We start from the raw sequence: 66,543 nt of genomic DNA on the forward strand, positions 1-66,543 counted from the left end.
CCGCAGTGAGGACACAGGGTCTGGAAGAGCTTCTTGGAGAACCCTGTGCAGGCTGAGCGGCAGGAAGCCAGTGAATGTTTAGGAGACGTGCTCCAATCCCCCGGAAAGCTTCGCCCAAGCCTTCCTGATCACCCTGGTGTGAGCAGAGCCTCCCCCTTAAACATTCATAGCCTAGAGCACTTGTGGGAGCTGAGCGGCTTTGCACAGGGTTGTGTACACAGCTGGTGCTCAATAAATGCTTATCACATGAACGCCTTTGTCCACTTATTCATCTGTCAAGTCTTTTAGCACATTTTTTTGTGCCGGGTTCTGCTGGGGCAGCGACACAGGACAGTGTGACATATTTGCCACCCCTCAGGAGCTTGCCGTCAGGCAGACCCGGGAGCCGGTGGAGACAGCCCTGGATGCAAAGTACCACCCTGGGGCATGGGAGTGCCCAGGAGGGGTGCAGAGACCAGAGGAGGGACGTTTGAGCCGGACCTTGAACTGAACTGGACTTGGGGTTCCAGGCAAGGGGGAGGGACTGAGGCGGAGCTGGGAGCGGGTGCACGGGCAGAGCAGGGGGAAGAGGGGGCGTGGACCGTGATGGGAGGGGGTTAGGTGACGAGAGGTGGCTCCGGAGAGGCAGGCAGGGCCTAGGCCTTTGTGGGCCTTGCTCACCGAGATGAGGATGGAAGCAGGTGGCCACGAAGGCAGTGACAGCACCCACGTGGCAGGGTCCAGGTGCCACAAAGCGGTCAGGCGGGGGGAGGAGCAAGGCCCCCACCAGGGTGGCGAGGGGGTGCTGAGCGGGGAGAGGTGACAGTGTGTGGCAACCCGTCACGTGCCGGGAATGGGGTGTCTTGGAGGGGAAGTCTTTCTTCTCCCCGCCACCCCCAGCTCAGAGCCCTGTGGAGCTGGAAGGGTAGCACCACCCTGGGGACAGACCAGCATGTTTGTGCAGGGCTGGGACAGGGCATAAACACTCTGTCACCGTGTCCTCTGGAGCGGACAAGCAGCCCTTGCCTTCCCCTGGGCCGCTCGTCCCGCGGACCCTTCTAGCAGCACCGACAGCCACTGCCCACAGTGCTACCTGGCTGGGCTCCGCCTCTGGAGACCCATCTGGGAGAATGACCCCGCTCCGGCCCCCCGCTGGCTGGCTCCAGCAGATGCCACCCCTCTGTCCTCAGGGCCATCAGCGCCCCCTTCGAGGCTGTGGACCTCACCCAGCTCCGTGGCCTTCGCACTGTTTCCGGGGCCACCACCGGCAGCATCTGGGACTCATCCCAGGGGCCCTGCTGCTGCACCCGCTTCGCCTCCCTCCCCTTGGGCCCCTGGGGGTGGCCTTGCACAGCCAGGGCGGCCCAGGCTCCCTCCCCGACCCCAGCTCAGGAGCCCCCCCTGGAGGCCTGTGGCCAGAAGCCATGGGACTTCAACAGGACGCTGGAGAGGGGGAAACAGGCGACCACGGGCACACTGGCCGAGCCGCCCGCCCACCCCTGTAAACCCCCCTGCCCGTGCTGGGAGGAGAAGGACAAGGTCCTCCAGTTCAGCCCAAAAAGAACTCCTTGCTGACACACAGCAAGAGCACCGGATGGAGGAGGTCGGGCTCCTGGGTGACGTCTGTGCCCCTCGTAGAGACTGAGCCTCTCACACCTCCTGCAGGGCTTCTGCAAGGCGAGGCTCAGACAGAGGCCAGGATGGGGGCCGGTTTCTGTCTCAGGTCCCTTTTCCTCCCTTCATCATCCCTCCTGCTGAGTGTTACATCCCGGGGGACCCTGGAAATGGCCAGTCCCTGCCATTCAGCGCGTTCGTACCCCTCTGGGCCTCGGCCACAACCCCTGCTAATTGGCGAACTGGTGAGCGCTGAGATCCCACAGTCTGGGGGTGCCAGGGAGAAGCCTCAATACCCAGACTGGCCCAGAGGGCTTCTTAGGGGATATGACACTTGAGCTGGACCTGGAAGGGATTTCCATAGGCCCCAGGGTCTGGCATTGTGGCCAAAGAAGCTGGGGGTGGGGCGTGGGCAGGGCCGGGGCACACCTGAGTCAGCAGGGGGTGGGGGGTGTGGAAATTTCTTGCAGGTTCCTGATGCCGTAGAGCCAGGAACAAAGGCCTCTTCTTCCAGCTGTGGGGACCCCGGAGAGGCAGCCGGAAGCCAGTCACCTGCTCTGCCAGTCAAGGGCGGAGCTGGGCGCGGCTATGCCGTAGGTGCACAGGAGAGCAGGGCCCCCTAACCCACCTCTTCACCCGCATCTCGCTCCCCAACAGCAACCAGAAAGACTGTGCTGCGCCCCAGCTTCACCCCCACCCGAAAGCCCCCCACTGCCCCAGGATAAAGCCCAACTCCTCACCCTGGCCTGGCCTTACTGCCTGTCAGCAGGGTCCAGCTGCCTCCTCGATACCCGGGGTCATCCTTGACCCTCACGTTGGCAGAGCTGCCAAGCCGGACACCCTCGGGCACTTCCTACCCCCGTGGCGACGCTTCCACATCTACCAAGATGACCTTGTACCCCAGCGTGACCTGCTGGGCTCGCCCTGTTGGAGGAGGTGGCTATCAAGAGGATGGTGGCCTTGGGTGTGGCCAAGTCCCACCTGCATGCCTCCACCCCACATTCCCCATCCCCCAGCCCTGCCCTCCCCAGCGCTATCTCCTCCTTGCAGACCGGAAGTCTGGGGGAACCCAGCCAAAGCTAACTGTCATGTGCCAAGAGTATACCATCTCCAAACCCATGAGGAGAGACCCGGGGAGGGGACCTCTTGGCTCTGCCATGAGCTGGCTGTGTGTCCCAGGGTCCAGCCACTACCTCTCTGGGCCCATTTCCTCTTTGTGCCCAAGGGCTGACCGTCCAGATAGCACAATTCAGCCCTGCTCCTGTCCACCCCCCATGCACCCCTGTGCTGTCCTATTTCTCCAAAATGAGTTCCCTCCTCCACCGCTAGGAGCCCCCTGGGATGCAGTTCTCACTGCCACTGGCGGTGCGGGGCGACCTCTTGTGGCCACATGGGGGCATAACATGGCTCAGCAGAGACCGTCCCCGCTGGGGCCCACAAGAGGGCGCTGTGAGGGCTGGCTGGGCTCTGCCTACCCCCTGCTCTTCTTGGAGTCCGGCCAGGCCCCCTCTTCAGGTGCATCAGGCCCAAGTGGGAAAAGGTGCGGTGGCTTTGAGTTAGCTCTGACTTCCTTCTGAGCGTCATTCACAAACATTTATTAAGCATCTACTGTGTGCCCTGCGGGCGGGCTGGGGGGAGGGGAAGCGAACTAACAGAGCAGGCAGGGCTCCATCCTCACAGAAGCTATGATCCAGCCGGGCCTCAGCACCCCCGCTTCAATCTCCGAGCCCCATAACCCCTCCTGTCACCTCGCCTGCTCAACAGTCCCCACCCAGCAGGGCTGAGGGGAGGATGGAGGCTGTCGGGACCTGGCCCAGGGCAGACGCCAGAGCCTCGCGGGTCTCTCCGCCCACCTCCTCCTCCACCCATTCCCGCCTCCGCAAGCCATCGCCCCTTTGTCCAAAGGGTTATTCCGAGGGTTTCCACCTCGACCCCCAAGCCCCAGTACCTTAGCACCTCCCTGCAAGCTGGAGTGCCTGCTCTGGGAGATCACTTTGGCTCCCACTCTCACTTTAGCCTCCAGGGAGGAGGCCAAATTAATACAATCTGATTGGGAAGCTTTTTTCATAGAGGGAGGGAGCAGTCTACAAGTTGCCTTTTAGGCCCCTCTGGATTTTCTGGATTTTCTGGATTTAGAGGGTTTACTCAAAGCAGGGCAGCGCTGAGCCCCTACCCATCGCCCGCGCAGGCCAGAGGAGCTGCGTGCAGGGGAAAATGCAGGCAGGGCCCATCCCTCTCAGCCCCCCACCGGAAGCCCTCCTAGAAAGCGCGAAGGGAGACCTGGCACCTCTCCATCCTGGGGCTGGGAGTGTCACCTCTAGAGCAGAGACCCCCACCCCCACCCCGAGCCTACAGTCCCCCGGGGAAGGGCCATTTGCCACGCGCCACATGCCAACCCTAGGAATGTTCCTCCGCAGCCACTCACACATCTGTGATTACACCTGGTGAGGCAGAGTGACGACACAGAGGCACAGAGAGGTTAAGTACCCCGCCCAGGACCACACAGCCGCTGGGAGCTGAGCAGAGAGGTGAGTCGGAGCAGATTGTAAGTGCAGTGTTCTTACATCTCTCTTGACTTCAATTTTTTTAATGTTTATTTTTGAGAGACAGGGCACGAGCGGGGGAAAGGCAGAGAGAGAGAGGGAAACATAGAATCCGAAGCAGGCTCCAGGCTCCCAGCTGTCAGCATAGAGCCCGACGGGGGGCTTGAACCCATGAACCACGAGGTCATGGCCTGAGCCAAAGTCGGACGCTTAACTGAATCGCCCAGGTGCCCTCTTCCCTCTTGACTTTAGAAGGGCCTTCCTGCAGACCATTTCTGGAAGGAAGCCAGAGAAGAGGGAAGGGAGCCAGCGTGTAAGGGCAAGACATGGCCACATTATCGTTCCATCCACACCGTGGTCCCTCAAAGTGAACGTCTTTATTCTACCTTGACAGATGAGGAAACTGAGGCCCAGGGAGGAAAAGCTACCCCCACAGCCATGCAGCCCTCTCACAGGGGCAGGATTCTCTGGTGCTGTACGCAAGGTGCTGGGACATCCCCTCCCCCAGGACCAGCTGGTCTCAGGCCTAGCATGAGGCTTTGAGCCCAGGGTGGAGGGCTGGGTAGGGAGTGGGCTGGGGGGCCTTTCTGTCGAATATCAGGCTGACCCAGGATTAGGAGACCCCTGCCCATCTCTGCTACTTCTCTGCCTTTCAGCAATAAGGGCAACTTTTCTCCTGGCTACGTGAGCCTCTGAGCCCAGGTTTCTGGAAGCCCGGGGCCCCCAGGGCACAGCCAGGTCTGCCGGTCTCATCTTGATCCTGGGTTTCCCTGCTCGCCCCCAGAAGAGGCACCTGGAGGGTAGAAAGGGCATCTGCTTTGAGTCAGACCCTCTGGCCTCACCAGATGCTTATAAGCAAGCTACTTAACTTCTCCAAGTTCAGCTTCCTATAAAGGTGATGTTCAGCCTACATGTCACATTTTAGAGATCTCCCTGAGCTAACGGGTGTTAGGTAAGGGCCCAGGGCCTGATGCGTGCATGTCCTTCTTTCCCTCGTTTCTGGGACAGAATCCCAGCATTCTGGAGGGTTCCGCCAGCTGGGGTCCAAAGGGTGAGCAATGTCAAGGCGATCTGAGATGGTACTACTGACAGAAAGCTCTGCACACGCCCAGGTGAGTGGGCCGGCCTGGGGACGCAGCGCGCCCAGGCTCCTCCCCATCCTGAGCCACCCCTGCGGCTTCCCCTCCCCTTCCCGTCCCCCATGTGGGCTGCATCCCTCTCTTCCTCCAGGGAAATCCCATCTCCGAAGTGGATGTGGACTGTGGTCCTCTGGGCTCCACCCACTCTGCCTGTGAGCCTTCTCCATGCCAGCCCAGGACGGAGCCTCATACACTGGCCCATCTCTGGCAGGAGACGGGGGACAGTGCTAATGAGGAAGGCAGCAGAGGGCACAGAGTCCTGTGAAGGGACATGCAACCCACCCTGGAGTCCAGGGGGACTTCCTGGAGGAGATGCCATTGTCAGTAGGATTTGAAAGATTTAAGTGTGTGTGTGTGTGTGTGTGTGTGTGTGTGTGTGTGTGTTGTTAGCTGAGACAGGAAAAGGGACACGGGCTGCCAGATAGAGGTCACAAGCAAAGGTGTAGAGGTTAGAAGCAGCCTGATGGTGTGGAAACTGGAGGCAAGTCGCTGTGGCTGTCACTGCAATTTGAGAAAGGGCTGGGGATGGGGGGACAGGGGGATCCAGGGAGAAGGCTCCGGGTGGGGCTCTCTGGCCCGCGTTGTTCCAAGGCGCCGGTACCACCATCTTCGCTGGCACCACAGCAAAATGATGCGGGGGCCCTTTTCATGTCTACTGCCCTGTCTTGTGCTCTGAACAATAAGTCCGGGGTCCGCGGGAGCAGGCTGGCCAGCGATGGTTCTGTGACCGAAAGGGATCACGTGCTCTGTGTGTCACTCTGTCCCTCATCTTCTTCCTGGGCACACAGGAGGCCTGAGCCGACTCGAGCCCTCTGATGTCCGGGCTCTGGTCACCGCCGCACGAGAGGGCTTTGCTAGCCAACCGCATCCGAGTCCTGGCCCCCGCTTACCAGCCTGTGGTATGCTCGCCGAGGCTCCGTGTCCTTATGGGTTAAGTAGGGACAGTAAGACCCGTGTGCTGAGGGCCATCAGAGGGACTCACGGCTGTGAGTCCCCCTCCTCCTTGCCGAGGCCAGCGGGGAGAGGCCTCGGCTGACGGTGCCCTGGGCAGGGAGGGCGCAGAGCCAGATGCAGGAGGAGGTAGGGGTCAGGTGAAGCAGACAGAAGCCAGCATCTGCCCGCAGGTGACAGTCCAGACCTGCAGCCACCAGGGCTGGGGGTGGGCCCCTGACTCGTGGCCACGGAGCTGGCCCAGCAGGCAGGGGGCTCAGCAAGGGGGAGTCGGGGAGCTAGAGCCCGCGGAACCAAGGCTGATCCCTGGGGTGCACAAGGAAAAACAATAGCTCCCCTTTGTTAGGGTTCTGCCGGACATCAGTTTACTGTGATGGTCCTTTACTCCCCTCAGCCACCCCACGGAAGGTGAGTGTGCCCGTCTTCCAGGCCAGGAAACTGAGGTTCAGAGATGTGGAGTGACTGACCCGGCATCACCAGCTGCCAAATCAGCCTGTGCTCCCTCCACTACTCCTCCCTGCCCCTGCGGCTACAGAGAGGGGACACACATCAGAGGGTGCCCACAGGTGTAGCTGGCATCTGGGGAAAGCGGCAGAAATCAAACTGATCGGAAGTGGTGTAGAGCCAGAGCCTGAGGGAGTTACTGCTGTGTGGCAGAATGGGGGGCGGGGGCCGCCCCACCCCCACGCCACCTCCAGCCCCTGAGTGGGCTGAGCCTGGAGGGACAGGAGTCCAAGCGAGTGGGCTCAGACCTCCATCTAGAATAGCTCTGGCCAAGGCCATGGACAGAGGGTGCCCACTGGGCCTCTCTCTCATTGCCCACGTGGTTTCCGCACCTCTCCCTGAGCTCCAGGGCAGCCCCCACCCCCACCCCCGGCCAAAGCAAAAGAGAAATGTGCTCTGGATTCAGAAAGCTCTGGTTCTGTCGGTAACTGGCTATGTGACCTTGGACAAATCACATCTCTGAGCACAAATTGCATCACTTTTTTCTCATCTGGAGATAGCAGTGCCCACCAGGGGTGGTGGTTATTTATTCATTCTGCTGGTGTTTATTGAGCACCTACTATGTACCATCCAGAAATCCAAGTTTCCCGATGCCAGCCAAGGGCCAGCTTTGAAAGCTGGTCTTTGTCTCAAGCCTGTTGTACGAATTCTTTTCTGGGGAAGGTGGGGAGGGAAGGCCATGGGGCTGGAGCAGAGGGGGCAGGCAGAGGCCATGCCATGGGGGCCTTCGAGGCCAGGCTGGACCTGACCTTGGGCCTGATGGAGCCACAGACAGGTGGTAAGCTAGAGGCAGGTGATTGTCACAGGTCCAGCCTGTGCTTAAGGAAGATTGTTCTGGAAGCTTTCTGGAGGCTGAAGGGAAGGTGTGGGGTAAGGGCATCTAGGAAGCTGAAGTGATCATTCGGAATCCAGTTCTGGAGCTGGAGTTTAGGGGAGGGTGACAATCATGAGAGGCCTCGAGGGGCAGAGGGACTGTCGGGCAGGGAGGAAGAGGTCACACTGCCCTGAGGGGTCCCAGGGGGAAAGGTTGGAGCCTAGGAGGGAAACAGGAGGGGGCACAGGATCCAAGGGGCTGGTCCCCGGAGGCAGGCTGGCAGTTAGGGGTGAGGCATGGGGTGGGGCAGGGACCCAGCTCTGAAGGATCCCGGGTGGGGGTGATGGCTGGGGAGGGGCCGGAAAGGGAGGACTGAGAAACTTCCTGAATTTCAGTGACAGCCACCTCGGCCCCAAGAGGAAAGCTGTCAAGAGCCCACCAGGGGAAGGACGGAGTGACAGAAAGCAGGGGACACAACCGGGGGGCTTGGAACATTCCAGACAAAAAGGAAAAAGATGTGGGGGCGCCTGGGTGGCTTAGTCGGTTAAGCGTCTGACTTTCGCTTAGGTCATGATCTCGCGGTTCGTGAGTTCGAGCCCCGCGTCGGGCTCTGTGCTGACTGCCAGCTCAGAGCCTGGAGCCTGTTTCAGAGTCTGTGACTCCCTCTCTCTCTGACCCTCCCCTGCTCACACTGTCTCTCGCTCTCTCTCTCTCCTAGAAATAAATAAAAATATTAAAAAAAAAAAAAAGAGAAAGATGTGACCTGCAGGACCCTCAGAGCCTGTGTGGCAAGAGCCTGGGCAGCCAGCCTGGGGCAGAGAGAGGAGGGACGCCCAGAACAGGCTTCGGGGCAACCCCCGAACACCCCCCCACACACACCCCAACTGTTCCCGTGTGCAGGCACTGGACTGGGTGTGCAGACGGGTGCCTCACTGCCAGTCCTGGGGGCTGGTCACGTTCAGGCAGGGTGGCCGGAGCAAAGCCACCACCAGCCAGGAGGCCTGGGCTGGGGATGAGCTCGGAAAGGGACCCTTGCTGTGGCCACAGGAGCACCCTGAGGCTTGCGTGAGGCCATGTCACTCCCAGGGGGCGGCCCCAGACTGCCGCCCATGCTGTACACACACAGGCATGTGCACGTGCGCATACACACGGGCTGGCTCCCAGCTGCTAGAGGCAGGTCTTCTCCTGGACCGCCAGGGTGAAGGGCAGGCCCCAGGCCATCCCTCTCTGCTTCCCCCTCCTTCCTTTAGCATCAAGAAGTCAAACTTCTCGAGCCCACAGCTCCTGACCTCCAGGGGGCGACGGCGTGCGGGAGTCTGAGCACAGGGAGGCCCTGGGCTTGTAGTCGCCCACCAGGCTGGATATGGTGCCCTTGGAGGTGCGGGCAGAGAAGTTCACGGGCTGATAGGACTGAGCTGAGCAGGTGACCAAGTTTAGCTGCTGCTGCCCCGCCCCACTCGTGTGCCACCAGCGCCAGCCGGCCGGACCCCCCCCCCACGACACCTGCAGGGGTGCATACCTCCAGCAACCAGGGACAGGGCACAGAAGGAGAACGGAGCAATCTGGGGCCCCCAGATTGAAATGCCCTCAGCCCTCCCAAGGGCTCACGAGTCCTGCACCCCGTCTGGGAACCACGCCAAGTGACTCATGATAGAACGTTCCTCCCCACGCAGGCTGCTGTGCTGACAGCCGGGGGCCCCTCGGAGGTCTGTCCCTGCGTGGGAAAGGCCTGCTGGCCACACCCACGATAGCACTGCTGTGAGGACTGCTGTCTCTGGGTCCTGTGCAGCTCACATCCTCGCCACCACCCCTTGGAGGGCAGGGCACGAAAGCAATTCCCACCCCTGCCCGAAGCCCTGGAGGAGGGAGCCGGCGAGTGGCGGCGGATTTGTTGCCCTGGGGGAGGAGCCGGGGTTGTGCCGATGCATCTCAGGTTAGCCCAGCGGACAAGGGCCAAGAATCCAGTGACAGGGCCGGGCTGGGGCAGAGGCTGTCCCCATGCAGTGTGCCTGGTGGGCTTGGCCATGTCTGCCAAGCCGAGTGCGCCCCTTGCGGTCCCCTCGGCCCAGTACCTTCTCGTCCCCTTTGTCTCCCGGCTACTCCCCTTGCCCTTCAGGTCACTGTCTCTGGCAGCTTCTCTGACTCCCCACCTCTGGGTGAGAACAGTCACAGCCAGAGCCTTACACACAGCAGGACAGCACCAGGGCCCACAGAAACGTCTTCACTATTTTCTCAATCAGAAGGAAAGAATGAATACAGTGTAGGCTGGGTTATGTTCCCCTTTACACCAACACAGCTGCAAAAGAGAATTTTTCATATTTTTATGGAGGAAGGGCCCATGAAAGTGATACTGAGGCCCTGCTCATAGGGGCCCGTAGAGGCCTGTGTCCCTCCTGGGGCCTCACTGTGTGGTAATGATCTCCTTACTCGCCTCCTTCTCCGGTGGGACCGGTTCTGGGTCACTGGCAAGGCAGGCACGCAGTAGGCATTGCGTGAATAAATGCTTTGTAAATTAAAACGTCGTCGAGGGGCACCTGCCTCAGTCAGTTGGGCATGCGACTTCGGCTCAGGTCATGATCTCATGGTTTGTGAGTTTGAGCCCAGCGTTGGGCTCTGTGCTGACAGCTCAGAGCCTGGAGCCTGCTTCTGATTCTGTGTCTTCCCCTCTCTCTGCCCCTCCCTTGCTCATGATCTGTCTCTCCCTGTCTCTCAATAATAAATAAAAACATACAAAAGAATTTTTTATTTTTTTTAATTTATTTATTTTTTTAATGTTTTATTTATTTCTAGGAGAGAGAGAGAGACAGTGTGAGCAGGGGAGGGTCAGAGAGAGAGGGAGTCACAGACTGAAACAGGCTCCAGGCTCTGAGCTGGCAGTCAGCACAGAGCCCGACGCGGGGCTCGAACGCACGAACCGCGTGATCATGACCTAAGCGAAAGTCGGACGCTTAACCGACTAAGCCACCCAGGCGCCCCCAAAAGAATTTTTTAAAAAGTAATTAACACTGATGAACCACTTACTCTGTGCCAGGCACTGGGCTAAGCTTCACTGAAGTAGACACATCAACACCATCCCCATTTTACAGATGAGGAAATCGAGGCTGAGAAGGGCTGAACAACTGGCCCAAGTTGTTCACCAGCTGTGTCTGAGTGTCGCATTCGCCCAGCAATGTCTCCACAGGAGGGAGAGCAGGTGGCGGGGGCATCAAGGGACTGAGAGTCGTTTCCGGGAGAGACAACCTCACGGGGATACCCGGCAAGTTCTTCTACATGAGCCCATGAGTAATGACTTTCCTTCTGACCGCACAGGCCAGATGAACCATTCCTCCGTGCAGCCAGACACCTTGCAGGGGGCAACGAGTGAGCGTCCAGGCTTGCGCTCAGTGCCAGGCATAAGCCTGCCTAGTGCTCGCGCTGTCCCCGCACGCTGTGGCTGACTCTTGTTCCCATTCCAGGACCCGGTGTGACAAGTGCCTGGAGAGAGGGGATGAGGGGTGCGGCAAGGCGGTACAGGAGCCATTCCTTCTGCCTTGGGACCTGGGAGGCAAGGATCAAGCCTCCGTGAGAGGAGTGACACGGGAGCCCATCCTTGAAAGCTGAGTAGAGTTCCATCAGGTGGAGAAATGGGGAAAGGGCATTCTAGGCCAGTGCGCAGCCTGGGCAAAGGTGTGGGAGTGGGAGGGGCCCTGGGTGAGGCCTGGGAGGGCTCAGCTCTGGGGAGTGTACTCGGGGCGCTCAGGGGTCTGCGGCTACCACGCTAGGTTGGAGGGTGTTTGAAGGCTGGGGGGCTGCAGTCAGGCAGTTAAGTGGATGCATGTTTATTGAGCAGTTATTAGGAGGCTGGCCCTGTAACAGGTGTGGGGGGACAGAGACGGACTAAGGCACAGTCACCTGTAAGAGCTGGCTGGGAGTGTCCATCTCTGCCAGGTCCCTGGCACCCGGCTGGCCCGCTTAGTAACTCAGCTCCGGCACCTTTCCTTCCTCCGACTGGCCTTCCCCTTCCATAAAACGGGCTTAACTGCGCTTGCCACCTGGTGACAGAGCTCTTTGAGCTCTTCGGATGAAAGGTCCCATAAATATGGAGTCCTGTCGCCAATTGGGGCAGGGTGGAACAGGGAGCCCACATCAGACCCTGAGGAGATAGAGAAACAGCCCTGGGGGGTGGGAGGGCACCAAGATTCTCGGAGGCTCCCCCCCACCCACATAGCTGCCTAATGTGTCCCTGCTGCCAAGAAGCCTGACATTAAAGTAAAGCCCGCACCACCCCACCCTCGGCGAGGATGCTCTGCTTGTGATGATTAAGTGACAGACGCGGACGCCCTGGCTGCTGACCTATGTTGACAGCAGAGAGGAAGAAGTGGACGTGGCCTTGGCAGCAGTGAGATGGCTGGAGGCTTTACTGTCACTTGTGTGCACTGCTGAGCGCTGACTGCGGGGACCCATCCCTGGCACACGACTCTGGGGTCACGGAGCAGGCGGAGGGGTACACAGGTCATTCCACCTCCGTGTGACAGCCCAGGGCTGTGGAAGCACTGAGAAGCTCCCTGACTTGACTCTGAGCCCACGACACACCAGGAGCCTGACCTCCTCCCTCGTCTTCCCAAAGATCTCCGTTGGCAAAAGCCCTTGGTGTTTGTGAGCAGCTTCTCGCCTCACCTGACCTCACACACAAGGAAACAGAGGCCAGGGGGGCCGTGCCGACCTGTCCAAGGTCACACGTAGGACGGCTGCTATGATTCACATTTGACGAGTGAGAGAAATGGCTCCGAGAGGCCACGTGGCTGCCCCAGGATCACAGAGCAGGCAAGTGGGCCACGTGGCCCGGAGCCGGGGCTGCAGATCCTGCATCCTTCTTGCTTTTTATCACTCCTACCCTGACACCTCACTTCCTCTGGCCGGTCTGGGTAAGAGCGGAAGAGAGTTCTGTGGCCCAGAAGCGACCGGGTGGGCCCTTTGGCAGGCCCTTTGCCCTGGGGGAGGGACACTTTCAAGCTCCCCTCGCTGAGCTGTGCCTCAGTATCCCCAGTGCACGGCCGACTTTCCTATCAAACAGAATAGGCATGGCACCCAGGGCCCACAGAAATGGGTTCATTTTCCTCCTTTTAACACCAGGAGGAAAATTACATATAATAGTCATAAATATTTACTCCTGAATCAAGCCTACATCGCAGTCATCTTTCAGCCAATGTGATCGTAATATAGAAATTTAAATATATATTTTTTAATGGGGGCACCTAGCTGCCTCCGTCGGGTAAGCGTCTGATTCTTGGTTTTGGCTCAGGTAATGATCTCACGGTTTCGTGAGTTCGAGCCCCGTGTTGGTCTCTGTGCTGACAGCATGGAGCCTGCTTAGGATTCTCTCTCTCCCTCTCTCTGCCCCTCCCTGACTCACACTGTCTCTATCTCTCTCAAAATAAATAAATGTGTGTGTGTGTTATGAAGGAAGTAGCCACCACGGCAAAAGTGCCCAATGACAGGGAAAGCCATCATATGGCCCCACTGCAGTGTCTGTAATGTCAGCCATGGAGACCTTCTTCCGCTGGGCAAAGCCGTCCACCCCCGGCCCTGCCACTGTGTCTGAGATGATGAGGAAAGAGAGGCGGAGCAAGAATGCGGCCAAGAACAAGGGCAGAGGTGAGCTGGGGGAAGACTGGCCAATTGAATGGCAGCCGCACAGGCAAGAGCCTGGAAGGGCAGAGAGTTGCCGGGTGAGCGAACTGCACGCAGGCGAGGGGCAGAGAGATGGGGACACGGGTCTGCGTGTGATCTCACAAGTCTGGTGGCATCAGTGGCGGCAGCCAGGGCGACGGAGGGGCGCAGCACAAACACGGGAGACCTCAACAGCCAAGGCGAGAATTCCTCCTTGGCCCTTATTCCTTTCCTGTGGCTGCTGTAATAAGTTGGCACAAATTTGGTGACTTATCAGCAACAGAAATGTATTCTCTCCCAGTTCAGAAGACCAGGAATCCAAAATCAAAATCAACTGGACCGAAATCAAGGCGTCAGCAGGGCCATGCTCCCTCTGGGGGCTCTAGAGGGGAGTCCCTTCCTCGCCTCTTCCAGATTCTGACATCTGCCAGTATTTCTTCTCTATGACCATACCACTCCAATCTCTGCCCTCTCCTCTTCTCTGCCTCTCTCTTAAAGGACACTTGTGATTTCATTTAGGGGCACCCATAATAATGCAAGATGAGGGGCGCCTGGGTGGCTTAGTCGGTTAAGCGTCCGACTTTCGCTTAGGTCATGATCTCGCAGTTCGTGAGTTCGAGCCCCATGCTGGGCTCTGTGCTGACTGCCGGCTCAGAGCCTGGAGCCTATGTCAGAGTCTATATCTCCCTCTCTCTCTGACCCTCCCCTGCTCACACTGTCTCTCTCTCTCCTAGAAATAAAAATAAAAATATTAAAAAAAATAATGCAAGATGATCTCCTATCTCAGAATCCTTCATTTAATGGCATCTGCAGTAATGTTCACAGTTTCTGGGGATTAGAACCTATATCCTTGGGGCCATTATTCGCCTCCCCGCAGGTCCACAGAGGCAACACAGCCTGTGGGCATGGCCCCTCCCTGAGATCAGCAGACTGTGCTCTGGGAAAGGGTCCTTCTGCCAGGATCCTGGGAGAGCGAAACAGCTTCTGCAACGGAGGTGGTAAGATACACACCCTCCATGGGACTGGACCAGGACAGGGTTGGGGAGGTAAGTGCCCTGGTGAGGTGTCAAGGGAGACCCCTGGATGCTGGCCTGACATCTGATTTGCATTCTCATTTTATTCCTTCCACAGTCAGCAGATACTCAGGCCCCATGTGAGGTCCTGGAGAGCCAGACAGTTTATCATTTAACCCTCGTCTTCAAGATGCTATACGTGCAGGTGAGGCCCTTTTTTTCCCAGGAGGGGCAGTAGAGGGCCAGGAAGAGGGGTCGTTTTTTTGTCTGGAGTCAACTTAGCACAAAGGCTTCGCTCTTCCTCAAGCCGCTCTACCCGCAGCATCTTCCTGTCCTGTCTCAGTAATTTTGTAATTTCTTGTCTCTTCCTCTTGGTGCTGTAAAGTGCAATGACGACACTGTTACCCTTAGAAGCACTTGCACAGGAAGTGCCTCCTCCCAAGCGGTGCACTTGCTGCTTCTGTAAAGTTGGCCAGTCCCGCGGAGTCAGACAGCATTTTTACCCATTCATTATCTGTCAATCACACACATTTGAATGAGGCAGAGGAAGAGGTAACCAGCCTTGCTTTTTCAGTACCAAATGTAGCAAACTCCCTCCCTTCACTTCTGCAGTGAAACGTGGGGGCTCTGGGGGCAGACCGGGAAGTGCCAGAGCCTCCTTGCCCTGTCTGGAATCCCAAAATCAACCCTTAAGCAGAAAAAGCAGATGTGGATGTGAGGAGAATCTCCTAATCTCAATTTCGCCTCTTTCTAGCTGTGCCTTTAAGCAAATCACTTAAAACCTCTATGAACCTGTTTCCTGATCTCTAAAATGGGTGCAGAAGTGCTTGGCGAAAAGGACAATTACGCATGCCAAGTGTTTAGCAAGCCTTCAACAATCATTTGCTAGCCCGCTAAGAGCTAACTACCCTTCCAGGTGGGCCTTAGGCCAAGGGTCCTATACTCTTCTTGCCCCCACTTAGTCGGGGGCCATCCTCAGAGAGGCTGTGTCTCCCTAATCACTCGATGCCTTTAAGGCCCTGGCATCCCGCCCGTGGAGTCAGCTTGCGGGGAGCGAGGACGCCACGGCCGGAAGGCCACGGGTGGGGTGAGGCGCAAGAGGCAGTGCTGGGAGCAGGATCAGGTGTTTTGAGCCACCAGGCCTGGAGTCAAGTGCGCAGCCAGGCCTGGCCAACCCCCGACACACGGGCTCCAGCTACGCCCTCCCGGCGCTCGGCCCCGCCCCCACGCCTCCCACGCGCGGACTCCCAGCCCTGCTCGCTGGGCCCCCGGGGCCCACGCGGCGGGCGGAGCCAACCGGGGCCTTTGTGTTCAAACCGCCCAATGGGCGGTGGCAGTGGGCGGTGACGCGGGTGGGGCCCGGCCAATGGGCGGCGGCCTGTCAGCGTTGATTGGCAGACGCACACATACACACTCGGCCACGCGCGCGCCGGCCGGCCCCACTCGCGCAGCGCGGTTCTGCGCGGGTCTCATTGTCTGCGGCGCCCTCCGGCCCGCCGGCCTCGTCCCGCGCCGCCGCTCCCCGCGCGCCCCGGGCCCCCGCGCCGAGCGCCGCTCGCAGGATTCCGACGCGGGAAGGGGGCGCGCCCAGGCGGCGCAGCGGGCCTCGGACGCCCCCGGCTCCGCACCGAGCAGCCGCGGCAGCAGGTAACAGCCGGCGGTAGGCCTCTGGCGGGCGGACGTGCGGGGCAGCGGTGGCGGGCCGGCCTCTCCCGCCTCCCCGCGGGCCCCCGCCGGACTCCGGGGTCATCGGCGGGCCGCTGCAGGCAGGGCCGAGCTGCCCAGGCCTGGTTCTTCCTCTCCCGGCCAAGCTGGGCCAGGCTCCAGCCCTGCCCGGCGCACGCCCCTGGGCCGGTCGGGAAGGGCCAGCGCCGCGCCGGGGCCAGCCGTCCTGACTCATCTCTGTGGCCCGGCCCCCCACCCCCACCCCCGTCCCCGGGGCCAGCCGCCCACTGGTCAGCCGGGAGGGCGGATGTCCCCAGGCGGGACTTCCCCAGGGCAGAACCTCCCCGAGAGGAGGGGAGCGAACCCGGCTACCTCAAACCGGCCCAGGGCAGTGCCTGTGTTTTCGAGCCAGGCAGGCAGTTTCCAGGGACAGGCAGTTCTCTGCCCTCTGCCTGTCAGACTCTGGGAACAGGAGGAGGGCCCATTTTGTTCAGTTCTTAAAAAAAGAAACCAAACAAATAGGAGGCGGGAGTGTGACTTAGTGCAGGGCAGCAGGGAAGGCGCGTGGTTAGTTTTTTAAAAAAAAAAAAAATCCGATCTCTGCAGGTTCAGCTCGTAGAGAAAATGAAGGGAGAAGGGAGTTAGCACCTGGGGCGTTTTACATGCCCCACGAGGGAAAGTAGCGTGAACACGCCCGTGGAGGACGCCCAGGATCGAAGTTTGGAGACTGGGTGGATACTGACATAGAAGTTTGCAGAGGGGGGTGTGGGGAAAGGTGGAGTTGAGAAAAAGGATGTGGTTCAGCACAGAAGTGGGGAGGGATGTTTTGTGTGAGGGTTTCTTAACTGTGTGTGTGTGTGTGTGTGTGGCTGGGTGGGTGGGGTCTAGTCTGATATGCAAAAGATCTGAGCTCCTAGAGGTTCACCTCTTGTTTTGGTTTGGAAGATTCAGGCCTTGACCTTTCTCGTTTTCTGAAACCCAGACTCAGTCGCAAACTATTTTTTGGTATCAGGACTACAAGAAAGACTGAGAAGCCTCTGGGAGGGCGGAGGAGGGTGCTGACTGCTGACAGCTTTCAGCCCCGACCGCCCCATCCCCCTCCTCCAGCCACCTCCGTCTGAATATTTATATTCTTGCCAACAGCAGCTTGAGTTGGCAGAAACATTGCTTTGTTTCTGCCCCAGGGTGAAGGCTTCATCCTCTTGGGCAGGCAGGGGTTAAGAGGAGGAGCTTTTAGGTGGGGAGGGCAGTAGTGGGGGTGGCATTACCTTATAAGGAGAGGAATATAGACAAGGACCCAGGCCAACTTCCTGCTTTGGCTACTACCAATGGGTCCCTTTACCAACGCGGGCTAAAAACCAGGGAGGGATGCCAGCCAAGTGGGCATTCTGCCTGGGAAGATGCCAATAAGACCAAGACATGAGGCTGCTTGTTTTTCAGAAGAGGACTTTCTAGAATTCTCCAGCCAGACTAACCAGACCTGCTGGTTTCCATAGTCTCGAGCTGGGAAACATCAGCGCCTATAACCAACATGCGACCGAGGGAACTAATAATTTAAGTATTGGCCAGGAGTATCAGAAGTGAGAAGTCACAGGTACTAGGGACTCTTGAGTGGGCCTAAGCAGAACAGAGACTTTGTAACACGAGCAGGCCAAGGCTCCGCATTCAGACTCTTCATGCTGGACGTCTGAGATTCTGAATGTGGGTTTCTATATCTGAAAGGCTGATTAATCACCCTCTGGTTGTCAAACACTGCCTTTTTGCCACGTCTGTTTGCCTTGGCCTCCTTTGAGTCCTCGGTATCATTTCCAGAGCCGTGACTTCTCACCCCACGTGGTGACCTGTTCCCTCCGGCAGGGACTGACTGTGATCCCACACGGCTGCCCCACCTCCCTGTTTTGTTAGTTTGTTAACCAACATTTGTTGTGTGACCACTCTGCCTACAGGCCGTTCTGAGCATAGTGGAGGCCGTCAAAGACTCTGGTTGGGGACACACGTTCCTAAAGCATCTTGGAAACTTTATGGCAGAGGGGAAAGACCCAGACTGTGCCACCTGTCAGATCTGAGCTCAAACCCTGCCTCTTGTCATTTACGGGCGAGGTGACTGTGGGCAGGGTCCCCGATCATCTCAGGGTCCCAGGTTCCTCCCTTGTACAGTGGCAGTAATGGTACCTCCTGTGTTGACAAGGATCAGAAACGAGCGCATAAGGAGCCAGGTACCTAGGAGGCATTTAACAACGTATTTTGTCATCACGATCGTCGTCATATAGGATGCTCTGACATTGCACTACAGTAATCACTGATGGATACGTGCAGACACCTTCAGGATGTAGGCGGGGCTTACCCCGGAAAGGTTTTCTCCAATCAAAGTTGGATTGGGACCCTGAATCAATGAGTAATAGCCCAGGAGAAAGAAAGTGTGTCCCCTTGAAGAGAAACAGCTGGAATGTGCACGCACGCAGCTCCAGGGCGCCAGCTGCATGGTGGGATGGCCGGACTAGAGAGTCTGTGGGGACAGCAGTTGATCAAAGGCATTCAGTTAGCGTCTATTGCGTGCCTCTCTTGTTCCACATGCTCTGCCACTTGCTAAAGGTTGCAGAAGGTCCGGTTCTGCTTCCCAGGCAGCTCAGTGTCAAACTGAAAGCTAGAAAAGCTTGTGGAAAGTACCATGAGGGAGGCCACCTGGCACTAAGTGAGCCCAAGGCGGGGCTGGATGGCTGCAGGGTGGGCGGTGCCCAGGGATGGTCCATAGATGCCCCTCGTCCCCACCTCCTGGGCTGTCTGTCTGGAATGCACAGGGGGTGGGCTGTTCGCTGGGAGGAGGTCCCTGGGGAGGAACTGAAACACCACCGCCCCCACCCCAGGCCTCCCTTGTCCTCCTTTCCCTCCCAAGGCTCTCTTCAGGGGGAGAGTCCCCATCCTACCTCGTCATGTCCCGCCGAAGCCAGCGCCTCACGCGCTACTCCCAGGGCGACGATGACGGCGGCAGCAGCAGTGGAGGGAGTTCAGTGATGGGGAGCCAGAGCACCCTGTTTAAAGACAGCCCTCTCAGGTAGGGGGTTACCATCCCTGCCCGCACCCCACCTCCCCTGCCCCCCCTCCCGATAGCGCTGATCTGCGGAGCAGAGGGCTCTGGGCAGGTCACTGCACAGCCTTGTCCTGTTGCCACCTCACTGGGCAGAGATCAGGTGCCCATACCCAGCTGACGGGGAACATTCGCACCTTTTGAGGATGCCGGGACCCAGCGCTGCTCTTTCTTCTCCCCGTATCGTAAGCCGGGCTGCTGCCATCTCGTCAGAGAACAGGAAGTGGGGAGAGGCAGCTTCAAAAATAAGCCAGGCCAGAAACCCTGAAAGTGCAGGCGGGGTTCACAGGAGCCCTTTCTGCTCCGGGTGGATGTGCCCATCTGACCATCCTCTCCAGACCCAGCAGAGCAGCCCGGGAGAGGTCAAGTCCGAGGAGCATGGCAAATGAGCTTAAAGCAGGCGCCTGCCTCTCACCCAGCCCCACTTGCAGATACGAGGCCCAGATGACCATGCTTGTGAGGCTTTGGCTAGCCCTGGGAGGCCAGGTCGGGTTGGCCTGGGATTTCAGTGGGTGGTAGAAATTGTTATTCCATTAGAAGCATGAGAAGGAGGAAGGAAAGGAAAAGAGAAAAAAAAAAAAAAACAAAAAACCTTTGACTTTGAAGTTAGAGACCTGGATTTGAAACCTGATTTCATCACTTCTGGTGAGATGTGGAGATAATGGGGGCAGAGAAAGCACCTGTGGTTAGCGTGCCGGGAGCTGGGAAGCTGTTAGTTGCCTAGCAACAAGGCTGCCCCGCTGGCTGGAGGTGGGCAGAGCGCTCCTTCCCTGTTCCTGGCTGGGCTCACCTGCCTGGTCCCCTCCTCGCCCCTCCCGCAGGACCTTGAAGAGGAAATCCAGCAACATGAAGCGCCTCTCCCCAGCGCCACAGCTGGGCCCCTCCGACGCGCACACATCCTACTACAGCGAGTCGGTGGTCCACGAGTCCTACTTTGGCAGCCCCCGGGCCGCCTCCCTCGCCAGGAGCTCCATCCTCGACGACCAGCTGCATAGTGATCCCTACTGGGGTGAGTTGTCTGAAACCTCCCTCGCAGGGCTTTGCTTCTTCTGGAAACTTAAGGCCCAGAAATCTCCCCTGAGTGGCTTCCTAACCACTGCTGGGCCAGGGGAAGGGCTCCCCGTCTGCAGAAACCCTTGGAAGGGGAGTCGAATGTCTGAACCTGCGGGCCACTTCCGACCAGGTGGCCACTTCCGACCAGGTGGCCACTTCCGACCAGGTGGCCACTTCCGACCAGGTGGCCACTTCCGACCAGGTGGCCACGGAGCTGCTCCAGCCCCGGAGACCTGCCCGGGGAGCCTGGGGAGAAGCTCAGGACAGCTCCATCTGTCCATCAGAAAGGCTCTTCCGCGTGTCCCCATGAGGCCTTCTGGGATAGCTCCCGGCCCCAGGAGGACCCTGAGTTCTTCCCTCCTCAGGTGAGGATCTGCGGGTGAGGAGGAGGAGAGGCACAGGCGGCACGGAGAGCAGCAAACTCAACGGGCTGTCCGAGAACAAGGGCTCCGAGGAATTCCTGGGGTCTTCCTCCGGCTACTCTTCGGAGGATGACTACGCAGGTGGGCGACGCCTCAGGGAGACGTTCCAGCACGTTCCGGGAGTGCCGAGGGAGGTGACAGGAAGCCCGGGGAAGGTGCCCCCTGACAGCCTGAGAGAGCGCGGTGTCCGGCAGCCCCTCCACACGTTGGGGAGCCAGCCGGGCATCGCCCCCGTGTCACCATGGCACCCTGAACCCAGGCCTGGGGCGGCCCTTGACCCACTGTGACTGCCCTGTCCCCATCAGTCCGAGCAGCCTCTGGTCCACTCCGTTGTGTCTGACTTATTTCCAGCAAATACTTGATGGGGGCCTTCATACAGAGGAGGTGCCTGACCCCTTCGGTCTAGCTCTGAAAGACGGTTCGAAGGGTTGCTGGTGAGGAGAGGCAAGCGGACAGTAAGCTCAAGGGAGGTGTCAGAACCATACCGTTTCGTTCCTTTGACAGACCTTTATGGACCCACTAGGTGCCAGGCCTGTGTGACGCTCTGGGGATGCGAAGGAGCATGATATGTGGTCTCAGCTCACAGTCTAAAGGAGAAGACACATAATAGGCGGTCTCCATATCCCTGGGCTCTTAAAAGTGAGGACAGACTGAGCTGTGGCCTCTCTGTCCCTGCAGGATACTCAGAGACTGACCACCGTAGTTCGGGTTCACGGTTAAGGAACGCAGTCTCCTGGGCGGCCTCTCTTTTCTGGATGGTGGTCACGTCTCCAGGTGGGTGCTGGCGAGCCCGTGCACGATGATTTCCGTTCCCGACAGCAGGGCCTTCGTCCCCTTCTTCCTGTGGTTGGGGATCCCACTGAGAGAGCCCACAGGACGAGCAGGGAGACCTCGTTCTGGAATAAGCCGCTGGAAAGCAGGAGCCTTGGTAACACTGTGACACTCCCACGCAGAAGGGCAGGAGCAGCTGTGGAGTGGGGTGGAGGGTGTCGGTAGGGTAGGCGGGTGGGATTGGAGGACCCCGGTGCGCCAGCTGGTCAGCACTGGGCGGGGGGGCAGCTGCAGGTGAAGGCAGTAATGCCCTGAAGCCACACCCTGCCGGCCGCTGGCTCAGGGTGACGCCCAGGCCTTGACCGTCCCCCTTCTAGGCCGGCTCTTTGGACTCCTCTACTGGTGGGTTGGCACCACCTGGTATCGCCTGACGACAGCGGCCTCCCTCCTCGATGTCTTCGTTTTAACCAGGTGAGCAAGACTCCCGCCTTGACAATGAATCACAAAGCCTTGGGACCCAAGGGACTGATAGGGCTTCTAAACCCATATATGTCATTTCTCCAAAGGTTTCTTTTCCCCCAGTTTCCGTGTAGTTTCTAGCGGTGAGCATACAGTAGACTCTCCAGAGCCCCTCTCTGCCTGACAGGTAGTGGGATCGAGTCTGGTGCTGCTCTCCAGGCCAGTAGCCTTTCAGGGAGAATTCTGAAATTATGGGCTCCTGTTATTTGGGCTCCTGCTAAGTGCCAGCCCCCAGCCAGCCACTTTTTTTTTTTTTTTAAGCATTTTTATTTATTATTGAGAGAGACAGCATGAGCAGAGGAGGGGCAGAGAGTGGGGGAGACACAGAATCTGAAGGAGGCTCCAGGCTCCCGGCTGTCAGCACAGAGCCCGACGCAGGGCTTGAACTCACGAACCACGAGATCATGACCTGAGCCAGAGTCGGGCACTTAACCAACTGAACCACCCGGGCTCGCCCAGACTTCTGAATCTGACAGCTTGGTCTTGCTCCGGCTGGTCGGGTTTTAGGCTCCGGCCAACAAGTGGTGTTTCCAAGAAAGTTGAGCTTCCCTCCTGGCCCTGCGGCAGTCTAGACCCCAGCATCCTCTGCTTTGTGTTCAGAACCCAGGGACATGTGCTGCGTGACGCTGCGCATTGATTTTCCGCATCCCTGACCCAGCAGAGCCAGGAAAGAAGACTGAGCCTGGAAGTCGGGGTCCTCTGGCCGTAATCCTGGCTGGATGATCGGCTGGCTCTGCTGACAAGAAGGCCAGGCTCCATATTTTTCTAGAAGAAAATACTGTTTAAGGAGCTCTGTATTTTTTTTTCTAGAACCACTTGCTTAAAGGACCTGTATGTATGAAAATTCCAGGTTTTTCAAGGACCCCATTTTTTAATTTTAAATCCCCTCAATCAAATTCAGTGTCCGCATTGTTGCCATTATTCCAAGACTTGCAGGTAAAGCCCTAGAAGCATCCGGTCCGGCCCTGGCAAGATGAGGTGCTCCAGGGCACCCCCCTCCCTACTCTAGTTTGGCACCCAGGGAGCGTGTCTGCAGACCCCCTGCAGGGATACAGAGGCCTGGGTGTCCTCCTGACCCCTCTTCCTGCCCTGCTGTCCCCTCCTGTGGTCCAGGCGCTTCTCCTCTGTGAAGACCTTCCTGTGGTTCCTCTTGCTGCTGCTGCTCCTGACTGGCCTGACCTACGGTAAGCTTGCCCGGCGCTGCAGGGGAGGGGTAGGAAGAGCACGCCAGGCCGAAATGGATGGAGCTGGTGAGCCAGACGGGCAGGGCAGCGTGGGGGGGGCGGGCTGGTGCTGATCGGAGATGTGAAAACCAGAGGGACGGTGATCGCCTACCGGGAAGGGAAGGAGGCAGGGCGCGTGGGGTCAGACTGAGCCTGGGCCGCTCCCGAGCCCTCGGCCACTCCTGTCTGGCCCTCCTGGCTCCTCGGGGACCCGTGTAGCGCTCGCAGGGTGTCCAGTGCGTGAGAGGGGATGTGCCCCAATCCGCTGACCCTTGTGCTCCGTTTGGGTGGCTGCACTTGGCTGCCTGGCGTGTCTACAGGAGCTGTCTTGAGTCAGAACATGCCGCAGAACAGGAGTATTGGGGTAAAAAGTGTTATCAGTAGTCACTCTCTCTCCATTCCAAATTAGGACATAGTCTGAGTGAGTGAATTCTTGTCACGGCATCAAGTTCAATCTTTAGCTGTCTTTAAGATTCAGACAATAAAGTCGTAAAGAGAAGTCTGCCTTTTTATACTAAGATCCTTCATTTTTTTTTAAAAATTCAGTTTATTTGAGATAGCACGAGTTGGAGAGCCCGGGGTGGGGGGCGTGGGGAGAATCCCAAGCGGGCTCTGCACGGTCAGAACAGAGCCTGACACGGGGCTCGAACTCCCGAACCATGAGCTGTGATCGCGCATTCACAAGATGCTTGACGTTGTTCCGTGCTCTATCCTAGGACTTTCACTATTACAATAGTTGTAATCCTTGTTGTTATCGATTGCATTCAGGTTGTAACCTGACAGTTGTCAGTCTCACAACCCCATGCAAGCTGCCGCCATGGGCCCCAGACTCCGTTTTAATTATTGTACCAGTTTATTCTTATAAAGACCCCGCTTTATCTCTTGAGTTGGTTTTCTAGGTATAGCATCTACTCAACTAGTATTTAATAGGCAGGAGGTAGAAGAAGTTTCCAAGTGTTGATTTCCTTTGTTTCCTGTTACAAGAAGAGCTTGTTCATGTCCAGTGGAAACTGGGCATCGCCCTTGAAATAATAATGATCCTTTATAATCATATAGTGCCTTGTTCGTGAGTCACTGTTAATTTGAGCTCCACCATGGCCTCATTGGGTTGATGGGGCTGATGTCCTGGGGGCGTCATGAAGAGATGCTGTGGAGGGCCCCCGAAAGGTGGGGGGTGTGGCCTGCTCAGGGAGTGCGTTAAGTGAGGCATGTCCGAGGGCCTGATGGAAAGCCTGGTGGGCGTGTGCTTCCAGTCGCACCTGCTCCCTGCTGGTGATTGAGTGGCAAGTGTGGATGGAGACCCACTGGCTGATACAGCTCTTCAGGTGCCCTCATCCCTCCCCCCCCCACCCCCACACACACACGCACATGCACATGCTCAGGAGTAAGCACCTCACAAGCCGACGGCCCCTAAAGCGAGATGCAGGCGTTTTTGTGGCCTCAGCCTTGTGTTGTCCTGGGTCAGAAGCACCTTCTCTTAGTAGGTGTCTTGTTTCAGGGATTCTCAACCATGGCAGCTCAGTAGAGTTACCTGGGGAGCCTGGGTAGCTCAGTTGGTGAGCATCCGACTTTGGCTCAGGTCATGATCTCGCAGTTTGTGAGTTTGAGCCCCACGTCAGGCTCTGTGCTGATGGACTGGAACCTGCTTCCGATTCGGTCTCCCTCCATCTCTCTGCCCCTCCCCTATTCACAGTCTCTCTTCTTTCTCTCAAAAATAAATGGATATTTAAAATATGGGGCATGGAGGAGGGCACTTGTTGGGATGAGCACTGGGTATTATATGGAAACCAACTTGACCATAAACTATTTAAGAAAAATAAATAAATAAAACCCAAAAAAGACTCCCCTCTAGAAGGATACCCCAGACCCGTGAATTCACTTTCTAGAAAGTGGAGCCACATAGTGGGTATTTTAAAAACTTCCTGGGTGTCTTTTTTCTTTTCTTTTTAATGCTTTATTTTTGAGAGCGAGAGAGAGAGACTGAGACAGAGCAGGAGAAGGGGAAGGGAGAGAGAGAGGGGGAGACACTGAATCTGAAGCAGGCTCCAGCCTCTGGGCTGTCAGCACAGAGCCTGACACGGGGCTCGAACTCACGAACCACGAGATCATGACCTGAGCCGAAGTCAGACGCTTAACCAGCTGAGCCACCCAATTGCCCCAAAAGCTTCTTGGGTGATCTTGATAGATAGTCTGGGCCCAGAGCCATCATCAGGTCGTCTGGTTCTACCTCTGGGTCATCCCTAGCTTTATCAGAGCCACACTCTCTGAGTTCTGCCATTTACAGAAAGATGAGGGAGGGGAGAGAGCACACACTCTGCGCCAGTCACATGGAAGCTGCTGCCTCAGAGAATGACAGGCCCCTCCATTCCTCGTACCGCCTTCCAGCAGAAGCCCAGCTCGCAGCATGAGACAGGCTGCGACTAACCCGTGTTAACCAGGCAGCCATCTTCAGCAGCGTGTGCCTTCCGGCTTATGGCCACAGGCCTGGATCACCCCCTCTCCTCTGCGTACAGGTGCCTGGTATTTCTACCCCTACGGGCTACACGCGTTCCAGCCTGCGATGGTCTCCTGGTGGGCGGCCAAGGGCGGCCCCAGGCAGCACGACGTGTGGGAGCCCGGAGACTCGCCCCACTTCCAGGTGAGTCTCGTAGGGTCACGGGTCCTCACTCTGCCCGTATGTGCAGTTGGTTTCTCTGGCCTCACACCTTACCTGGGCGGTGTCCTAGCTGGTGGACTGCCTTGTCCCTGCTCTCTGCTGTTTGGGGGGGGGGGGGGGCACGTACTGGGGGAGGAGTTCGCTTGTGCTCAAATGGGACTCCAGACCGTCCCAAAGTTCGTTGTCATCTTAAGCACAAACAAACAAAAAACCCAGAAGGAAAAGGAATTGGGTGAATCATTGTGTCTTCTATGTTCCTTTTCAGTAGGTTCATAAATAGTTCCTCAGCATCTTCCACAAATAAGGTGATGTGCTGGTCAGTTACCTGTTACCACAAACAGGTCACCCCTAAAACCAGTGCCTTAAAGCTGCAAGCATTTGATTAGCTCACGAGCCTGTGGGTCCTCTGGGTGGCTCTTCTGGTCTCAGCAGGGACCCCGGCTGCTGGGTTAGCTGCGGGGGGGAGGGGCCAGGCTGGGTGCCACATGTGCTCTTTTCGCCCATCAGGCGAGCCCTGGCTCTGTCTCCTAGCAGACAACCATGGTTCCACAAGAGCAAAATCAGGCCCCCATTCGGGACCAGCACACTGTCCCTTCCTCCTTATTCCAGGCCAAAGTAAATCTCAGAGCCAGTCTAGACTCAAAGGCAGAGAGAGAGGGATGCCTGAGTGGCTCAGTCGGTTAAGCCTCTGACTTCGGCTCAGGTCATGATCTCACAGATCATGAGTTCGAGCCCCGCATTGGGCTCTGTGCTGACAGCTCAGAGCCTGGAGCCTGCTTCGGATTCTGTGTCTCCCCCCTCTCTGCCCCTCCCCAGGTCATGCTCTGTCTCTCAAAAATAAATATAAAAAGAGAGGGAGGGAATAGACTGCACATCTTGATAGAAACACGTGCAAGGCCACGCTGCAGATGGGGCAAATAGAGGCAGGACAGTGGGACAGGGCCGTGTCTGCCATCGGTCAGAGGCTGCCCAGGCTGTGTCCGCAAGGAGCCTGCAGTGCAGTGTGGGGGGTGACAGGGCACAGATGACCAGAATGTGTGCGTGCGTGTGTTGAGGTCGACAGGGAAACGTGCCTAATTCTTTTTTCCCCTAATCATATCCGAGTTTTGCGTGTATCTTGCTGAATGTAATTGGGGAACACATCTTTAACCGTTTATTTTGGGGACTATTACTGTCCTTGGCCGCCATGCTGTCACTTCATAAAATAATGACCTGTTTCAGCATCATAACTTTCCCTTTTTGAATCCTTAGTAAAGATGTGAAATACAGTGCAGTTTCAGGGCTGCCTGCTCCGTGAAAAGGGAGAGGTAAAGAACAGGTGTGCCTTTGCACTTGCTTACGTTTGCTTAAGACGCTAATAAAAATAGTTGCCCGGTTTGGGAGCAGGTGGTGGTGGATGAGGGCACAGGTGAGAAGGATGACTTTGTACTCTTGGCTCTTTGAGTCCTGCCAACGTACTGCCTATTTTAAGACCTTTAAACACCAGAAGAAACTTCTGCACTCGGGAGGAGGCCCCGGTCTCTAACCGACAGTTGACAGATGATAATTTCTCTTGGCAAGGATTTTTGTTTTGAAGCCAACAAGGTTTTCAAAAGCCATGGCCTGCCATCAGGGGCCACCGTCAAGTCCACAGGACTTATTCTATCTACTCTGTGGGCCGTCCACTTAAAGAGAAGAAAGCCTCCTCGAATTAGTTTGCCTTTTAGCCATAGCTCTCCGGGACGAAGTGGGCAGCTGAGCCTGGCGGCCCCTCGCTCTCCTGCGTTCGCACACACGTAGGCGAGGGGAGGGGCTGGTCTTCTTGGATGTGTTCCTGCACTTGGACCTTCTGTGGAGAGGGCGCTGTGTCCCCTCCCCCCTGGCCCGCACACCCCCCGCCCCCAGCATCTTGTGCTGCCCTCTGCCGCCGCGTGTCCCTACACTCACGGTGCCCCGTTGCCCTGCCAGTGTACTCACCTACCTGTGGGGCACGGACGGCCCTCCGGGCCAGCGTATGTTCACATCTGGGTGTCCCTGGGATTCCCTTCCCTGTCACTTCAGGAAGCGCTGTTGTCCTGTCCCTCACCCCAGTGGCTTTTCCTGCCCCGCCAGGCCGAGCAGCGCATCTTGTCTCGAGTGCACTCCCTGGAGCGGCGCCTCGAAGCTCTCGCTGCCGAATTTTCCTCCAACTGGCAGAAGGAGGCCGTGCGGCTGGAACGTCTGGAACTGCGGCAAGGGGCCGCTGGCGGGGGAGGCCACGGAGGCCTGAGCCACGAGGACACCCTGGCACTTCTGGAAGGGCTGGTGAGCCGCCGTGAGGCTGCCCTGAAGGAGGACTTCCGCAGGGACATGGCTGCTCGGATCCAGGTCTCTGAGCGTGAGCAGAGTGGCATGGGGGTGACACTGGGGGGGTGTGGGGTGGAGAGGGAGAGGCCCTGCACACCCTGACGTGAGAGGGACAGCAGTGTCACTTGGCAGTCACTGACCTTCTCTAAGCCTTTGTTCCCTCCTCTAAAATGGGAGACTCTGGGGTTTCCCTGGGGGCACTCCCACCCCTGATGGCGGGACCCCAGGGTGCCTGGCACAGTAGGGGTGCAGCAGAGATCAAGGGGGGTGGGGTCTGGCGTGTTTGAGAAACACTCGCAGCATAAAGGCCAGGAGCTGACGTCTGCAGTCCGATGGGCCTGGTTCGGATTCCAGTTCCGTCACTTACTGGTTCGAAGTTCTCTCCGCACGTAACTCAGTAAAATCCTGAGACGCTGTCCCCGTGTCCGACAGGAAGAGCTGGCCACCCTGAGAGCAGAACATCAACAAGATTCTGAAGATCTCTTCAAGAAAATCGTCCAGGCCTCCCAGGTTGGTGGGCTGGCCTCCAGGGGGCCCCTGATCCAATTCAACATCTGCCCTAGGGCCGAGGCAGCTCGGCTCTCCCGAAGGGTGCTGGACACCAGATGTGGGGGGGGCGGGGGGTCCTCTCCCAACTTTCGCTGGAGCTAAACCCGGAGCGCCGGAATGCTCTGCAGGGATGCCCAGGCGTGTGTTTGAGGAAGGGTTGCTTTCAAGAGGCCTGTTGCACTGGATGTACGCTGCTCAATGAATGAGGGAATGTTTGCACGCCTAAGCGTGCAGACGGGGCAAGCCTTGCACGGGGACCCAGACCAGGAGGAGGTTAGCGTTTGCTGGAGAGGTCAGGGGGGCCTGGGGCAGGGCTCCGTGTGAACAGAGGCTCCAAAGGGAGTAGGTCCTGCTCTGGGAGACCCCACTGCTCCGAGCCTGGCGTATATGTCGTATTTCTGCCTTCTTCCTGCTTACAGGAGTCTGAGGCCCGACTCCAGGAGCTGAAGTCCGAGTGGCACAGGTAACGGGCACTGCCGTCTGGCCCAGGCCTGCTCTTCCCCCGCCCCCCGCCCCCCTTGCAGCCTGGCAGGCCTGGGGCGCAAAGCCCCAGAGCAGAGTTCTGAGTGTGTTCTGAGCAGAGAGGGGATGGCTGAAAACCAGCTCAGGAACATCTGAAGTGCAAAAGAAGGGGGGACGGGGGCACTGCAATAGAATTAGGATTTGTGGGTTCACTTGTAGACACGCTATCGGTACACACTCATGCAGGCTGCCTTCCGTGCCCCAGATATCCACCCGTGTGGAGGATGGGGGAGGCTGAGGCAGGGTGAATTATGGCTCTGGTCTTAGGAAGGGAACAGGCTAAGAATTCGCTCCTTGGGATTGGCAAGCCCGTTCAAAGGCCCTGGGGCTGTGTTCTACAGCCAGGGCCGCAGGCGGAGGCTTTGCGTCCACGTGCAGGTGCTGGGCACTCACTTCTGTCGGGGGCCAAGTAGGGGATCCTCTCGCGTTCCTCAGCCTGGCCTGCACCTCACCAGAGAGCCAAGGCGTATTCTTTTCTCCTCTCCTTGGGCGTAGGATGACCCAAGAGTCCTTCCGCGAGAACTCCCTGAAGGAGCTGGGCCGACTGGAGGGCCAGCTGGCAGCCTTGCGGGAGGAGCTGGCAGCCCTGAGCCTGAAGCAGAGCTCGGTGGCAGAGCGAGTGGGCCTCTTGCCCCAGGAGCTGCAGGCGGTGAGGGACGACGTAAGTCAGAACCGTCCAAGTCCCCCGCGGACACCCTGTCCCCAGAGAGTGTCTGTCCCCAGAGAGTGTCTGTCCCCAGAGAGTGTCTGTCCCGGGAGTCCGTACGGCAAAGAGCCTTTTGCCCCGGTGGCCTGCTGGTCCTGTAAGCCCCTGGACTTGGCCCAGATGCTGGCTGTCGTGGACAGTTCTTCCTGTTTTGTTACCGATAACGTGAAGGGGTCATTTGGGACTCCTTCCTTCATGTGGGCTAGCGGGATGTGCGGGCCCTTCCCTGTGGCGCCTGTGCTCTTTTCCCGCCCCGGCCCCTCCAGCCAGGCACCACCCTGGCCTGGGCCACTGTCCCCGTGAGCCTCAGAGACCTTCCTTCTGTCGCTAGGTGGAGTCTCAGTTCCCCGCCTGGGTCAGCCAGTTCCTTCTCCGCGGCGGGGGGACGCGCAGCGGGCTTCTCCAGCGAGAGGACATGGAAGCCCAGCTGCAGGAGCTGGAGGGCAGGATCCTCGCTCACGTGGCCGAGATGCGGGGCCAGTCGGCAAGGGAGGCCGCCGCCAGCCTGGGGCTGACGCTGCAGAGGGAAGGCGTGATCGGGGTGACAGAGGAGGTGAGGACCGTGTGGCCCCGGGAGCCCCCCCCCCCCCCCAACGCTTTCCTCCCTGGGAGTCCTAGACCTGTGCAGTCCTGCGCTGCCAGCTTCCTGGTACATCCCCAGACCTAGGTGACATGGAGGAGACTCCAGAGTTTCTTTGGGGCTGGTGGGGGAGAGCGGGGGTGCATCTAGGTTAAGTGGCAGGTGTGGCTGGACCACCAGCATGCGGTGCAGGATAGGAGGGGCTGGTCCACGGGGCGCTAGCCCCCAGCAGTGGGGGGCTCACGGCTGGATGAGTCCGCTTCTCGTGGCAGCTGCGTTGGATGCGTGTTTCAGCAGGTGCAGCGCATTGTGAACCAGGCTCTGAAGCGCTACAGCGAGGACCGCATCGGGATGGTGGACTACGCTCTGGAATCGGGAGGTCTGTGCGCGCGCCCCCCCCGCCCCCCCCCCCCCGTAGCCAAGGTGCTAGGCAAGCAGGGCTTGAGATCAGCAGAAATCACTCACGGGGAAGGCAAGAGAAGAAACTCGGAGAGGCCCAGATGAACTCAATACCCTCCTTAGCCAGGGAGAACAATGTTTACAGTTGCTCTATAGCTGGGGTGAGGTCTAAGACTAGACGTGGGGCACCTGCCCTCCTGTCCTGAGAGAGGACATGGCAAGAGCGGTCCCCCCTGGGTTCCCTGGGCTGGAGAGATGCACAGGTGTCTGGGGCTTCCGCCCTCCCCTGCTGGGGTCCAGCTCTAGGCGCCCACACTGCCTTTCGTCCCGGGCTTAGGGGCTAGTGTCATCAGCACCCGATGTTCTGAGACCTATGAGACCAAGACGGCCCTCCTGAGCCTCTTCGGCATCCCCCTGTGGTACCACTCGCAGTCGCCCCGGGTCATTCTCCAGGTAGGTACCCAATGAGGGCAGCGGCAGGGGCCCTGAGCAGGTCACCTGCAGAGCCGGGTGACTCCCATCCTGAGCCAGCAGAAGCTGTGGTCAGGGAGGGCCGGCTTTGTCCCAGCCCTGTGCTGACGCGACTTCCTTCTCTGCCCCCTCCCCCCCCCAGCCAGATGTGCACCCAGGCAACTGTTGGGCCTTCCAGGGGCCCCAGGGTTTTGCCGTGGTTCGCCTCTCTGCCCGCATCCGCCCCACTGCTGTCACCTTAGAGCACGTCCCCAAGTCCCTGTCCCCCAACAGCACCATCTCCAGTGCCCCCAAGGACTTTGCCATCTTTGTGAGTATTCCACCTGTGGGTGGTCGGAGGGGCCCTGGGACCCTGTGGGTCTTTACTGGGGATAAAGCTAGGACCATTCTTTGGGAGGAAGGGGGCAGATTTGGAAGGGACCGCACCAGCGTGGGAAACGGCATCTTAGGCTGCGCTGGGAGAACCCACGTCCAGTGCTCAGGCCCCTGTAGTCCCACCGAGGCTGGTGCTGAACTCGGGGGAGGGGTGGCGAGGGGGGACTCAGTGTGGGGACAGGGGGGGGAAGCACTCTTCCCTGGGTGACTGGGGCACTTGTCTAAGAGCAAGATCTTCCCTCCATCCTTTGTTCTCTCTTCAGGGATTTGATGAAGATCTGCAGCAGGAGGGGACACTTCTTGGCCAGTTCACCTACGACCAGGATGGGGAGCCCATTCAGACCTTTTATTTTCAGGTACGGGACTCTGCTGTGCTAGCAGAGGTAGTATATTCACGTTCCTGTCCGTTCAGCAGGTAGTTTGAGCACTTAGGCTGTGCCTGGCACTGTGGGCTCAGGTCAAGGATAAGCACAGCCCCCGCCTCCCCATGGCTCAAGGCGGGGAACAGGGACAGCTGTCCAAGTGGCACAGGAGAGGCACCGCATAGACATCCACACAGAGGAGCTCATCATAGTTGGGGTGCTGGGGGAAGGCTCCCCGGAAAGGGCAGTGGTCTGAGGGTGGCCCGGCTAGGGCTCAGGCAGTGCAGCAGGGCAGGGCCTCTGGGGGAGACGGCCTGCCTCCACTTGAGTGGACATCAGTCTCCCAGGCCCTGGTCAGAAAGGCGGGGGCCAGTCCCCATCCCTGGAGGCAGGTTCCCAGATCCCAGCAGCCCCCAAGGAGTCAATGTTCTGACAGCCTAGATGAAGGCTGTGTAGGGGCCTTGAGAGCTACACTAGGGGTGAAGAATGGGGTGAGGGGGGAAGGGAGGCCAGAGAGAGGCAGGCCTGGCTAGCAGACCAGCGTGTTCTGGCCCTTCAGGGCTGGGGGTGGGGTGGGGCCGCGGCCACGTTTTGGGCAGAGGAATGACAAGACCGTGCACTGTAGTTGGATCACGCGGCTGTGTGACCGGGGCATCTAGGGGACAAGTGGAGTCCGGGAGTGGCTGCAGAGCGTGCTGGGAGTGAGGATGGAGAGGAGGTGGAGACGCAGTTGGGAGCGTCAGAGTGGACAGAAGTGGAGGAGGGGGAGGGGAGGCCTGTCCCAGGTGCCAGGAGGCAGGCTGACGCAGGAGTGGGTCTGGCCACCGAGTCTGAGGCACCTGTAGGACAGTCCCGTGCAGCTGCCGGGAGACTGAGCTGTCAGCCCCAGGATGGTGACTGAGCCCTGGGGGTGCTTGGGACTTCTTGGGGACGTGTGCTGGCTGATCCCGTAGAGGAAAGGAGGCTGTGTGGACGGTAAGGGACAGGAAGAACAGGAAAGCGCTGAGCCTGTCGGTGTCAAACATTTGCTTCAAAAGCTCACTCAAAGACTGGCTTTTTGAGCAGTGGACAGACACCCGATGAGAACTCGAGAAAGAAAAACAATCTGCTTAATTCAGATTTTTTCCACCATCAATGTCAAATCGTCCAGGACAGTAATTCTTTCCATTGACCATGATAAAGAGCTCCTGTGACTCTGGCTGGGACGAATCTGGCTGGTCCCCAACTACAAGACCATTTTTATGTGGTTAGGGGTCATGGCCCCTACAGGGCCCCTAAAGCCCCTGGGGCACCTCTGCTCCCAGGCTGGAAACTTGCTCCGTGAACTGAAGACAGGAGCTTCGAAGTCCATCTCTGCAGAGGCCTGGGGGGGGGGGGGGCGTTGGCCCTGGGGGTAAATGTCTCCCTTTCTGCCCTCCTGTCAGGTCTGAGGACGTGGGACACTCTTAACGTCTTCTTTCTCTACCCAGGACACTAAGATGGCCACATACCAGGTGGTGGAGCTTCGGATCTTGACTAACTGGGGCCACCCCGAGTACACCTGCATCTACCGCTTCCGGGTGCATGGGGAACCCACCCACTAGGCCTTCTCTGTGCTGCTGCCAGCCAGCTGGGAGACCAGCCCCTCGCAGCAGGTGTCCCCTCCTCTGGGAGTGGGAGAGCAGCACCTCTGCCCCTTCCCCACATGCTTGACCAGCGCACTGACTTCCAGGAGCAAGAACCTCGGGCCTGATGGAGAGGAGAAAGAACATGCAGGGCTTTCCTAGTGCGGGGCAGCTCGAGGCAGAACGCGAGCTCCAGTGTCCCTTTTCGTGACCTCCTGGTGCCGGGCACTGGGTGCCTACCTCCCCCTCTCGGGTGTATATATGTAGCATATCGTGGGGGATGGAAAGGCAGGCAGAGAGGCAGTGAGTGGACCTCTGTCGTCCTGGCAAAGGTGGGACCTGTCTGCCCCGTACCCAGGATGGGGGGCTGGCACCCAAGGGGCTGCGGTTGGTAGGCGGGTGAATGAAGCAGGTGCCAAAAGCCATGGGTGGGACAAGCGAGGGCCTGAGGCAGGTGAGCTGCCCCCACCCCCAGGCGGGGAAGTGATGTCCTCGAGGAGGAAGGTGCTCACAGCACAGGTTGGGGCTGAGCCCCAGGCAGGAAGCTGCTCCTAGGGCAGCCGACTCTTCCAGAAATCTAGTGCCATCAATCTAGGGAGCCTGAACCCCTGCGGTCCCCCAGAGGCCTCTATACACTGTATTCTGGGTCCGAGGGGGCCACGGGGCTTCTCATACCCCTGAGGGTCTGGCTCCTTTGAGCCTCTAAGGGAGTCTGCCTGTGTGGCTCTGGGGGGCCAGGCGGCCAGCCAGTAGGATTCCCCCTCCGCTGGGGCTAATGCTTTCTCTTTCTCCTGCTGTTGGGACCGGGGACCCCTCTGTTCCCCATTCCTGCTGGGGCATGCCTGTGCCCCAGAGCAAGCTTGCCACATTCCCCTGACATGCAGGGAGTCCACACCTACCTTTTGAGGCCCTAAGCAGCTAGGGTAAGCTTAAGAGGGTGGGGGAGCAGTGTACTCCCCAGACTCTCAGGGTGGTCCGGGGACGACGATGGTGACATTCAGGGTGTCATGGTGGGCAGAGGTCTGTCTGCACTATGGGCCCTGGCCCGCCACCACCTGCCTGTAAGGGGCTCAGCTACTCCCTTGAGACTCTCAGCTCTTTCTCAGATTATTTCCTTTTTGGCTCGTTTTCTAGGGGTGGGGTGGGAGAGACAGTCGGGGGTGGGGGAGGGCTGGGGGAAGAGAGGGTTTTTAGACCCAGCAGACTCTGCTGTATTATGTATATATTTTTCAAGGTCTGTTTTTTAACTGAAAAGCTTTGGGCTTGATTCCTAGCCCCGTTCTGTGGGGCACTGGGTAATTTTGGTTCCCTGTAACCTCGCTGCCACGAGGGGGAGCTGTGCCAGCAGGTGCCCTCAGGCCAGGGCTGAGCCCCAGATGGGCTCCAAGGACATGGAGCGAGAAGGAAGGGGAGGCCCAAGGCCACCTGGGGTCCTTTGGCACTGGCCCCCGCCCCCGCCCCCGCCCCCCAGACAACCAGGTTTCATTTTGCGCTCTCCTGTCACAAATGCTGCACTATTGGTTCTGAATTTTTATCTCCAGATTCTAATTTATGCCTATGCAAAAATAAATAAGTTATGCCCAAGATTAACGGTGTGTAGTCTTTTTAAATCTGAACTCAGAACCTAAACCACGCCCCCAAAGAATTATGAACATTAGACACCAGACCCCTCCATGAAAAACAAGCTGGAACAGGGCCTGAGGCAGGCCCTGCTCTGTGGTACTGGGCCCAGGCCTCAGGGGCGGGGTAGGGAGGAAGGGGACAGGCTTTGCTGGCCCTCACAGACACCAGGGTAAGTGTGAAGGGGCAGCCTTCCCCCCCATCTCTCTGTGCCATCTGAGGAGGAGGTGAAGGATTTACCTGCTTCACAACAGACCACGTCCGCCTTCAGTGCAGATCCTCTGCCGCAGGAACCAGACGTCGGCCCTGGTGCCCGTGCTGGGATGGGGCCCTTGCAGAGCCGGCATCTGCCAGCTCAGGGGAACAGGTCCTGGTCCTTCCCCGTAACTCTGGTCCCAGCCCCAGTGCCTCCCATGAAGCCACTTGAAGCGCCAGGGGTGGTTCTGCAACCACACTGTCCAGTGTACCCTGGTACCTGACCCAGGGCCGGTCCCCATTGCTGCTGAGAAGATAAAGGCAGGGACAGGTCAGTAGGGAGGGGTGGGGGTGGGGTTAAACTGCCGTAGGAGAGGTATCAGGTACCAGGTACGATGTAAATCCAGCCCTGAGGCTTTGGGCCAGTTAACCCTGTGCACCAGGAAAGAGCTGGCCGTGTGGCTCACCCCCAGTGACCACGCACTCACTCCATTTTCCCCCACTTCCCTCACCACCTGCTCTGCATCTAGTGCCACTGGGGCTGAGATGTCCCCAAGCTGCACCGGTAAACGAGTGCCCGTAACCTGCCATGCAGTCAGGGCTCCGGGCCTCTGCCTGAGTGCTCCTGGGCTGGGCGCATACCCTCTGCCCACCTGCACATGTCCAGATTCTACCATCTCCTCAAGGCCACAGCTCTCACCCCGTTTTCTCCCAAGGCACACCTGGTGACCCCTGAGCTTGCATGTCCCCCCACGCTGCGGCATATTCTCGTTACCTTATGCTGTTCAGTAAGCCAGAACGGGTCCCAACGGAACTAAAGACACCACAAATGTTAGCTGCACAGACAGAAAGGTCAGGATCAGCCATTCGAGATGATCAGTTAACAACTTTATTCTTTGTCATCTACAAAAGGGCTGGTGTTGTGTTCCAAAGTGAGAGTTGGTAGGGCTGAGACCCGTAGGGGACCTCTGGAGTCCCTGCTAATGACAGTAAAACCCCGGATCCGGTAGCCCCCGCTGGCAGGTGCGGGCCTGGCGACCACAGATCCAGACCAACCTCCCGAGTGTCGGATGGCAGAGGCCAGGGCGGAGGCCACGGCTTCCAGAAGTAAAGTGGTTATGCTCTTCGGGGCAAAAGAGTTCAGGCAAAACGAGGTGCCGTCCTAAAGCAGTCTTGTGGGCACGGAGGCCACGGCACCTGCATGGGGACGGGGAGCCGGGGGGGAGCTCGAGGCCAGAGCCCTCCTCTTAGGAAGGCACCAGTGGGCAGCAGCCCCTGTGAGCAGAACCAGAGTCAAAAAGCAAGAAGGGAAACACCCCACAGAGGACCGGGCAAGGGGCCCAAGGGCACGGGGCGGAGCAGCTGCCTGCGAAGGGGGCGGCGCGGGCACGACCGTGCCTGCCAGCAGCACCGCTCTCTGCGCTGGTTTCCTGACCAGAAAACTGCAACACCGCCTCTTTCCTACTTAGTAGCTTCGAAATCCAACGAGTGAGGGGACATCCGGCACAGCACAGCCACATCACAGAGACACGTCAACACCACACTTCTCCTCCCGCGCCTGCCCCTCGCCCTGCCGACGTGGGGGCTGGCGCAGTGGTAGGCAGCGCGGGGACCGTTCACTGGGCACCCCCCCGCTCCCCCTCCCATGCCGGGCACGTCAGAGCTTCACCATCCGTTCTCTCACGGAATCCTCACACCCACCGCGACCCCGGTGTGTGTTTACCTCCCGCTCTAGGTGAGGAAACTGAGGTTCAGAGAAGACTGGCAGCTTGTCCCATGTCACAGCCGGCAGAGGAGCCCGGGTTCTGAAGCCACGCATCCCGAGAGGAGAAGCTGGGCTCCTCCCGCCCCTGCCCTGCTCCAGAGCCGGGGGCTTAGGGAGGCGCAGCCAGCATTCCCCACGGGAGCTCCTCCGCCGGGAGGGCCTGGGCAGGGAACATGACACCGTCAACTTGGAACAAACCTTTATTTTTTGTGCTGGTCTGGTCAGTCCATGGCCATGGGTCAGTGGTAACTAGAAAGAGTTGGAAGGAGGGGGCGGGAGGGGACCAGCAATTCAGAAGCAAGAAGGATGGAGAGGGCTGGGGATGGGAAGAAGGCAAGGCTAAGGAAGGACCCAGCCAGCTGGGTGTCCGCCCTGGCTAGAAAGAGCGTATCTCCGCCCACCAGTCCACTCTAAACCAAGGGCTTCTGTCCACAGCTCAGGCCAGGCTCTTTCAGGCCCCACATTGCCATCTCTGGCCTGGATGACCCCAGGCAGTGAACCTTCCAGAGGGCTGGGCCTGGGAGAATCTTTTTCACAACCCCCTACTTAGCCTCCCCACACCCCAACGGGGGCCTCCAAAACTGGGGCTCACATCTTTCCCTGGTGTGCTCCCGTAGCAGCCATGAGGGGGCAACCTGGCGGGGCTGTCGTAGGGAAGGAGTTCTAGCTCAGGCCTGGCTCAGAGGAACACATCCCTACCAGTAGGAGGTGCTAGTGAGTAGGACCCAGAGCAAGCTGATCCCAGTCCAGGTGGGTCATCAGCGCCTCCAGGCCCAGCAAGATTCAGAGTTAAAGTTCAGGGGCCAAAGCCACAGCTCAGCAGAATCAGCAGAGCAGGAGCTGCCCTGGCCTGGCCGGGAAAACGGGATTGTCTCCAAGGAGGAAGATGACCCACCTGCTGTCTTTGGGTCAGTGGCAAGGGTCAGAGTTAGGGGCAGGGAGGGTCCTATGATCCAAGTGTCACTCCCCTCCACACACCTACAGGCTACAACTTAAGAGCTTTTGGCATAACCTGTTTTCGGGTCTAAGGAGTTAAAAAGGAAGGAGAAAAAAGGAGGCCACCCCTCTCCGCTCTGCTAACATCCCCCTGGAGCCAGAAGGAAGGCTCCCTGCTCGGCAGCAGCATACACTGATGAAACCCCTGAGCCCCGAGTCCGGCTCTGTAGAGGGCTCTGGGCAGAGAAGTGAGCGCGGGGGAGGGGGGTGAGCATGGGGGAGGGGGGTGAGCACAGGGGAGTAATGTGCTCTTCAGCTTCTGAAAGCCCCTAAAGGTTGTCACAGAAACACACAGACGGATGGACAGATGGACAGGCAGCCAGCTCCTGGAGGCTGGTGGCCAGAGAGGGAAAAAGGAGAAAGACTGCGAGGGCCCTGACTGGCTACTCTTCTGCACCACACACACGCACACGCACGCACACGCGCACACACACGCACGCACGCGCACACGCACACACACGCGCACACGCACACGCACGCACGCACACTAGAGAGAGAGAGAGATAATAAAAAGAATAAAAACTAAGGGCCCAGATATACAAAAACTGTAAGGAAGAGGGCAGGGAAGAAGGTGGATGATGGTCAGTCCTCCAGAAGTCTGGCCACCTTCCTCAGCTTATAAATTATACCCCCCTGGAAAATGGGGGTGGGGGGCAGGACGAGGCTCCAGCTGCGGCCTAGGGGAGGACGGGTGGTGGTCAGAGCCGCTCCGGCCCATCTGATGGCACAGTGGCCAGAGTACAAGGATCCCTCGGGTGGTGGGGGTGGGCCCAGGGGAGATTCAGCAGCCGCTGGCAGGAGTCACGCAGGCCCCCTGGGACTTCACTTTGTGACGCTGGCCCCCCCGTCGCCGGCCCCCACTGCTGGGCTTGGGCTGAAAGGGAGAAAGAAGGAGCTTGAGAAGTAGTGGCCCAGGGGAGCAGGGCAGGGCGGCAGAGGGGCGAGGCGGCGGGAAGAGGGGCGGGAGAAAAGCGAGCGAGGAGGACGGTCCCAGCCTAGCCTGAGCCGCCGTCTACTACGTGACTCAGAGACGGCACTTCTCTGTCAGACAGAGCCGGCGCCCACCCTGGCTTCCTAGCAGGCGGGTGGCGCTTGACGACAGCGTGAGAAGGAGCCGTTCGGAGAAGCACAAGGAGAGCGGGAACCAACACCCGCCCCCGCTGAGATGGAAAGAGAAAGGCTCAGTGCGGGACAGAGAGCAGAAAGGACAGGTCCCGGCAAGACGGTTCCATCTCCAAAGCGGGGCCAGGTGGAGAACACACCGGAAGGAGCAACATGACGGGGCACCGGGGCAGAACCGGGGGACAGAGCTAACGGGAGATGCCGAGTGACAGCTGCACTGACACGGGGCCCAAGGCCACCCACCCCACCCCACCCCTGCCACGCAGCAGGATCCTCTAAGGCAGCACCTTTCCAACCTCCTGAACCACCGGAGACATGCCCCACTCCACCCACACAGACCGCCAGCGCGCTCACTCGGAGAGCGAACCCCGGCAAGTTTCTCCTCCGATTATTACCACCACACGCCAATCAGGACCAACTAAATCGGCTTTATACAGGGTCCATCTCAAAGTTTGAAGAATACGGCTCCTCAGGAGCCAAGGAGCGCACACTTGGCAGTCATGTGCCAAGAGCTGGGGAGGGGCACATTCTGTGAGCTGCAGGCATGGCAGCTGAGCAGGGGCTGCCTGTAGCTCTCCTGTCACCACCTCCGCCAGCGAGAGCAACAGCCACCCTCCCACGCCCACCCTGCGGCAGCAGGGGCCCAGCCCGGCCCGCAAAGCCCGCTCACCTGTGCCTGGAGGCCGCTGGACAGAGCCGGCTGCGAGGTCCCTAGAGAGCAAGCTTCCTCTCCAGGTGGGGGCGCCCCTACTGCTGGCCCCCCAGAGGGGCCCCCCTCTTCTCGTTTGGCCAGGGGGCCCTTTTTCGTTGACTGCATCTTAATCTGCTGGGGCTTCGAGTTCATCGGGGAGTTGTTGGTGGTCTGGAGGAGCTGCAGAAGCCAAGGAGTTGGGGATGAGACCGGAGCTGCAGGCAGTGACATGGGCTCAGCTGCCCGTGCCCTGTGCCTCCACCCCTCAGGGACCTCCCGCCCTCAGGCCTGGCGGGTCCTGGGCGAGATGGGCAGCAGGGGGGCCACGACAGGGGCGGCGGGATGGAGCGAGGTCTTCACTCCCCCTCGGCGTCTGGGGGCCGCTCCCACCCCAGCTGCTGTCCCCGCAGACCACCTGTGAACTTGTCTGCCTCCCACCTGGCCTCGCTCCCGGGCCGGGCAGCCTGCCCAGAGCCTTGTGAACCAGCCTGAGGCTCTCTGCCTTGCTAAGCTGGCCGAACTCCTCACAGCATCATCTGAATCTCCTGCTGCCCCTGTGACAAGAGTCTGGGGCAAGCTTTAACTCGAGGCCTCCCAAAGAAACCAGGGGAAGGTCTCGGCACCTGGAAACACCTGGAGTGGGGCGCCTGGGTGGCTTAGTCGGTTAAGCGTCCGACTTTCACTTGGGTCATGATCTCACGGTTCGTGGGTTCGAGCCCCGCGTCGGGCTCTGTGCTGACTGCCAGCTCAGAGCTTGGAGCCTGCTTCAGTCTGTGACTCCCTCTCTCTCTGACCCTCCCCTGCTCACGCTCTCTCTCTCTCTCTCTCCTAGAAATAAATAAAACATTTAAAAAAAAAATTAAAAAAAAAAAAAAGAAACACCTGGAATGTGGCTATTGTGGATCTTAAGAGCTACCGCCCAGGAGGGAGTGAGTTAAAGCCTTCCCTTGTGGTTCAAGTTTAATCTCAAAGCAGGGAGGAAGCCTGGCTACACCCCCAAGAGCACTATGACACGTGCTAGCAGCTTCTGCCACTCACAGCCAGTCCCAGAGACAAGTAGCCTTCAAAGATATGATCTCCCACCCACCCACCCACAGTACAGCCCTGGACATGCCTGCAGGGGCCTAAGGAAGGCCATTCTGGAGGCAAGGGCAGCCTGAGGTGGATCCCAACATCTTACACAGGCTGTTTGGGGCAAGAATCAAACCACTCTGTCAGGTGCCCCTACCCAAGGCCACAGGTGAAGTCTGCAGAGGGCATCAAGTGGGCTCCACGACACAGAAGCAGCTCAAGGCCAGGGAACCCAAGCCCAGGCCCCCTAGCTGTCCAACATTCACTGTACCCACACCCACTCCTGTAAGGGTGACCCCCCCAGATGTAAGGGTGCCCTCCACCCCTGCCTGGCCACTGGAGCCTGTGCCTGGTCCCTCGGAGGCTGACCACGGCTGGGGCCAGACACTCTCCTACCACTGTTTTCTAGGTAGGACAGCCAGGCCTCAAGGCCACCTTCTCTCCTCCACGGTCACCACCAAAGCCCAGGGAGGAAGCAGGCCCAGAGCTGCCTCCCAGGGGGAAGAGAACACAGCACTGAGGCCACACTTGAGCACGGTTCCAGCTCTGCCAAGGCAGAAACTAGTGCCCCTGTCCCCAGCAGTTAGCGGGCTTCTGCAGGGCTTCTCCCGCTGTGCTCACAGCCCGGGACTGGGATGGCCCCCAGTGCTTCCTGCGGCTGGGCAAGGAGGTCTGCTCGGCCATACCTTGGTGATGGTGCCCACAGCCTTGGTGCGGCCTTCCCGGAACACCAGCCGCTGGTCTATGTGCAGGTACTCAGGGGTCTTGATGAAACGGAAGTGCACGGTGGCCTTGTCCCCGGTGCGCAGACAGTCCTTGTCCATGCTCAGAATGGTGGCCGTCTGCCTGATGCTCCCACAGTGAACTGTCAAAAGAGCCGGGAGGTCAGGATAGGACTGAGCAGCTCGGTGGCCTCCGGGCAGGAGAGAGAACGTGGAAGATGCTGGAGCTGCGGCCGGCTAAAGGCCTCAGGGGGCCGCGTGGGGCCAAGTGAGCTGGAGGGCCGCCCCTGGGTCTGCTGCTGCCGCACACACTCGGTTAGACCTCACCTGTCCCTGGACCCACAGCCTTGGTTCCCAAATACAGGGCACTCCGTTTGCATGTGTACCTTCTCTAGACTGTTGGCTTCCTGACAGCAGAGCCCTCACCCACCTTTGTTCCTAGCACCCTGGCAACACTGCCTGGCACACGGCTGCGTTCAGGAGACGTTTGCTGAGGGAGCGAGCGTGAGGCTCTTGAGGGCGAGCCTGGGGCTCCAGAGCCCGGCACAGAGCCGGCACTCGGCTGACGTGTGCAGGGACCAAATAACCCCGTAGCTGGTGGCCAGAATGGAGGGGGCGGCATCGTTAAACAGGATGGAGACCTGACTCTGGGGGTCGGGGAGCGAGAACACTCTGCTGAGGGAGTCAGGGCAGAGGGCCTCCTGGGCTGGCAGTGCCCTTAGACACCTACCCATGGCCTGGTAGCGCGGACTAATCGTGGTGGGGTGGTGGAGGACGAGGATCTCGGCCTCAAACTCCCAGGACGCCTGGGGGTTCAAGCGTGGGGAAACCATCACCATGCCCTTGCGGATGGACGAGCGCTTGATCTGAAAGAAAGACGGAATCCCAGACCTCAGGGACAATGACGCCCAGGGCTCTATCCCCTGGTGCCAGAGGACCAGGAGTCCCTTCTGGGAATCAAGACCACCCCAGCTCAGCCTTGCCCTCTTACTCCACTGGACCACAGGCCTTCCAGGGTGGACGATACAGGGCCGACTCAGTGCCCCCTGGGAAGCCTAAACACTGCTCTCGGGGATCAGGAAAGGCTTCACACAGGAAGTAGCATTTCAGCCAGGCCTGGATGGACAGGTAAGAATTAAGTGGAGGTGAGAGGGCACAGGCAGGCCAGTATGCAGGTGGCAGGGACAGGGGGGTGTGGTGACTGCTGGAGGGAGTTAAGGAAATCCCATTCCGCAGGTTCATGTGACTGGCAGGGAAGGTAGACGACCCGACAGCTAGCAGTCAGCCCAAGCCCTGAGGGACAGAAGGCTGAAGGGGAGGAGGATCTGGCATGGACCCCTATAGCCCTACGCAGTGGGACCATCTGCATAGGAGGGAAGTATCTTTAGTATCGCATCACCACTGAGCTCAGGGCGCTCTCCTCAGGCACTAGGAAGACAAGCAGAGCTTAGGAGGCAGGCAGGCGGGCCTGGGTTCAAGTCCTGGCTCTTGCACTTACTAGCTGTGTGTTCCTGGGTGGGTCACTCAGGCTCTGAGCCCCCGTTTGCTCACCTGTAACAGTGAGGTCAGTAAACCCTGCCTTACAGAGCAGCCAGGACAACCGGAAACGGCCCAGCACCCAGCCCAGCAGAACCCGAGGGGGGGGGGGGTCACCTTCATATTCTCGACCCTCACCTTCTTCAGTGCAAAGGAGGCCGTCTGGCCCCCCCGCACCTCCTTGACAGGCATGCGCTTGCGGTGGATTGATTTGACAGCGATGGACAGGAAGTTGCCCAGGGGGTCTGGGCCCAGCAGCAGGGTGTCATTCAGCTTAATCAGGCCTCTCAGCGTTGTCCCCGACACCACCGTCCCCACACCCTGCAGAGAAGGCCAAGGCCCAGTAAGTCTGTGCCCGCTTGGGCCCTCCCCACCATACAGGTGTCCTGCTGCCCCTGGAGGAAGTGCCCACCCAGTCTCCCGTGCTGCTCGGTCACTCACTGGGACAGAGTAAGTGTCGTCAATCTGGAACTCAGCGGGTTCCTCCTCCCGGTAGCTGGTGCGCGGGGAGAGGAGGTTGAGAAACATCTTCAGCAGATCTAGGTTCTCACCGGTAACGTTGGAGATCTGGAATATCGGGCACATCCTAAGTGGAGGGTGAAGAGAGACAAAGGAGCTCAGACGGCCAGCTCCTGCGTGAAGGGCAGGCAGAGGTGAACGCGTGCCACTCGCTAAGGGCCCCGCGGCCGCCTCATCAGCCTCCCAGGGCCCTACGCCTCTGCCTGGCCTTCCAACTGCTGGCCAGACCTGCTCCGAGGCCTTCTTCTCTCACTCGTTTTCTCTCTGCAATCTGTCCCCTCGTCCCTGTCCTTCCACCACTGCTCTATTTCGGGCTCATAGGACGGCCTCTTCCTAAAGCACACACATGCTTGATTACAATTCTTACCTGCCTTTCTGCTGCGGAGGAGACAGCCCGGATTCCCTCTTCCCAACATCTGTGCAGGTTTATTTCTCTCCAATTCCTATCTGCCAGCCAGACAGGAGAACCTTTCCTTCTCCCAAACGCCTAGCATCCTGCTTGACGTCCTTCCCTCCTACCCAACTAACAAATCCTCTCATCCTTCAGAGCCCATCTCCAAGGCAGATTTTTCCAGGAAACCCTTCCTGGACGGGCACTCTGGACTCCTGCCAGCTCTTGGAAAACTTTTTGTTGTCTGTTACATGTGACTACATCTCATTTTCCATCAGTCATTACAACAGCCTCTATGTCCCCTATCCAGGGTTAATCAGAGTTTTCGAGATCAGGAATTGTGTATTCCCCACAGCTTCTAGAATAATGCCTGCACAGAAGAGGCACTCAGAAGGAACTGAAATGGGGGCCAGTTCCATGAAACATACGCCCTCTGCTGGCTGCCTGGTGGTACTGAAGACAGCATCAGGGCACAGCCACAGAGCAAAACGCCAGGCTGCTCTGGGTCCTGTGCTACAGACCAAGCCGGGAGCAGCCCCAAAACTCTGGGACAAGGAGCAAGCTTAACCAAGTTCACTATCATCCAGAGAGTATCTCTCTGACCAAGGAGGGGACCACCCTGTGGATAAAGACGGCGCCTGAGTCAACTGTGAATCCTCAATGCCCGGATGAAGACCCTGGCACAGAGCAAACACCCAACAAATATTTATGGGATCAAAAGATATGTGCACACAAGTAAATGTCAAAACAGAGCTGTCATTAGAAAGCTTTTGGGAAACAACAGTATAAAAAATTAATAGTAAATTAGAAAAATGGCTGCATTTGGGGACACCTGGGGGGCTCAATCAGTTAAGCGTCTGACTTCGGCACAGGTCATGATCTCACGGTTCATGAATCTGAGCCCCGTGTTGGGCTCTGTGCTGACAGCTCAGGGCCTGAGCCTGCTTCGGACTCTGTGTCTTCCCCTCTCTCTGCCCCTCCCCTGCTCATGCTCTGTCTCTCTCTGTCTCTCAATAATAAAAACATTAAAAATTTTTTTTTGCAATAAAAAAATAAAAAATTTTTTAAATTAAAATAAAAATGGCCACGTTTGTAGCACACAGCAGCCAGACACAGTGCTAAATGCTTTATGCACATCATTTCCAACACTTATGAGAACGCTGGGGAGAGGAGAATATTATTCCCATTTCACAGGTAAGGAGACACGGAAGCCTCAGCTGGGATTCCGACCTCAGCAAGGCCAGCATCTCAGGATCTAGCTGCCTGAAAGAACTCCTGGGCAACACTGCCAGGCTCGGAGAACTCGTACCGCGACCAGAACCTTCTAGCCCATCCAATCTCTACGCCTGCCCTGAAGCCAGTGCTCACTACCCATTTACCTCTCGGAGCTGAAGTTGGAGGCCGTCACAATCACATCATCCTTGCTCTGTACCAACACGGGGATCTTCCGGCAGCCTGGTGACTTCAGCAGGCGCTGTAACAGCTTCAGGGTTTCTTAAAGGGTGAAATGGAACACAATTAGGGGACACAGCTTTCTCTTTCGCCAGGCTTCCAGAGCAAGACTGGTCCACTCCTTACTGATATAAGCAGGAGACAGACGGACAGACCAGTGTTAAATGCCACACCTGGAAAAGCAAAAGGGGGATGAGAACTTGGGGCGGGCAGGTGCTTGCTAGAGTTAGAAAGGGCACAGATATGGTCTCTCGGGTAAGGTTACAAGCCCGAAACCCGTCAGATTTCTCCAGAGTCTCTAAAAGACCCACATCTTTAAGCGAGTGACTTGGGGGCCCAGGACAAAGGCAACATTCTTCTCAGAATGTTCAGCTTCCTCGATAAAAATTCATCAGACGAGGGGCCTCTAAGACATTCGCACATCCACAGGAGCCCTTATGAGGCATTTCAAAAGGACACCTGTCTACTTCTCGTCTCCCACCCGCAGCAGTGAGGAAGAAAGACAAGGCTGTTTGGAAGCATCTGGCGATAGAAGGCAATCAGAGCCTCTGCCCAAATGTCTCCATAGATACATGTCCTGTTTAGATGCTAAAACTCAATGCCCTGGCCCTGGGGCATCTGAAAAGAGGCGCCAGCTCAGGGGTCTCAAGACTCCTCCTATATTTGGAACCAGAAGGAACAAAGAGCCGGCATAATTCTAGGGTGTGCTCAGACCTAGAACTAAACAAAAGAGGAAGCAGAAGATTTAGGGTTGACGGAAACTCAGACCAAGGTCTGAGCACAAGGAAAAAAAGCACAAGATTCTGGGCTGAAGCCCTGGCAGCACCACCAGGGACCAGAGCGGCCGACGGCCCCAAACGGAGCGACAGCTGCTCGCTGCAGGCCTCCCCTACCTTGCAGGATGTTGGCAGGGCACATGTCGATCTTGGTGACCACCACAAAGACAGGCACATTGAGCGCCAATGCCAGGCCCAGATGCTCCTTGGTCATCCCCACGATGCCAGCATTGCTGCCCACCTGCCCGAACACAGAAAGAGCGGTCAGGGCGAGGGACACAGAGGTTGCTGCCGGGTGGGGCACAGGGGCTCAAAGGCGGCTGGGGCGAGAGAGAGCTCCCATCTCGGAGGCTTCTCTCAGAATAGGACACGTGGGGCAGAAGTCTTCGGCTGGAAAGCAAATAGCTGTAGATGGAAGCTGGGCGAGGCACAGATGGCTTTAACCCCTGATCTAACGAGGTCAGCTATCCAAATCCGAGGAGACTTGCAAACAATAACAAAGACAAACCCAGACAGTCCGGGAAAACAAAGGTCTAGAGCCATCAAGGCTACATTCCGTTTCACATCACTGGCCTCCAGTGTCCTGATCTATAATGTGGAGCGATACTACCATCCACGTTAGAGGGCCTGTTAAGGTTCAAGTGTTATGGCGTATGTCAGAGACCCAGGACACAACTAGCACCACGAGGTGTTCAGGCAGTGGCCGCGGTTATTACTGTTACTATTCCTTCCTGTAACAATAAGTGCTTTACAGTATCACCATAAAGGGTGACCAAATAAATTAGGGCACCTGTACCAGTGTGCCATAGAAAATGTACCAAGCATGCTATCGAAAACAAAGAAAGACTCTTATCTACTGATAGGGAATAATCTCTAAGACCTGTTTTTAAGAGAAAAAAAAAAAACCAACAAAGGGTTAGAATGGATCAGGGTTTGAAAAAAGTAAGCTATTTGGGGAACATCTGGGAGAATAGAAACACTCTGAACCTGGATACTGGAGGGTATTAGAGAACTGTTCACCTTTCTGGCTACGGGAACAGTAGGGAGCGTATACTCAAGTGGCTGTGGGTCAGGAGTCCCAACCAACGCCTATAATCTGCTTTCAAATGGTTCATCCAAAACAACAACAAAAACACACATATGGATCCATCACAAATACAGAGGAACACAGCAAAACGTTAACGGCTGTTAAATCCGAGTGGTGGGTTGATGGTATTCATTGCACTATTCTTTCAACTTTTCTGACTGTCTGAAATTGGAGGGAGAGGATACATTCGCATTTGCTGGTATGATTACAAAGTATCTCTGGAGGCTACCTAAGAAACTGGAAATACTCGAAACCGAACAGAGGAGGAAGGGAGACGTTTCACTATAAGCATTTTGGCGTCTTTTTGTTTTTGTACCATTAGAATGTGTTACTAGAACAAAACTGAATTCAAGTTGTCATGACGGGGCACGTGGGTGGCTCAGTCTGTTATGTGTCTGACTCTTGATTTTGGCTCAGGTCATGATCTCGCGGTTTGTGAGATGGAGCCCCTGCGTTGGGCTGTGCGCTGAAGGCGCAGAGCCTGCTTGGGATTCTCTCTCTCCCCCTCTCTCTGCCCTTCCCCTACTCATGCCCACATGCTCTCTCCCTTTCTCTCTCTCTCTCTCAAAATAAATATTGTCATGACATATTTATATAGCACTTAATACATTCCAGAATAGTTTCTTCCCTTTTTAAAAATTTTTTAAGTTTATTTATTTATTTTGAGAGAGAGAGAGCAAGCACAAGTAGGGTAGGGGCAGACAGAGAGGAAGAGAGAATTCCAAGCAGGCTCCGAGCTGTCAGTGCTGAGCCTGACCATGGGGCTCGAACTCACTAACCGTGAGATCATAACCTGAGCTGAAATTAAGAGTTGGACACTTAAACGACTGAGCCACTCCAGGTGTCCCTTACATTCCAGACCGGTTTCAAGTGATGCTCCTCGTTTGATCCCAGCTCACGAGTGAGCCGCCACCCCACTGACACAGATGTCCTCTGCTCACATCAAAATACCACCTCTCTCTTCCTTCTAATTCTTCCCGTTTCTTCCAACCACCTTTCCTGTCCAACCCAGACTTGCTTCTGTTCTTTCCAACTGGGAAAAGAGAATGCTCTATCCCTCTGTTGTCTATATATTTTATAGACTCTATTTTTCATGGAAATTTATTATCCTGGAGCAGTAATGGCTTCACTGTCTTCTACAGAAATTTTTAATAGTTGGATTATAGCCTCAAAGTCAGATAATGTATAACATTTCATCTAGGGTGAAGGGATTTCCTTTGGTTGCCCTTGTTCACTATAGCTTAGTTAGAAAAGTGTTTACTTTAGACTGGTTTCTACACCTTCCTCAATGTAAACCCAACAGCTCCCCCAAATATGCCCTACGGCTCTTCCTCTGAAAGGCCTCCTGTAGAACAGCTTTCTTAGCCCAAAGTTGGTAGTGGCCCCTGAAACACTCAAGGATATGGGAGATCCTGATTCAGTGAGATCCCAAGAGCCCTGGGCAGAGAGCCACCACGAGCGTGCGCACATATGCTCTGCCTCTTTACTCTCCAGTTTGGGGAGAATTTGCCTGAGAACCTGTGTTTGTGGGGCAACTCGATCAATTATGCTCTCAGCAGATGCTTATGTTTGCTACACTTATTAATATAGGCAGCTGGAGGGGCCAGGAGATGGGGAGGGACTTTGAGCAGCACTTGCCAAAGGAACGCTTGCTCGCCTGTGCTCCCTGCAGAAGCTGTGAAGCTGTGTGCGAGGCGGTGGGCCTCACGGCCTCCCACTCTCTGATCGGGGAAGAAGATCGGTGGGACCCAAATGGAAACTTTGGAACATGATCCAACACAGAAGCCGCTGCTCAGCTGATCTATATACGAGCCACCAAAAAATCTACTCCTTGGACTATTAGCTCTATGGGAGCCTGGGGTGTCCCTGCCCGCTGGTAGGTCTTCAGACCCCAGCACAGCGCCAGGCACACAGGGGCCTCTCCACCCAGGCTTTGAAGGAGGCCACCTCTCAGGGCCCTCTTGATTGTCATCTCTGCTCTCCTCCATTTCTTCCCAGATCTCCTCATCTCTGTGGGTGCCATGTAGCATCGCCTCCGCAAAGCGGCCTCACCCCAGGGGAAACCATTTCTGAAGGTGGTAAGTAGGCCCCAGGAGAAGCCCCCCTATATGCCCCCTCTGTAAAGTAAAAGTACAACTGGCAGCAGGGAGAGAGTTCACGGAAGGTACGAGACCGCGGCACTCAGGGGACGAGGCGTCCCTGTAAAACTGGTCACCCTTACCCAGCGTCAGAACTCCCACATCAACAGGCCTCTGTCACCAAACAGTTTCTAGCGCCTGCGCATAACCCCCTCTCAAGCAACCCGGCTGAAGCCCCCCCTCCTCAGGAGTGCATCCCACTTACCATGAGCATGCAGAAGTCCGGCAAGTGACCAGTCATGCCAAAGACCGTGGTCTTCAGGTATTTCTCATGGCCAGCCAAGTCGATGAAGGTAATGACCTTAGTGGATTTCTCACAAATCTTTGTCCATTCCAGGCTGCCGCCGTGGCTGTCTGGCTTGTTTACCACGTTGCCTTCGCTGTCAAAGCCCAGAATGTCGTTGCCCACACTGCTGGTGCGACCAGATTCGATCTCATGTTTGTGGCGGAAGAGTTTCTGGCGGGCAAAGCCTCGGCCGTTGTCCAGCTCCCCGTGCGTCAGGACCCCCAGAAGCGTGCTTTTGCCGGCATCCACATTGCCCACTACTGCCACCCTGCATGTACACGAATGCATGCGTCCTCATGAGAGTTGGCGCGCGAGCAAAGTGACCCCACGTCCCTGGATCTCTAATGACAGACTTGCCCCTGAGCCCCTCAAGCCCGCTGCTCCTCCCATTTGTGGCTGAGCACACTGGGGATGTCCCAGGAAGCACGGCCTCCAGGGCAGAAGGAATTATTCAGCAGGAACTAGGCTCCTGGAATGAAGGCTCTCTCCCTTAACATCCACCAGCTTTCTCAAAGCTGCCAGACATGAGCCCCAAGCCAAGAGAGGCCCAAAATGCTCCCCTCCAATACTCCGGGTTTTAGCCTCACAGGTTGACAGATAAGAAAACGCAGCCTATAAGGGTGCCTGGGTGGCTCGGCCGGGAAAGGAAATGCAGCCCACACAACGGCCACAAATGTATGGCCAGCCTCCACTCTTACCGAATGGAGACGTCTAGGGATGAGAAAGTATAGAAATAGAAACTGGAGCTATCATATCTCTGGACACTCTGTCCTTGCCACCGAAAGGGAAGGAATGAAGTGGATGTGTCAGGTGCCAAAGGCTCAATCACTATTCTCGGTGAAGCCCTAGCTGCAGGGTCATGCTGTAAAGAGCCCCTCAACTGTTCTGAAGGCCTCCTCACCTGACCTCCAGGAAGTCATTGTCTCCCACTCGTTTCCGGACCAGGTAATCACGCACACGGCCCCCAGCTTCCTGACGCTCCCGCAGGAGGATGACATCGGCCTCTATCTGTTCCGCCATGCTCTTCACTGTGGCGTACGAGGCCTCCATGTCAGCTTCACTCAGTCCATATTCAGTTCCATCTGGTGACAAGAGCCCAGACATCAGCCTGCTAACAGGTCAGCCATTCAACCACCCCTACCAGAGGCCCCACCCCGGGCCCTGGAGAAGAACACCCCTCTCTCTACCTGATGGTTTTCAGAAACTTGGGCCCACGTAGAGTTAATAAACAATAGTGCCACGGGTTTCCCCTTTAAGCAGGGGATTCATTAATTCATTCAACAGTAATCACTAAGGCTCTCCAAGGTTTTATGCCAAGTCTCATGCTGGGTACTGGGAATACAGGTGCCCCTGGCGCGCTCACAGCCCAGCGGGAGAGACAGAACATTAATTAACTGCAATACAACCTGAGTGCATTACTATAGAATTACACAAAGAGAATGTCAAGTGTGAGAAACTAGCATCGCCTGGGGAAGCGGAGGACAGCTTTATAGGATGCGGACTACAAGCTGGGTCTCCAAGTAGGAAAAATGGGCCTACGGAGAAAGGAGTAAACACATCCTAGGCAGAGGAGCAAAGCATGGAGCGTGGCAGATCATGGCACGTTCAAGGGCCAGTAAGCAGCTTGGTGTGCTTGGGTGCAGGATGTCAAGAGGTGAGGGACCCTGTACAAGAGGTGGGAGCCGTTAAGAGCAGACAGACATCAGACAGCAGCAAAACACATGATGTGCCAGGCAGTGGGAAGCTCTAGGAGTTGAGGCAGGCGTGTAACACGATCAGATCCTCTGTCGGTTAGAGAGACGTCTTGAGCAGCAGTATAAGGTGTGCAATGGCGAGTGAGAGGCCAGAAAGGGGGAGCCCCAGTTAGGAAATAATCTTAGTAATCCAAGCAAGAGATAATGAGGACAGGAGTCAAAGGAAATTTGGGAGAGAATTTAAGAATGATTTTAGGGATAGATTTTTAACTGAGGTGGCCCAGGTGAAACCATCCAGCAAGTAGCTGGAAAAAAATGAGTCTGAGCGGAGAATGAGGAAGGGTGTCCAACGGAAAGACGTGGGACAATCAACCAGTCACTTGAGGGCTTACTGTAAGGTAATCCCTGCAAGGGGCTTTCAACTTAGTATCATTCAAGTCCCACAGCAGCTCCGTTAGCTCTTCCTCCAGCCTCTGGGTCTCAGAGAGTAACTGCTCCTTCCCGAGGCTGATCCCCCAGCATGCCCCAACCTCTTTTCTTTGACTGCCTCGCAAAGACTTTCCAGTACCTTTTCCCACCTTCTCTCCCTTCCCTCTGGGTTCACCCTTACAAACAAGCTCGAGTCATCCTTAAACTTCGAAAAGGAGGAGGCCCAACCCCTCTGCCCACGCTCCTGCATGCGTACCAGGCTACTACTACCTCCCCTGTTCCTCCGTCCACCACGAAGCATCTCAAACCAGTGATCGCATGTGCGGACTATATTTCTGAGGACACTAGAAGAAACTAATTTTCAAGTCATTAATGGCCTTCAACTGCTCATCTAATGCCCTCTTCTTGACCCCTACAGCACTGGACACTGCTGGCTACCCTACCTTTGCTTCTCGAAGCACCTCCCCCCACCCTGTCTCCTCCCCCCTCCCCCCGCAATGCTGCTTGCCTGTTGCCTGAACTCTCCTGATTTACCTCTCTACCCTCTGCCTGGTTCCTCTTCTCAGTGGTCCTCTTCTCTAGCATCTGAACATTTATTTCCCTTGGCCATCTCACTCTATGACTCCAACTGTCACTTTGTAAATGACAAAAACTCATTTCTAGCACTGTCCTCTCTGAAGAGCTCCAGACTGGGTTTCCGACCGCATGGATGAGCACTCTCGGAAGACTGGCATCGAAACCCAACCACTCCACGTCCCCCTCTTAAACCACAGCACAAAAACTAACACCGCTAGTAAAATACTTTAGTCCTCCGTGCAACCCAATGGGGTAAGCATTACTGTTCCCATTTAGCAATGGGATAGACAGAACGTAGAGAAGTCTCAGAGCTGGCAGAGAGCCAAGGGGCTGTGGGAGTTTGGGTTTTCTGACTCCAAATGTAGAGCCTTTTCCTCTGCCAGGGATTCTTCTTCGTGCCCGACCAGTTCCTCCCTAGCCTTTCCTACTTCTGATGACGACATTACCTTTCCAGACACCCAAGCTTAACACTCATCCCTCCAGTCCTGCTGACTCGGCTTTAGGCCTGGCCCTTCTGTCCCTGTCCCTGCTCTCCTGTTGCCAATCCAGTGCCACCAACCCAATTCGGGCCCCGTTCTACCTCAAACACTACAAGGCCCCTAGCTGGTCTTAGCACAGCCAGGCTCTCATCCCCGCAAGTGGTCCGGCACACACACAAGCCGAAGCTCCTAATCCAGACACAGTTCTGACGTTGTTACTTCCAAGCCAAACCCTTGGCCTTCCCCAGGCCAGTAGCATCCGGTTCCAACTGCGTAAAGGTCTCCCCCTTCTATCCCAGCCTTCCTCCTCAGCTTTGTCCCCATGCAAGTGGCTCAGTTACCATCCCCCCATGTTCCCTGCACGTCTTCCGATTTATTCCTTTCCTTATGTATTTTCCATCCTAGAAAGCAGATCAGCACACCACACACCACCCCTCGTGAAACAGTGTTTTGGATACATGTCTTCCCCCACTATATGTAAGGATCTTGAGAACAGGGTACCTCAAACAGTCCCTGGATGCCCCATGAGGGTGCTTTTCCTCCATCAAGTCCCCAAATGTTTTCAAAATGCAAAAAAACACAACAAAACAAAAAAAGCCCAAAAAACAAAAACAAAAAAACCCCCCCAAAACCAAAACCAACCAAACAAAGAACACAGAGGGAGTAATGGGCTGGGGAGTTTCCAAATGCATGGCCAACTGAGCTCTAGACATCTTCTAGGTTAGAGAAGGGCTCACTGAAAGTGTTCCTAAGAGAAAGCCTGCTAATCTTGCCATTCTTGCCAGACTCCCAAATTCTATCCAACCTTCCCCTGCTTCCGGTACAACAAAATGCTTTGGGGTCCTGTCTCACACCAGAGGCTATCAGGAATGTCACTTGGTCTATCCGGAGTGCCCAGAGAATGCCCCTAGTCACACCATCCTTCTCCAGCAGGCACTGCGTTCCTCATTGTGTAGGAGTGGAGGCAAAGGCCAGAGAGAAAAGCTGCAGAGGTCCGGTTACTTAAGGCCACATATCCAGCCATGCTCAAACCTCATCAGATTTCTCTCCTGCCAACTGGCTTACCTCTTCTGTGCGCACTCTCCTGCTCAACGTGCTTTTAGGTTAAGAGTCTTAACTCTTGGATACGGCATTCAAACACCGTCAACTTGTGGGCCCTGCTGATCTGTCCAGCCTCCCCTCCTGCCACTCCCCACCTCACCTTCTATACTCCCACTTTACGGCATCACTTTGGGTCCGCCAAATACTCCACAATCGCCAACACCTCTGTGCCTCTGTGCATGTGGCTTTCTCTGCTCACTCACTACTGCCTCCATTCACCTGGAAAACTCCTACTCACCCTGTAGTATCAATTCAAGGGGGCACCTCCTCTTTGAAGCCCTTCCTGACTCTCCCCTTCCCCAGAGACCTAACACTCCTCCTATTTCCCTGAACTGTTAACAGCGTAGCTGGCTCTTAGAAAGCCACGACTTAATATGAAAGATGAACACGGTTCTTCCTGAAAACAGTCTCATGGTAAATCAACTCTAACCTGGAATCCTTAAAAAATTATTACTGCGATTATTAATACTAGGTAACATTTATATCATACTTACTAGAGTCAAGTGTTAATCTTCACGGTGACACCATGGGATAGATTCTACTATCAACCCCATTTTAAGACAAGGAAAAGAGTCAGAAGGCAAATGCAGATCTACCAGTCCCTGAACTACCAGGCTAGACAGTCTCCTTTTACAATCGGGAATGTACACTTAATGAGCACGTTACTCTGTCTAGAACTTTTTAATACCTCACTTATCCATACCAAGTATCTCTGAGGTAGGGTGGGGAAGTATGTCATTAACTCCATTTTACAGACGAGGGAAGTGATAAACAGAAGTAAAGCACAAAGCACACACAGGAAGTGGGTAATGAAGCTGACCCCCGGGGGCCTTGCATCTGGCTTAGTCCTCTGTTTGATGTCCAGCTTGTTTAACTAGTCATGGTCTCTTTCTACCTCTAAAGAGTCCTCGCAGGAAGGAGTCACTGAATCTAACAGCGTCCCATTGGTGGATGCAAAGACCATGCTTGGGCGTGTAGGAGATGTGATAATGAACATTTCACATCATATGCTTTGCCATTGGAGGGTTAATTAGTTGTGAGCTGCCAAGGCATGGTAATGGGGGTGGGGGGAGGGTCCTAAGAATACAGATCCTCGAAGAACAGTCCCAACACTTGTCAAAATCGGTCTAGATATGGTTTCTTCAATTCTACAAGCATGAAGTGGCCTTAGAGTGGTTCGTCCTAATATGTTCAGCAGGCCAGATGGGCACCCGAACGAAAGCTTTCAAAAGGCCATCAACGATCCCCAAAGTCACCGAAGGGAAAGGCTTTTTCTGAACCTGCCTCTCCTTGCTGGCGTTAGCACTTGACAATGCCGACCAACGCCCTCCTCCTCTTGACAGGCCACCTCCCCGTGTGCCTCTCTCTCTGACCATGCTTTCTGTAAAGTGATAAGACAGACCCGAAACTGGGAAGGTGGCAGCAAAGAGGGGATGGAAGGGATGGATCGGAGAGACGTTTCAAAGGAAAGCACAGCAGTATTTGGAGATCAACCTGTCTTCCATGTGTCAGTCTTGCGGCATTCCCAAATATTTTCAGCTCAGGCTATCTATGTCTATGCTACCTTTCTTCCTGGGTCAGAGACCAGTTTATAAATATTCAAAAGTACTCTGCAACAGTATCAAGCCCTTAGAAGATACTTAATAGATCTTCTAGCCAAATAGGTAAAGAATGATTTTGAGAATTTCTCCACCTCAGACTAAAAAGAATTATTACCTGCCTTTACAAAGCCTGCATTCAGCAAAGAACTGTTGCTTTAATGATGCATCAAGGCCTACCAGGGCTTCCTGCGAAGATGACAGAGATAAGTTCGGGTACGGGCTAAATTCATCATTGTTAACAAGCCCAGCTGCCATTTCAGCAAAAATAAAGTCATGATGAAGTAAGAGTACGTAGGCCTTGTATTGATGGTCTATTTTTTAATACCTAACTTATCCACACAAAATACCTCCGAGGTAGGGTATCCCGACGAATGACCCAAGGGGGGCGGGGGGAAGCCGAAGATAACATCTGAAGGCAGTGAGGACTGCCTTCCTCTAAAACAGTGGGCCCTACTACAATGGAAGAAGCGGGTTGGAGGACACTAATCGGCCCTTTCCAGAATGGTAACAAGGCTACATGTCTGAGGGGACCTCATAGGGAGAAAAACAGGACTTCTGTGTTCATAGCTATCCACCCTGAGTGGTCAGTGTGGTCTGAGGCAAGGCGGCCTTGCCGAAGAGAGAATTCTGGGTGTCCTTTTCTTGAAGGCGGCAAGAAGGATCATGAAGGCTCTCTGCAAAACAGGCAGTAAGTGGCAATGGGGTCCGTAAACCGGGCTTAGAGACAGGAGGCCTAGAGCTTCCCAGGGAAGGCTTAACTACAGACCTCACTGTGACTTCCTCTATTACCTGGGGTGCGAAGTTTCCTGGCTTTGTGCCTTCCCTTTACGCAAACTGAGAGTACCGGGCACAGAAAAGCAGCATCTGTAAAACCGCCTGGACAGCAAACCTTTGACATCAAGCACATATACCATCACTAAGGCGGGAATTAGCATTACCGCTTTGTACTTTTGCGTCCTCCCGAACGGTTGTGCAGATGCTAAAGAATCACTGCAACCGAGACACATGAACAGGAAATTGATAAGAGAGGGACAGGGTGCTCTAAATAATTTTTTAAAAATAAAGCGAAAGGAAAACTATGCTCACCTGATCCCTGCCCAATGACATATATGGTCTCTCCGCATCCCTCGTCCATCCTCTCCCACATCTGCCGAAGTAGGCTGTCATACTGCTCTGATGTAGGGCTCACTAGAACCAGCTAGAAGAGAAACCAACAGCCTTAAGAGCACACTTACTAGAAGAGCACCACAGCCAAGGTCGATCAACAGCCTGACCAAAGGCCCTGATTGAACCCCACAGCACCTTGATCTAAAATAGCTACACAACCCCCCTTGAGCCCTCTCTGCCTCTCTTGAGATAGCCTCTGAGCCGAAGCCTTTTAGGAATTCAGTTATATGATGTTCTAAAATGTGCATGTCTGAACCACAACCCACAGAAAAGAGGGTGTGAGCAGCCTGCTTCCTGCCACTTGACAGGAGGGGCAAGGCCCATAAGGACTGAGGATCTGGCACCGCACACAGAAGTTCACTAGCAGTGCTTTGTTACCTACACGTCAATGTCTTCCGCCTGCAGCTCGTGGTTCACAGGGCAGACAGAGATCTCCTACACGGCCATACCCGCCACCCAAGGCCAATGGTTCTCATAGTAACCAAAGAATCCTGCCCATTCTTGCCTTGGCTATCTTGATTATTTAGAAGCGGCAGTAAAAACTGCTGCAAGGCTCATCTTCAGCAACAAAACACCCGTTACCAGTAAGGTGGGTAGTAGCGCCATCATTCTGCAAATTTCTGTCAATAACGTTAAAATATAAGCTGCTCATCTGGGGAGGCCATTTACCAATAGGTATGTCAGATTCCATTCTCTGACCACTTGTGTGTGACCTTGGGCAAAGAACTTAACCTCTCTGAGTCTCAGTCTTTCAATCTATAAATAGAGATTATACCACCTGAATGCTAAGGCCACTAGAAAGACCAAGTAAGATAACATGTAAAACATCTAGTCCACAGCTCAGTAAGTGGTAATTAGTTTCCTTCCCCCAATCATTCCTAGAAAAACCTTGTCAGACGGAACTAGACAGTTTGAAAACTGTCTCTACAGTTAAATTGTAGCAAGCGTATACATTTAGAGCTTCTAGTGTTTTCCTCAGGAATCAAGCTATTCAACACATCCCTTCTCCCTCTCTGCGTTGTCAGTTTTTCTTTCCAGTATCATCCATATAAACATATGGCTTCTCAACTTCAAAATAGTGAGAAGGACTTCCCCAGCTCTGCAATGAAGTAACACCTCCCTATCCTGGAGCAGTAAATAAGCTGGTCAAGAAATGAAGGTCTTACTCTCTGCAACTCTGCCTTGCACTTTCCCATTGTGTTTCCAGGATTCTTCGGCGCCTCATCCAGGAACTGACACCCAACTCATCTGCTGAAGCAAGCGCATTTCTTACAACTTCCTGAGTTGACTCATTAGGGCTTGTACTTGTAACCTGAGTGCTGCCTGGGTCTTCTGCATCAAGTCCATTGCCTCACCCATTTCATCTGACCATCCCTGTCTCTGAGCTTGGCTATTCTCATTACGGCAGTGGAGACATCACACAAGAAAACTGTTAAATAAGCCAGACAGCTGGTTTCTAAGTAGGCAGCGGAGACTAGAGGGAGAGAAAAGAGTTGAAACGTGGTTGCTTAGGACGCAAGGGAACTTCTCTCCAGTTTGGGTCAAGTTTCACGCAGCTTTGCCACCACAGACTCAGACAAGGCACAAATGTTTTCGAGGCTCCACGAACATCTTTTATTGTAACTATCCAGCAACAGGTAGGAGGTGGCACTGGCGTTCTGTCTTCCGCTGCTGTTTCATCTGCACGGGGAATTACCAGGCGTTCAGATCACTTCAAATATTTACTGAGTAGTGTGTATCGGGCCCTATACTAGGTGTTTTTAAAAAAAAATTCAATCAAGTAACTTTAAAGATCTTAATTGGCTTTATTCTAAATTCGTGCATCAGGCAGCATCCTAACCAGCAAGGAGAAAGGAGCTCCATGTAGCTGTACAAAAAGGAAAGATTTTATAGGCAGAAATGAGGTGAGACAAGGTTAGTAGCGAAAGAAAAGAAAGGATCTGTCTCAGGCAAGAGTACCCTCCCTTTGGGAAAAGAGGGGGTCTTATCAGGCAGATCACCTCACTAGTACTGACCGAGAAATTCCACTCCTGGGAGAGGGTGAAGCTGCAACTAAGTTCTGCCGTCCTGGGGGCAAGTGACTCCATCCTGGGCCTGTTTTGTCTTATCTTTTTTAACACGTCCTATACATCTCTCACTTTTACAAGGTATCGGTACTTCTAAATGATGGAGCTGGAGAGCCGAGAGGTTAAGAAACTTCCCCAAGGTCACAGAGCCTCTTTAAGTGGCAGGGCAGGAAAGGGAACCCAGCCCTGACCCCCAAATTGCCATTCCTTCCTTTATTGATGCGTAAGCACCTTCAGAACACCAGTCGCGTCTTACACTTACTTCTTCGTCCTCACAAGGCCAAGCCGAAGCCGAGCCCTGCATTCCTGCCTCCCTTCTCCCAAGCTCAGGAGCCCCGATGTAAAAGGTCCTTCGTTATTCCATTCATACAAGACGAGGTTCCACTCCCAGGACGGCGAGATTATGGGTCCTGCCCATCTTTTGGTTTTGGTTCGTCAAGCAGGAATTCCTCGGACAACCCTCTCCCCGACTGAGCAACTACTTTCGGTCTCCTTTCCGACACCAGGAAGAGCCGGGGCTGCCTTCCTGCTCCCGGATTGGGGGGAGGGGGAGAGGGCTACCCGATCCTCCCGCGCCTCGGCTCCCCCGGCCCCAGCCCCCTCGGACTCACGGCCGCCGTCTCGGGGGAGGTGGCACCGCTCGGGGACCGCAACCGCGCGGGGCGCGGCGGGCGGTGGGAGCCCCCGTTCCACGTGGCGGAGCCGAGGGGCTGTGATCTGGGCGGGAGACCGACGGCGGGAGGCACTGCCGTGGGAGGACCGGGGTGCGCGGCCCTCGGGGGCCACCCCTGCCCTTGCCCGGGAGCTCCCGGCGCGTCCCCGCCAGGTGGGCGGCCTCGGCCCGGCCCCTCCCGCCCCCTCGCCGGCGCCATCGCCGTTGTCCTGGAGACGGCTCGGCCCACCGACCTGTCCCCCTCAGCGCCCGCCCGGTCCCCTCAGCGTCGCCGCCGCCGGTGCCCAGGCCTACCTTGCTGGTGAGGTCCAGCTCCGGCTCGCCGTTGAGCGCCTCGCCGTCCTCGCTGCAGTCCGAGTCGAAGCCGCCGTGGAGCCGGGCGGCAGCCGCCGCGGCCCTGGCCGCCCCCGGGGAGCTGGGCTCGGGGGCGAACATAGAGGCCGGGACCGGCGAGTCCATCGGGGAGCGACTCCGCTCCGCCGCCATCTTTAATAACTTAGGCTAATTCGTAGCCGGCCTCTCCTCCCTCCTCGGCTCATTTGCCTAATCTATGCGTTGCCCCGCCCCGCCCCTCATCGGATAATTTATGCGAAACTTCTGCAGCCGCGTAGAGAGTGACACGTATCTCTAGCTAAGAAACAATCGACCCGGCCTCTCAGCCACCAATCACTGCCGCCCTTTCAAGTACCTAATGAATAATTAATGAGGCCCAAAGCCCAACAACAAATGTCTGAGACGTCACGCGCCTGGATCGCAGCTCGGGAGGGGGCAGCACCGCGTCCACGCTACCTGCCTGGAGCCTTCCAGCCAACGGGAGCGGGCAGAGTATGACTGACACAGCAGCCACCCAATGAATGGGGAAACACACACACACACCGTTTACCCTCACCGCCCCTCGCTTCCCTCTTTCCCATAGGCGGTGCTCAGTTTCCAAATCTTACTGCAAAACAGTCGGCGCTGAGAGGCTTCCAATGATGGACAGGGGCAAGGCCCAATCAAGTCACCGGATAGGTCCCGCGCCTCAGGCCACCGCCCACAGAGATAGTAAACGGCACAAGGCGCCTCCCTCCTTTTCACTCAATGACTCCGGGCAGTCCCTGCAAGATCGAAATCCGACGTGCTGGCAATCTCCAGGCAATTTTAATAGTAGGATCGATGCCTGGAATACTATAGCAGCAGAGCGCGGCAATTAATTAAACGCTGACCTTAGGGAGAATTCTCCATTCACTGCCTCTGCGGAGAAAGCAATTACAGGACCAAAAAGGAGACAACTCGCTAAAATACAAGCCCAAACTACCTCACCGTATTTGTGAGCTGTGAAGCCACGATCTAGGGTCTGTGAGGGTCGTTTTCAATGGATGATTCGTCCACAGTAGAATCGGAAGTGGAAAGACCCTGTCCAAAATACTATCAGCAAAAATTTTAGGTGTCTTTCCCGGTTTCAAACGTTTGGAAAGCTCGATAAAATTAGAGATTAGCCAAAACTCGCCTATCTGGCCTTGGCCACTCGTCCCAGGCAGCAATCAAGAAAGAGCAGCCACTGAGATAGTAACACATCCAAGATCTAGGGTTGGGAACACAGGAATTAGTCAGGGTTCAAAACGGCCTTCAATTTTAGGGATCCACCTGATTAAAAAAAAAAAAAAAGAACTTCCACTTGCTCCTGTTTTCAATTGAAATAGTCTTAAAAAAATTTTTTTAACGTTTATTTATTTTTGAAAGACAGAGACAGAGCGTGAGAGGGGGAGGAACAGAGAAAGAGGGAGGCAAAGAATCGGGAGCAGGCTCCAGGCTCCTAGCTGTCAGCACAGAGTCCGACACAGGGCTCGAACTCATGGAGTGTGAGATCATGACCTGAGTTGACATCGGAGGCTTAACCAACTGAGCCACCCAGGCTTCCCTCCACCCCACTCCCCCTTTTTTTTAACTATCAAGTCTTATGTGCACAAACACAGCTGGGAATCTGGGACCAGAAATCATTCAACTCCAAAGATCTTGATAACAGTTCTCCGAATGCGTTTTTTCTTTTCTTATTCTGGCTACATTGCTCACAACTATCCTATTACTCTATGAGGTAGTTAAAAACATTAAAATCTTGATTTGGCAGGAAAGTCAAATATCAAGCATTAGTAATCTAGAATAATAATTGGTATTTAGCATCTTACAAACTGGCTCTTCCAGAAAGGGTTCAAGTTCAGAATATGCTGACATCTATCGGTAGACTAAAACACATGTCCTTCTCACTATAGGGCTTGCCCAGAAAAAAAGTCTCAAAAGTAGGTGCTTCTTGACTTGAAGAGAGAAATCTAAAATTACATTTGGAGAAGGGAATTCCCTACCCATTTTTACATCCTCTTTTTGAAGACAGGTTAGAGCCTAGGTTCAAATCCTGGGTCCACTACTTAGCTGTGTGACCTCCAACAAATTAACATCTCTGAACCTGAGTTGTCTCCTCTTGAAAAAACAATGGGGGGCTCCTGGGGGACTCAGTCCGTTAAGTGCCGGACTTTCGCTCAGGTCATGATCTCAGGGTTCATGGGTTCAAGCTCCACATCCGGCTCTGTGCTGAACTCTTGCTCAGAGCCTGGAGCCTGCTTCGGATTCTGTGGCTCCTTCGCTCTCTGCCCCTCCGCCGCTCATGCTCTGTCTCACTCGGTCTCTCAATAATAAATGTAAAAAAAATTTTTAATAAATGAAGTAGCTACCTCAAGGCACAGTTAGCAGAAAATAAATTAACATATGTGAAGCACTTATAACAGTGCTTGCAAGCCTCCATTAACTAATCTTATGAAAACAGAATTGCAAGTCTTAGGTGGTTTACAAATTGCAAAAATTTGAGATAATTTAAAAGTTGTCTGGATTAGAGTAGGGCTGCCAACCACGTGGTAAGCACGCAAGCTTGTGTTAAAAAGTGGTAACTCCGCGGCCAGTGTAATGGCGTTAGGAGAGTCCTGTTGTAGCAGGGGTAAATAAATAAATTGGGGTGCCTGGGCGGCTCAGTTGGTTAAGTGTCCCCACTTTGGCTCAGGTCATGGCCTCACAGTTCGGGAGTTCGAGCTCCACATCGGGCTTTGCTCTTACAGCAAGGAGCCTGCTTGGGATTCTCTCTCTCTCTCTCTCTCTCTCTCTGCCCCACTCTCTCAAAATAAATATACGTCTTAAAACCTTAAAAAAATGAAATGGATTGCATGATCTCTTTTATTTTTTTTTTTCCAATTCCCCGAACAAAGATCCCAAAGAAGGGCAACGAGGGTGGAAGATGCCTTCCCCATGACCTAGAGGTAGATGCTGGGGGGGAAGGGGGGGGTCACACGGGACTGGGCGTATACCCTCCTGACACATCAAACACCTTGAGAAAACCCAGAGAGGATTCTGTGTCAGCCCCCGTGAGCTCGGGGCGGGGAGCCCGAGGTGAGAGGACAGTGGTCTCAGTGTACTGCACCGAAATTCGACACCCAGGCACTGAAATCGGACTCTATGCCATTTGAAACGTGACTCCGGGCGAGGCACTTACCCTCAGCGCTCCCGAGGAAGTGCGGAGCGGCGGGCCCACTAACCAACACAATTTACGCCCGACCGCATTAGTAAGGTTCTTTGAAATCACCTGGTGAACAGCGCGCTAGACAAACATAAAACAATCAACGCCGGAGTCGCTAGTCCAGGTTCTCGAAAGCACTCCGCTCGAGAAGCCCGGCCCAGAGAGGGGGAAAGGGCGGTGAGAGCTGCGAAGTGCAGCCGCAGGCCGGGTCGCCGCCCCGGAACGTCGCCGACGCCAGGGGAGGGGTGGGGAGCGGAGGGCGTCGAGGCGAGACTCCGGTAGGCCGCCCCGCCCGGGAACCAGGAGCCGGGCACCAGCTCCAGTGGCGGCGCTCGCCGCGCCCCGCGGCCCTACCGTCCCCAGGCCGCCCCGGCGGTGCCCACACCCACTCAACCGACCCGTGGCAGCCGGGGCCTTAAAGCCGGCGCCGCCTGACGGCAGGCTGACGTCACAAGTGACGCCACGGCGGGCGGGAGCGGGGACGGCGCGGGAGGGCGTTTCCGGAGCACGCGCCCGGCGAGGGCCGCTGACGTAGGGCTCAGGTGCGCGCGCCTGCCCGCCCGCCCGCCCGAGCGCGGCCCAGGTGGCGGCTCGCTTCGCCAGGTGGCGGCCGGTAGCGGTGAGGGGGCGACGGGCCGCGCGAGGAGGGGCCGCGGCGGGAGGGCGTGTCCGATTATACTCACGTGACGGGCGGGGAGGTTGGGGTGCGGGCGGCGAGCGGGGTGGACCCGACCCCACCCCTCGCGGGCCTGCCGTTCGCTGCGCAGGACCTTCCCTCGGGCCGGGGCCGGACCCGCCCCGCCACCGAGCCCGCCAGCCTGCGTCTCCGAGGCTGCCCGCCCGCCCGCCGGAGCTGATCCAGGTTGTCTCCCCCGCAGGGCCGCGGCGAGAGGGTGAGAGTCCGCGGCTTGGGAGGGCGCCGCCCCCGCCCGCGCCCTGCGGGGCCCCGCCGCACCCGAGGGGATGGAGAGCCGTCCACGAGGCCCCCGCACCGCCCGCGATCGCACGCTGGCCGGCCCTCGCTAGCTGCTCCAATTCTGCGTTTCACCCACCACCCAGGCCTGGTCTCCTGAGTCAGTGGCGTTGCGGTTCGAAAGACATGGAAGAAAAGGAGCGATGTGACCGATTCCGCGCGGCCCTCCTGCGTTGAGTCCTGGTTGGCGTTTGCAGACAGGAAAATACAGCAGGAAAATCGTCGGGGGGGAGGGTTCGGAGGGGAGGGTGTGAGAAGGGCAACGAGGTCTTAGATTTTCTGTGATTTTTTGAAAACATCCTGCACTTTGACAGCGGTGGCGAAATACACGAATCCAAAGTGGTCTCTCTATTGCAAAGAGAAGAGGCGGATTTTCTTTTTCCTTTTGATTCCAACCTAGTCTCCCCGTGACAAAGCATAAATCATGGACCTCAGAAAATAAGGTTGGACCTCAGGGATCCTGGAAAGACTGAGAAGCTGACTTACATTCTTCCTCTGGAGGGAAGGGTGGGGTGTTTTCAGCCCTCTCTGGAACCTTAAACGAAAACATGAGTTGCGTGCCATGGAAAGGAGACAAGGCCAAATCGGAATCCTTGGAGCTGCCCCAGGCAGCACCCCCACAAATCTACCATGAGAAACAGCGCAGGGAGCTTTGTGCCCTGCACGCCCTCAATAACGTCTTCCAGGACAGCAATGCCTTCACCCGGGAAACCCTGCAGGAGATTTTCCAGAGGTAAGTAAGGGACTTCCCCTTGCCGATTTTATGCTTTATGCTCTGCATTTCTGTGGGTGGGGCAGTGTCTCCTCTAGGTACACCTGCAAACCGACAGGTATTAATTAGCTCGGTGCTGTTAGCAGCTATGAGGGACACCAAAACGGGGAAAATGATAATCCCTACCATTTACTGAGCACTGACCATAGGCTGGGCAGAGGGCTAGGACCCTCTGTTGTGTCATCTCGCGAGATCTCCTCAACCATGCCGTGGAATTTGTGTTATTTCCATTTTATGGGTGCAGACGGGGCTCAGAGAAGTTCAGTAATGTGCCTTAGGTAACAACTGGTGGGGCCAAGTTTGAATTCAGGTTACTGTCTGTGCTGTTGACTGCCGCGCTATAATGCCTCTCAAAGCCCTGCCCCCAGAGTTTACAGTCTGGAAGGGGGACAAGATCTGTACAGACTCAGTCACCTGCCATCATAGGTGGCATATTGTGGGTTTCATAAGGAAGGGGCTCGGCTAGCTTTACGCAGTGCTCAGTTTTCCCATGAGGCCATGTGTTGGCCAGGGTGCTTTTCCGTACATTGCTTTGTATAGCCTTCCGCAGCAGTCATTTTACAGACAATATTTTACTGATAGAAGCAGACAGAGAGGTCAGGTAATGTGTCCAAACAGCTTCTAAGTAGCAAAGCTGTGATTTGAAACTGGACTCTAGCTCTCTTCCCCTTTCTACTTTATGCTAGATGGCCTTTATTTATTTATTTATTTATTTATTTATTTATTTTATTGCTAAATGCTACCTGACAGGGTGATAGAAATTCACCTTTTCTTCTCTCTTTACTTTGATGTTCCCAAGTTCTTTTTTTTTTTTTTTTTAATTTATTTATAGGAGAGAGAGAGACCGTGTGAGCAGGGGAGGGTCAGAGAAAGAGGGAGACACAGACTCCGAAACAGGCTCCAGGCTCTGAGCTGGCAGTCAGCACAGAGCCCGACGCGGGGCTCGAACCCACGAACCGCGAGATCATGACCTAAGCGAAAGTCGGACGCCTAACCGACTAAGCCACCCAGGCGCCCCTCCAAAGTTCTTTTTATCAAAGGGTTTGAGAATTAGTGCTGCAGGGTCTGGGTGGACACCGCAGGACGTCTGTCTGCACTGCTGCTTCCGGATCCTGGAAAGGCATGTCAGAGTAGTTTTAGCATCAGTTTCCATTCGCCCTGCGAGCATGCTGGGCCCGGGCCCAGAGATGTGGACTGTGATTATAAGTGGTTTGTGGATGATTGCAGGGCTCCTTCACTTGTGTTTTCCCTGAATGCAAGAATGCTAAATATTTCCTAAACACTCAACATGGGACCGGAATTCTATTCCTGGCTATTAAAGCTCTTACAAATGTGTCCTGCCCTCCCCAGTTCCCTATCAGCACCACGTAAAGATCCATCTCAAAGTAACAGCAATCCAGTACATAAGAAAATACACTCTGTTCCCTCTCCAGAGGCAAAATTCTGTGTATTTCATATGGAAAGAGTCAGTGTGGAGAAATAGAAACAAAGTGTGAAAGGGACCAGAGGAGGGAAAGAAGATGGAATTTTATAAACAAGCAAGTGCCTCCTAGTGCTACCCATTGACCAGGCCTTGGGAACAGACTCAAATGAAGTTAGAACCACGGGATTTAG

The 66,543-nt window shown here is 56.1% G+C and overlaps 3 protein-coding genes across 9 annotated transcripts in view; 2 read left to right on the forward strand and 1 right to left on the reverse strand.

The window, feature by feature from the left end:
• Positions 1–15,619: 15,619 nt before the first annotated feature.
• SUN2 (Sad1 and UNC84 domain containing 2) lies at positions 15,620–34,638 on the forward strand. 3 transcript variants are annotated; one of them, XM_039246111.1, is made up of 18 exons: positions 15,620–15,853; positions 18,765–18,923; positions 19,778–19,965; positions 20,375–20,512; positions 21,110–21,205; positions 21,580–21,673; positions 22,835–22,905; positions 25,458–25,582; positions 27,692–27,946; positions 28,358–28,435; positions 28,894–28,937; positions 29,492–29,657; positions 30,034–30,255; positions 30,580–30,661; positions 31,019–31,134; positions 31,295–31,462; positions 31,791–31,883; positions 33,359–34,638. In XM_039246111.1, the coding sequence occupies exons 2-18, from the start codon at positions 18,802–18,804 to the stop codon at positions 33,470–33,472; spliced, it is 2,172 nt and encodes a 723-aa protein (XP_039102042.1). In that variant the 5' UTR covers positions 15,620–15,853; positions 18,765–18,801; the 3' UTR covers positions 33,473–34,638. The 3 variants fall into 3 exon arrangements, with proteins under 3 accessions (XP_039102042.1, XP_039102040.1, XP_039102041.1); XM_039246109.1 differs by having other exon boundaries at positions 15,621–15,853; positions 30,577–30,661; XM_039246110.1 differs by lacking the exon at positions 15,620–15,853 and adding an exon at positions 17,157–17,465 and having other exon boundaries at positions 30,577–30,661.
• Positions 34,639–36,174: 1,536 nt separating this feature from the next.
• GTPBP1 (GTP binding protein 1) lies at positions 36,175–60,466 on the reverse strand. 4 transcript variants are annotated; one of them, XR_005530845.1, is made up of 13 exons: positions 59,941–60,466; positions 56,827–56,938; positions 50,762–50,942; positions 49,780–50,128; positions 46,467–46,590; positions 45,501–45,615; positions 43,653–43,797; positions 43,350–43,532; positions 42,406–42,541; positions 41,640–41,818; positions 39,862–40,062; positions 37,032–37,233; positions 36,450–36,505 (listed from the first exon to the last, which is right to left on the reverse strand). XR_005530845.1 is itself a non-coding variant. In XM_039246122.1 (12 exons), exons 1-12 carry the CDS (start codon positions 60,130–60,132, stop codon positions 36,449–36,451), a joined length of 1,974 nt encoding a protein of 657 aa, XP_039102053.1. In that variant the 5' UTR covers positions 60,133–60,466; the 3' UTR covers positions 36,175–36,448. The 4 variants fall into 4 exon arrangements, 3 of the variants coding, with proteins under 3 accessions (XP_039102053.1, XP_039102054.1, XP_039102052.1); XM_039246122.1 differs by lacking the exon at positions 37,032–37,233 and having other exon boundaries at positions 36,175–36,505; XM_039246123.1 differs by having other exon boundaries at positions 36,175–37,233.
• A 3,226-nt stretch (positions 60,467–63,692) lies between these two features.
• Positions 63,693–66,543, forward strand: part of JOSD1 (Josephin domain containing 1) — a 12,303-nt gene continuing 9,452 nt past the window's right edge. Inside the window, exons 1-2 of one of the 2 annotated variants that reach the window (XM_039246146.1) lie at positions 63,693–63,803; positions 64,063–64,890. In XM_039246146.1, the coding sequence (XP_039102077.1) occupies positions 64,706–64,890 (185 nt within the window). In that variant the 5' untranslated portion in view covers positions 63,693–63,803; positions 64,063–64,705. Of the gene's footprint in view, positions 63,804–63,831; positions 64,891–66,543 lie in introns of those variants that run through there. The other variant, XM_039246147.1, reaches the window with a different exon arrangement.

The sequence above is a fragment of the Hyaena hyaena genome, unplaced genomic scaffold (assembly GCF_003009895.1).
Source record: "Hyaena hyaena isolate Hyena2069 unplaced genomic scaffold, ASM300989v1 scaffold_280, whole genome shotgun sequence".
NCBI classification, from domain to species: domain Eukaryota; kingdom Metazoa; phylum Chordata; class Mammalia; order Carnivora; family Hyaenidae; genus Hyaena; species Hyaena hyaena.

What these genes read in the sequence shown, in the direction of transcription:
- GTPBP1 (XM_039246121.1), bottom strand. Translation starts at nt 60,132, where the DNA reads ATGGCGGCGGAGCGGAGTCGCTCCCCGATGGACTCGCCGGTCCCGGCC. An exon ending in CCCTGCCAACATCCTGCAAG is followed by an intron (nt 45,616 to 46,466) that starts GTAGGGGAGGCC and finishes TCACCCTTTAAG; the next exon opens with AAACCCTGAAGCTGTTACAG. An exon ending in TCCAACTTCAGCTCCGAGAG is followed by an intron (nt 43,798 to 45,500) that starts GTAAATGGGTAG and finishes CCCTCCACTTAG; the next exon opens with GATGTGCCCGATATTCCAGA.
- SUN2 (XM_039246109.1), top strand. Translation starts at nt 18,802, where the DNA reads ATGTCCCGCCGAAGCCAGCGCCTCACGCGCTACTCCCAGGGCGACGAT. An exon ending in TTTAAAGACAGCCCTCTCAG is followed by an intron (nt 18,924 to 19,777) that starts GTAGGGGGTTAC and finishes CCCCTCCCGCAG; the next exon opens with GACCTTGAAGAGGAAATCCA. An exon ending in ACATGGCTGCTCGGATCCAG is followed by an intron (nt 27,947 to 28,357) that starts GTCTCTGAGCGT and finishes CGTGTCCGACAG; the next exon opens with GAAGAGCTGGCCACCCTGAG.